Source organism: Schistocerca gregaria, chromosome X (genome assembly GCF_023897955.1).
Source record: "Schistocerca gregaria isolate iqSchGreg1 chromosome X, iqSchGreg1.2, whole genome shotgun sequence".
Classification (NCBI taxonomy): domain Eukaryota; kingdom Metazoa; phylum Arthropoda; class Insecta; order Orthoptera; family Acrididae; genus Schistocerca; species Schistocerca gregaria.
Genome location: NC_064931.1, coordinates 747,820,677 through 747,892,765, shown reverse-complemented (window position 1 = coordinate 747,892,765; position 72,089 = coordinate 747,820,677).

Below are 72,089 nucleotides of genomic sequence, written 5' to 3'. Positions count from 1 at the left end.
GGCGTTTTTGCTTTTATTTTTACTGTGGGAAATCGAGGCCGTCTTGGCAAGTGTGTGTACACTGCGTCAAAGACCCAATGGTGGCATTACAGTACTATGAAAACATAATGTACCTTGTAATTCCTAGTGTTAATTCCATTTTTAATACACAAACTAACTGAGAAATAGCCTTCGTGAAAGGTTAGAGATTTCCATTAGTTCTGAATGCTGTGTCCAGGGGCAAACAACTTGTGGGGGGTGATGAACATCAGTGCCTTCAGTTTAAAATATTTTGGTGTAAATTTTGCTCCTTGCAAATAATGTACTTGTAGCTTCCTCTTGTGTTTTGTTGAATTGTATTGAAGATTTGTTTCGCTCTTTTTCATCGTGTGCTGCATATTGTCGGAGCCCCGATTCTTTTATTATTATTATTAAAACGGAGCATGTGGCAGAATATTAGGCTTTAATGTCCAGAGAATTAGTATAAGACGATTTGCACCAGAAGATTCGAAAGTTTTGGCAACCACTTAGTCAGGACCAGGTTACTTAGTGCATGATTACTGGTTACGAAGCGTAGCACAGTATCACTTTCATTCAGCTTAACGTTCCGTTATGAGGCGCACTGCGATCACAGCTAAATGGCAGTTGTCCGCTAACTTCACAGGAATGCTTGACTGATTAATGGATGGTAAGATACAAAACAACGAAGCAGACAATATCGTTGTCCTCATTGAACTCATAAAGATGAGTGTAATTTTGATTAAATAACAGTAAGTAGTCCATTTGGGTTTTATACTACTTGCCAAAAAAGAAGTGGAGCACCCAGAGGGCACGGTCCGATATCAGTGTAACTCCGTACACATACACGTCATCAGCAGGTAGGTTTAAAGTCTCAATTCTCTTTGACAGGAAGGATGGCCACCAGAGTACATTAGCGTTGTTCATGTTTAGTGTTTTTAACAAGTCTGGTAGGGTATACCAGGGGCACGAACAGTGTCAGATATTGACTGATGACTGTGAAAGTAGCGGGAATGCCAAGCACTGATCTGAGTCAGCGTTATCATCAGTTGACACTCTTTGAAGGGGGCCTCATCGTGGGCGACCATTTGGCTAGCTGGTGGAATCCTACAATAACCAGATCTGTGGGGATTCAGATATAGCAGTGACTCATTGTTGGACTACACGGGAATGTACTCGTCGTCAAGATTCCTATCGACCACGTCTGACCACCACAAGCAAGGGTTACAGAACTGTGCACCAAGCATATCGCAATACTTTTACATCTGTGCCTGCCATCCAAGAACAAGTAATGAACTCTCTGCTATGTTCTGTAACTCCCTGCTATGTGGGAAACTTGGAGCAGCCTGCGTTCTACACACCACGACACAAACGGCAGGGTTTGGTGTGGTGTCATGACCATTAAACATGAAGTGCTGAGGAATGGCGTCGCATTGTGTATAGCGATGAATCGTGTTTCTGGATTGCCCTTGATGACCATCAGTGAGCATGGGGAGAGATCCTACTTTTGCAGAGGCACAGTGGTATTACTCACGGTGTAATGGTGTAAGGACCCAGTGGGAATGACTTCAAGCCCGGCTGGTAATGACAGGGAAATCTGATAGCGCAACGGTACGTCATGGACATCTTTCGTTCTCAGGTATTACATGTCTTGCGACAGTAGTGTTGTACCAACAGGCCAATGAAGCCAATGCTCGTCCTCACATACCATGTGTCTCTGTAAGTAGTCTACGTGTGGTGGGTGTACTCACACGACTAGCAAGATCCCCAGATTTATCCCCGGTAGTACGTGTTTAGGACCAGCTAAGACGTAAATTCCGTCCCAGTGCCATTATTCAGGATACCAACGAACAGTGCCACTATTAGTGAGCCAGCTTGCCTGAGGAGAGAATAGAACGTCTGTATGACACCCTCCATTGCGTGCATCCAGGTCAGATAGGGTGCAATGGCATACTGATAAGTAAGCTCACACTCCCAAGCTTTTATAAATTTTTGAAAAAATGCATCTCTGAGCGATCAGCTGTACAAATACACCTTTATCAGATGTACAGATACACCTTTGTTCTCTACAGATTTCGGTTAAATAACCATCTTCATAGGAGGAAAAGCTCTGTGATGATGAGTCCCGAATAAGTTATCTTCAAATAAACTCTAATCATATGTTCACATAATTGCTCCATAACCTAAAATAAACCAAAATAATTTTTCCTGATACAAATATAGTACTGTATTTGCATCAGACAAAATAATTTTAATTCATCTGAGTTTATGGAACATTTTTATGAACATGTGATTGGAGTTGACTTGAAGATGATGTATTCATGACTTGCCATTGTACAGCTTTTTCTCCTGTGAAGATAGTTATTTGACCGAAGTCCGGAGAGCATAAAGATGTATTTGTACAGCTGATGGCTCAGAGGTGCATTTCTTCAAATATTTTATAGGTGTAAACACTAGGCTTAAAAGTATTGTAAATTTGATTCTATACTGTAATCACTGAAATAATGTGGCATACCCTCTCAGCCTATGAAGAATTGTTTCGTTTTCTCCTCCCACTCTGGGTGCTTCATTTTTTATGTGTTTACATAGGAATAATAATCAGTTCCACTCCAACTTCTTAAACTTTTAAAAATTAACTACATTACTATTTGCCTGTCATAGTTGAATTAATAGCCTAAATTTAACGAGTGAACAGTAAAGAAATCTCTCATCCAAGGTTACCATCTGTGGGTAGGAATTTAATGTCTGAGTAGCTTTGACTATTCATCTTAAAACATTTAGCAAAACAACTATTAGTAAGGGAAAAGAATAAAGGCACATTTTTTGGTTACTGCTTTATGGCTTTATCTTTACAAGGGTGTATTTACACTATCATTGGGAAATATTTGTTCGTTTGATGTCGGTTGCCCTGCTCTCACCTTATTACTTTTGTTACTTCACACCATACATAGGTTATCACTACACTATATTTTAAATACAGCACTTCTTACTATAGAGTACAACGCCTGAGAAGTAGCCGAGTTTTTCTCAGCTATCATGGTATATTGAGGGTGGTATGATATCTAGACCACGAAATGGTGTTAATAAGCGTTCAAGCAGAATTGATGTCAACCAGGGTCTCTTTTACATAGTTTACAATATCCAAAAGCAGCAAGTAAGCGACATCAGTTTATTCGTTGAGTAGATTTTCAGATCATTTTGATTAATAATATTTCAGGACCGATAAACAACTATTCTCTCTTCGGTGTGTAATGCAAGATCTCAATGTAGTTGACACAGGTGTCTAATTTTTTTGGCGGTTGTAGATTCTTAGCAATGATGGTACACCATAACGCAGTAGTAACACATAGAAACAGAGTAATCCAGAGAATTGACTGTACGTTGTGTGGAACAAAATTCGGTAACACACTAAGAACTATTTGTTTGAGTAACTTAGAATGTTTCGCAACAAGACAACTGAAATGATAATTGAGTTTGCTAACAAAATCAATGTCTGTTTTACCCTTAGGGAGGTCGGTGCGCTCTCACCAATTAATCAGTTAATGTGCGAAACAGTACACTCCCGAGTGATATGCTCAGTTCTCATGTTACTAAGTTTAATCTATAGACGATTGTCTGCGATTTACTTTTCCCCCAACGAAAGTGACGCCCAGTGTTGGTCTTATACAAAGCCCAGTCACATAATGTGAGGAACGAAATTGGAAATTTGTGGTAATGACTATGAGACCAAACTGGTGAGGTCATCGGTCCCTAGGCTTAAGCACTACTTAATCTAACTTAAACTAACTTACGCTAAGGACAACACTCACACGCATGTCCGAGGGAGGACTCAAACCTCCGACGGGGGGAGCCGCAAAACCGTTACCAGACTCCCGAGACCGCACGACTACCCCGCGCGGCTGTGAGCAGTGACTATGTTCCAAGTCAACGTGCAAAAACCACTCATAGGTGGCAGCACCAGCATTGAAGTTTACATGAAGGATGGAGGAGGGGGGGGGCGGTAAACAGTGCAGTCGTTGTAATGCTGAGACGAAACGATTTATCTGATGTCCAAAAGGGCATGATCACCGACTTTCGGACCAAGGGTGGAAGCATTTCCGAAACGGCTAAGTCTGTAAACTGTTCTGGTGCCACCGTGCTTTAAGTATACCGTGCATGCCAACATAGCGCTATCCAGAACTGACGCCGGGGCAACAGCACGGGCCATAGATGGCAACAGTGAACGTCGGCTGCGGGGATGTGTACGAGTGAAAAGACGTGCAATTGTTGAGCAACTGACCTCCGTTACGAGCAGTGTATCCTCAGCGGCTGTTCAGTGAGCGTTCCGCATATGGGCTTCCTCAGCGGGTGACTGGTTCATGCACCCATGCTGACTGCTGTTAATCCTAGACGAAACCTGAAAATGTGCAAGCCAAAACCGCAACTTGACGCCCACTCAGTGGTGACAAGTGGCCTTCAGAGATTAATCACGTTTTACGCTCTATCGGCGTGAAACGTCTCAAGGCAAACAACCTGCAACAATCATCGGAAGGGTCCAGGCTGGAGGAGGGAGCTCTATGGTCTGGAGAACATTTCTGTGGCATTCTCCGGGTAATCTCGTCATTCTGCAAGGCACAGTGGATCAAAGCAAGTATGTATCTATCCTTGAGGACCATGCCCACCACTACATGCATCTTGGTTTTCCTCGGTACGGTGGCATCTACCAGCAGGACATTATAACGCATCACACAGCTCACAGTGTACGTCCGTAGTTCGAAGATCACCAGTTTACCGTACTCCTTTGGCCACCATACTCCTTGCATTTCAACCCAGTCGAGACTCTGTGGGACAACCCCGATCGGGCTGTTTGCGTCATGCATCCTCAACTGAGAAACTCGCCATGGCTCCACATCCCTGTCGGTACCATTCAGAACCTCAGTGACTATTTTTCTGCCAAGTCTCGCAGCGGTACGCGCTGCAAAACGTGGTTATTCAGGCATTTTACAGGTGGCCGCTTTAATGTGACTGGACAGTGTATTATCTATTTTGCATCTCTCCAAAATTAAAAAAATGCTAAACACTGAAATTATATAATTCCTGTTTATCCTTCTCAGCCGAGCGGTCGTGGTACCTTGCCACGGTTGGCGCGGCTCCCCCCGTCGGAGGTTCGAGTCCTCCCTCGGGCACGAGTGTGTGTGTCGTCCTTAGCGTGAGTTAGTTTAAAATAGACTAAGTAGTGTGTAAGCCTTGGGGCCGATGACCTCTAAAATTTGGTCCCATAGGAACTTTCGACAAATTTCCAATTTTATCTTTCTCACTCTGGGTGACGTACCTTTCATTGGAGAAGGATTTGGTCTGAGACAGTAGTCGCGGACACACATAATGTAACGAAGTCACTCAGTATAACTTATCGAGTCAGCAAGTGTGGCCTGACTTTGCCTGGTGACAGATCTCACATAATGACTTGTAGTTCACTGTTTTAAATTGCATAACTGGCGTTGAGCAGTGATGCCAGTTTATTGTGTCTGTGTGGATCCTATATCATCCACGCACGTTCGCTTTAGGTACTTCTTAGATGACAGGAACAGTAGCTCGTTAATCCAACTGTTTTGCGCTCCCACATTTTCTACATTGGTGTTTAACGTGACATGGACACCATGGTTCCGAGTAGCCTTCAAAGGTCTATATGAATAATACAATGACCAGTTAGTTATCAGAAAATATTACTCTGACGTAGGTACAGTGAAGTTCGTAGCCTGGAAGCCCTATTCTTCACACGTCTCTTTTTAAAGAGTGAAAACGTCATGTGAAGATTTAGTATATAATCAGTGGTGCAGAGGAAGTTGTGACGTAATACTGTTGTCTTAGCTACTGGCAAGCCGCTGTGTGAAGATTTAGTATATAATCAGTGGTGCAGAGGAAGTTGTGGCGTAATACTGTTCTCTTAGCTACTGGCAAGCCGCTGTGTGGGAGAGATTTGCAGACTTTCTACGGAATCTGTCGTTTCGTGAGCTTAAAAACGTTCGCGGTGTCTTCATAAAATTCTGGACCAACCCAGAAGGCGAACTGAAAAATTCTGGAAAATTCCAAATAATGGATAAAAGATTCATCGGGAAACCGAAGCTTTTAACGGAGTGTTTTCGTTTGCTTCATTATGTGCTACAAAGGGTGAAACCAAAAACCACTGACAGAACTGGTGAGGTTGTCAAGGTACGTTTTCTGAGTGTTTGATATGAAGAAGCCGTGGTCATGGGTGATTCGTTACAAACCAACAGAATTTTGTTTGGTTTCTTATCCCCATCAATATTTTTAGCTGTACTGTACTAAATATACCCACACAGCACTGCATATGTCAATTGTATGGATCGTGTGTGTTGTTTAGAAACAAACCTGCTCCATCCTCTCACGATACTTGACGTTAACAGCATCGCCCACTTTATTCTTCGACCTTAAGCCTGCATTCAGTACCGCTTGGATCTGTCTCTGGTCCGTTTTTCCTGCTGTGTTAATTGTACGTGAAGGTGATGCACAGCTGTATGGATCTGTTTACTTGTGAAGAGTTGGCCGTTATGCACTTCGTTACGGTTTCGATGAATGCAGTGTAAGAGCAAAACAACGACACTATGCTGAGCTGTTTCAGAAGCAACGAGAACTACATAGCAGTCCTGCTGCATTTGTACATCTGCGTTTTGTGTTATACGTTTTGCCAAATTACAGTGGCAACTTACGCAGTCTCATGTACAAGAAAACTTTTCAAGCTCTTTCTTTTACATTAAGGTAATGATGTACTGATCTTTGGGTATAAGGTAGAATTTCTTCCACGATTATTGCCAGACTTAAGGATCTTCGATAGTTCCGGAACTTACAGACTCAATACAGATTCGATCCTACATTCGATTGCGACCATTATTAGGTTCTTAGTTCAGCATGCACGACCGTATTACTGAGAAGCGAACGTATGACTCACCGGCGTTCTCGACCAGAGACCTCGATGATCAACATTCCTTTCACCATTCTGGATAAAATATTACTGTCATAAGGACAAGTATCATTTTAGGGAATTCGTACTTCAAGGTCGTGACTGGAGAAAAACTTTTATTTATTTATGTTTTTCAAATAAAGAAAAGATTTGGATTATTTTAAAAATGAAAAGATCTTAGTAGAATAAGGTCTTTTCTCCCCTTGTTTCATTAGAAAAAAATAGTGGATAGGGTCTGGAGTTCAGTCTATTCATTTCCAGGGTTTAGTTTTAGAAGAAGAACTATTATTTAGGTTTTAAATGTCTAAGATTAAAGGCTCACCCTGCTTCACGAGGAGGAGGATTCACCTTTTCAGAGAAGCCAAGTTTCTGAATTTCTTATTAGTTATTTTTATTTTTCAATGCATTACATGGATTAAAAATCAAAAGTCCTCAATATCCTAGAGTGAATGTTCTGTGTAAGATTGGGCTTCCATGGCACAGGAACCTTACGACGATGAAGGCAATTTTGTCATGAGAAGGATAGGCTGCAAGGGCACGGTAGAGACTGTAAAACAATAAAATTAAATAAAAGTCTGGCTGACCGTCTCATATTTCAGTGGTGGAAAGCTCTGAAACCGATATAGTCAAGTCTAGGGAGGCCAACAGGAAAAACTACCCGATAAAATAAGTAGAAATTCGAAAGTGTCACCGGTATGAAAGACACTCAACATTTATTCCGTTTCCTTTTTGCTTACTTTTGGAAAACATGCTTTTGAATATTTGACCAACTGTATCGTTTTAGGTTTTCCGTAGTTCCTTTCAACAACTTAAGTACGCAGATGAAATATATGGTTGTTTCCTGGTGTGTATCGACATGATGAAATCAGCGAAAAAACAGTCTATATCTTGATGGCACTTTATTAAAATGACCGCTTTCGGTCTATACTTATCTAAAAGTGAATAATTATAAAAAGTAGTGCCTGTAGAACAAAACAGAATGTTCCCTTGTAAAAAAAGGACTGTATTACGAGTATGACTAGCTTCTTGCAGGCAGCTTATAGTAAAATTTGTACTGGCGCTACTTCAAAACACTAACCTGATTATCTTTGACACCTGCGATCGACCTTAGTCGTTATGGTAATACATGGCGTCCATGATATACATCTTTCATACTTCCTGGCCATCTTACTACGACGACTCCACGACAACGGCACCCTTAGCTAGCATGTTCAGGCCAGAACAGTGCGCCAATGTTCACTAAATTTCGTAATATTCAGCATACAGTTTAATTATTGCATAATTCCATAGATGATGATTATCTTAAATAAATTCATTTGCTTTAAATACACACTCTACTGATTAAATAGCCCATTCTATGGATATGCTACCTAGTTACATGAATTATTTCTGCCAGATGGTACAAAAAGAAATAAAGATATTTAATTTTTAAATAACCTTATTACATTACTCACTATTTTTAACATTCTGTTCCGTCCTACAGGTACCACTTTTTATAATTATTCACTGTTAGATAAAGTGTATCTTCAAATCATACATAATTTATGTAAATCGTTCCTCATTGGTTGACGTTGAGGTAATACAGCACAAACACGCGTCCAGCAGATCTATATAACGCAATGATGTCTAGCCAGCAGCAGCAGTTTCAGCAACTCAGGTCAACCCGCTGTTGTACGCGTCGCCTACTTCAGCTGATGGGGAAATGCTCTTCGATTTTAATATGTATAAACTATTTTTTGTCACTTACTTCTTTACATAACTAGCACGTTTTCTATCTTTCACAGTGCTATCTGAAGATGGCCGAAGTAAAGGCCGAAACCGGTCATTTTAATAAAGTACCATCGCCGTCTTGATTGTTTTTCCACTGATCTTATACAGATTGCAAGATCGTTGCTTCCCGAAAATGTTACCAAAAATTATCGACATGATGTTGATTTTACTCGCCTTCTGGTAATGTTATTCCCTCCTCGCTTGCGCGAATGCGTGTTCAAATGGTTCAAATGGCTCTCAGCACTGTGAGAATTGATATCTGCAGTCATCAGTCCCCTAGAACTTAGAACTACTTGAACCTAACTAACCTAAAGACATCACACACATCCATGCCCGAGGCAGGATTCGAACCTCCGACCGTAGCGGTCACGCGGTTCCAGACTGAAGCGCCTAGAACCACTCGGTCACAACGGCCGGCTACCGAATACGTGTGTGTGTGTGTGTGTGTGTGTGTGTGTGTGTGTGTGTGTGTGTGTGTGCGTGTTTGACATTACGAGAAACGGAGTGGGTAAAACCAGCATATCGACACACATCAGGAAACAACCATATATTTCTTTTGCGTTTATTTATATGAAAGATGAATAGTTCCTTTTCACAGAATTGGAACTAGAAACGACGTGACAGGAGCCGGTCACGACTGTCACAGACTGTCTAAATAAAATAAATTATTTACTGCGTTTCTACACTTTCTTAAAGTGACTGATTGTACCAACAACCCTGGAAAATGTTTGTGGCCGCTCCTGAATGATGAGGAAAAGCGTTTTCTAACTTAATTTTATTCTATGAAACATGGGGTAGGGTAGGAGGGTTTTTAAAACGAATCGTTAAAACTGCCAATGCCGTCAGTTCTTTCGTATCTCGTGTACTCCCGTATCTCCCGTACACTTACATGAAACTACACAAAAGATTTTTTTTAATTCACGGAGAACCGTTCAGCGCAGACTTGTTTCCCTGCCACTGAATGCGCAGGCCGAGGAATGAATCGCAGAGAAACCCTTTGTATGCCCACACCTCGCAAAGGGTCAGCGAGCAGTCGTTATTGACAAAGAATTTAAAATTTAACAGTCATAAAAGAGTGACTGTAATGTCTGGCGAGCGGCTCAGTGGAAGAATATTGTTGCGCTCCGGCAGTTACAGCTCCTCTAGAAACTAAGAAGGCACGCCCCGGTAAAGAAAAAAGTGCTTCTTTATGAAGCGAAACGCGATTTTTATGATGAGTTAAAAACTTTATGCATACACCGCGTAGGATGCAAAAACTGTTGAAGCATGAGCGTTAACTGACGAGTCGTAATCGCCCTTTGTTTCCGCGTCTTTACGGTTCTCATGCATACTTCTCGCAGGTACACCAGCCTGGAGAAAGCGAAATACGACTACACAGACGTCGCCATGCTCTTAAGGGCCAGACGAGCAATAATTTCACCTCTAGGCAGAGGAAACGGATTTCCAACTTCGCTCCATTTCTTGGCGCAGTACATATGAAAGTCTGAACACTGGCAAATAGATAAATGAAATTATTTGTATCCTCGATAATTTTCGTTTCTTTCCTTCAAAATACTTTGGTTATTATTTTTTTCCAGTGTTTTATTCATATAAGTGATAATTACTAATATTTTAAATAAAACACAGTGCCAGTTGTGTAAATACATTTCTCAACATGACCACATTCGGCCATTAGGCCATTCTCAAATGTTTTGCAAGTATTTCAACTAAATATAAAGAAATATAGGAAGTATCTTACAATGCAAACTATGTTTTAGTTATACGCTTTATAAATATGAATGATTCTACGTAACATATCGTCATCATATATAGGTAAACACATATACATACTGAAAAGTCAAAGAACCTGGTACACCTGCCTAATATTGCGTAGGGTCCCCACGACCACGCAGAAGTGCCGCAACACGACGTGGCATCGACTCGACTAATGTCTGCAGTAGTGTTGGAGGGATTTGATACCATGAATCCTGCAGAGCTCTCCATAAACGCGTAAGAGTACGAGGGGGTGGAGATCTCTTCTGAATAGCACGTTGCAAGGCATCCCAGACATGCTCAATAATGTTCATCTCTGGAGAGTTTAGTAACCAGTGGAAGCGTTTAAACTCAGAAGAAGCCACTCTGTAGCAATTCTGGACGTGTGGGGTGTCACATTGTCCTGCTGGAACTCTACAAGTCCGTCGGAATACACAATGGACATGAATGGACATGATGGATGCAGGCGATCAGACAGGATGCTTCCGTAAGTGTCAATTGTTAGAGTCATAACTAGACGCACCAGGGATCCCACATCACTCCAACTGCACACGCCACATGCCATTGCATAGCCTCCACCAGCTTGAGAATCCACTGCTGACATGCAGGCTCGCTGGATTCATGAGGGGGTCTCCATACTCTTACACGTCCATCCGCTCGATACAAACTGAAACGAGACTCGTCCGACCAGGCAACATGTTTCCAGTCGTCAACAGTCCAGTGTCGGTGTTGACTGGCCAACGCAAGACGTAAAGCTTTGTGTTGTGCAGTCATCAAGTGTACACGAGTGGTCCCTCGGCTCCGAAAGAACGTATCGGTGTTGTTCCGTTAAATGGTTCGCACGCGGGCACTTGTTGATGGTCCAGCAATGAAATCTGCTGAAATTTGCGGAAGGATTGCACTTCTGTCACGTTGAACGATTCTCTTCAATCGTCGTTGATCCCGTTCTTGCAGGATCTTTTTCCGGCCACTGCGATGTCGGAGATTTGATGTTTTTCAGTGAAATTATCGTATGGGAAAATCCTCACTTCATCGCTGCCTCGGAGATGCTGAGTCCCATCGCTCATGCGCCGACTAAACATCACACTCAAAATCACTTAAGTGTTTGTGACATGCCACTGTAACAGCAGTTACCGATCTACCAAGTGTGCCAGACGCTTGTTTTTTATAGGCGTTGCCGACCGCAGCGCCCTATTCTGCCTGTTCACATATCTCTGCATTTGAATACGCACACCTATACCAGTTTCTTTGGCGCTTCACTGTTGTTGTTGTTGTGGTCTTCAGTCCTCAAACTGGTTTGATGCAGCTCTCCATGCTACTCTACCCTGTGCAAGCTTCTTCATCTCCCAGTACCTACTGCAACCTACATCCTTCTGAATCTGCTTAGTGTAGTCATCTGTTGGTCTCCCTCTACGATTTTTACCCTCCATGCTGCCCGCCAATACTAAATCGGTGATCCCTTGATGCCTCAGAACATGTCCTACCAACCGATCCCTTCTTCTGGTCAAGTTGTGCCACAAACTTCTCTTCTTCCCAATCCGATTCAATACTTCCTCATTAGTTATGTGATCTACCCATCTAATCTTCAGCATTCTTCTGTAGCACCACATTTCGAAAGCTTATATTCTCTTCTTGTCCAAACTATTTATCGTCCATGATTCACTTCCATACATGGCTACACACCATACAAATACTTTCAGAAATGACTTCCTGACACTTAAATCTATACTCGAAGTTAACAAACTTTTCTTCAGAAACGCTTTCCTTGCCATTGCCAGTCTACATTTTATATCCTCTCTACTTCGACCATCATCAGTTATTTTGCTCCCCAAATAGCAAACTCCTTTACTACCTCCAGTGTCTCACTTCCTAATCTAATTCTCTCAGCATCACCCGACTTAATTCGACTACATTCCATTATCCTCGTTTTGCTTTCGTTGATGGTCATCTTATATCCTCCTTTCAAGACACTATCCATTCCGTTCAACTGCTCTTCCAAGTCCTTTGCTGTTTCTGACAGAATTACGATGTCATCGGCGAACCTCAAAGTTTTTATTTCTTCTCCATGGACTTTAATACCTGCTCCGAATTTTTCTTTTGTTTCCTTCACTGCTTGCTCAATATACAGATTGAATAACATCGGGGATAGACTACAGCCCTGTCTCACTCCCTTCTCGACCACAGCTTTCCTTTCATGTCCCTCGACTCTTATAACTGCAATCTGGTTTCTGAACAAATTGTAAATAGCCTTTCGCTCCCTGTATTTTACCCCTGACACCTTCAGAATTTGAAAGAGAGTATTCCCGTCAACACTGTCAAAAGCTTTCTCTAAGTCTACAAATGCTAGAAACGTAGGTTTGCCCTTCCTTAATCTAGCTTCTAAGATAAGTCGTAGGGCCAGTATTGCCTCAATTGTTCCAACATTTCTACGGAAGCCAAACTGATCTTCCCCGAGGTCGGATTCTACTAGTTTTTCCATTCGTCTGTAAAGAACTCGCGTTAGTATTTTGCAGCTGTGACTTATTAAACTGATAGTTCGGTAATTTTCACGTCTGTCAACACCTGCTTTCTTTGGGATTAGAATTATTATATTCTTCTTGAAGTCTGAGGGTATTTCGCCTGTGTCATACATATTGCTCACCAGATGGTAGAGTTTTGTCAGGACTGGCTCTCCCACGGCCGTCAGTAGTTCCAATGGAATGTTGTCTACTCCAGGGGCCTTGTTTCGACTCAGGTCTTTCAGTGCTCTGTCAAATTCTTCATGCAGTATCGTATCTCCCATTTCATCTTCATCTACATCCTCTTCCATTTCCATAATATTGTCCTCAAGTACATCGCCCTTGTATAGACCCTCTATATATTCCTTCCACCTTTCTGCTTTCCCTTATTTGGTTAGAACTGGGTTTCCTTCTGAGCTCTTGATGTTCATACTATTGGTCCTCTTTTCTCCAAAGGTCTCTTTAATTTTCCTGTAGGCAGTATCTATCTTACCCCTAGTGAGATAAGCCTCTACATCCTTACATTTGTCCTCTAGCCATCCCTGCTTAGCCATTTTGCACTTCCTGTCGATGTCATTTTTGAGACGTTTGTATCCCTTTTTGCCTGCTTCATTTACTGCATTTTTATATTTACTCCTTTCATCAATTAAATTCAATATTTCTTCTGTTACCCAAGGATTTCTACTAGCCCTCGTCTTTTTACCTACTTGATCCTCTGCTGCCTTCACTACTTCATCCTTCAAAGCTACCCATTCATCTTCTATTGTATTTCTTTCCCCCATTTCTGTCAATTGCTCCCTTATGCTCTCCTTGAAACTCTGTACAACCTCTGGTTCTTTTAGTTTATCCAGTTCCCATCTCCTTAAATTCCCACCTTTTTGCAGTTTTTTCAGTTTTAATCTACAGGTCATAACCAACAGATTGTGTTCAGAGTCCACATATGCCCCTTACAATTTAAAACCTGGTTCCTAAATCTCTGTCGTATCATTATATAATCTATCTGAAACCTGTCAGTAGCTCCAGCAACGTTTCGCAAGCACTGATTCATCCGCAAGACACGTGTTCTGATGTGTGCATTTTACCCCTACGTATCAACGCGATGTTATGCTACATGGTTCATGTTTGTATTGTTTAGAGCTATTACAATCTTGTTCATGTGTAAAATACCTTCCGTATTATATCGTACTCATATGAAATACGCTATAAGGGTGATGCTGAGGGAATTACACTCCTGGAAATTGAAATAAGAACACCGTGAATTCATTGTCCCAGGAAGGGGAAACTTTATTGACACATTCCTGGGGTCAGATACATCACATGATCACACTGACAGAACCACAGGCACATAGACACAGGCAACAGAGCATGCACAATGTCGGCACTAGTACAGTGTATATCCACCTTTCGCAGCAATGCAGGTTGCTATTCTCCCATGGAGACGATCGTAGAGATGCTGGATGTAGTCCTGTGGAACGGCTTGCCATGCCATTTCCACCTGGCGCCTCAGTTGGACCAGCGTTCGTACTGGACGTGCAGACCGCGTGAGACGACGCTTCATCCAGTCCCGAACATGCTCAATGGGGGACAGATCCGGAGATCTTGCTGGCCAGGGTAGTTGACTTACACCTTCTAGAGCACGTTGGGTGGCACGGGATACATGCGGACGTGCATTGTCCTGTTGGAACAGCAAATTCCCTTGCCGGTCTAGGAATGGTAGAACGATGGGTTCGATAACGGTTTGGATGTACCGTGCACTATTCAGTGTCCCCTCGACGATCACCAGAGGTGTACGGCCAGTGTAGGAGATCGCTCCCCACACCATGATGCCGGGTGTTGGCCCTGTGTACCTCGGTCGTATGCAGTCCTGATTGTGGCGCTCACCTGCACGGCGCCAAACACGCATACGACCATCATTGGCACCAAGGCAGAAGCGACTCTCATCGCTGAAGACGACACGTCTCCATTCGTCCCTCCATTCACGCCTGTCGCGACACCACTGGAGGCGGGCTGCACGATGTTGGGGCGTGAGAGGAAGACGGCCTAACGGTTTGCGGGACCGTAGCCCAGCTTCATGGAGACGGTTGCGAATGGCCCTCTCCGATACCCCAGGAGCAACAGTGTCCCTAATTTGCTGGGAAGTGGCGGTGCGGTCCCCTAAGGCACTGCGTAGGATCCTACGGTCTTGGCGTGCATCCGTGCGTCGCTGCTGTCCGGTCCCAGGTCGACGGACACGTGCACCTTCCGCCGACCACTGGCGACAACATCGATGTACTGTGGAGACCTCACGCCCCACGTGTTGAGCAATTCGGCGGTACGTCCACCCGTCCTCCCGCATGCCCACTATACGCCCTCGCTCAAAGTCCGTCAACTGCACATACGGTTCACGTCCACGCTGTCGCGGCATGCTACCAGTGTTAAAGACTGCGATGGAGCTCCGTATGCCACGGCAAACTGACTGACACTGACGGCGGCGGTGCACAAATGCTGCGCAGCTAGCGCCATTCGACGGCCAACACCGCGGTTCCTGGTGTGTCCGCTGTGCCGTGCGTGTGATCATTGCTTGTACAGCCCTCTGGCAGTGTCCGGAGCAAGTATGTTGGGTCTGACACACCGGTGTCAATGTGTTCTTTTTTCCATTTCCAGGAGTGTAGATTAGGAAATGAGACACTTCAAGTAGTAAAGGAGTCTTGCTATTTGGGGAGCAAAATAACTGATGATGGTCGAAGTAGAGAGGATATAAAATGTAAACTGGCAATGGAAAGAAAAGCGTTTCTGAAGAAGAGTATTGATTTAAGTGTCAGTATAGACTGGCTCGCTTCCATTCTTCCTATGTCCCTCCACAGCATGGGCTCTGGTAGGCGTCTTCACTGTGCCATACAGCACCGTCTATGATTGTGTGCATAGCGATTTTGGATGTGGAACTACCAGGCAAACACTATCCCGTTTGATGGGTGCACTGACGTCATCACTGGCGTGGTTGTTCGTTGACCGGAATGCCATCTTCCGTGCAGAACACGATCGTAAGGACTTCTGTTGACAGTTTGTACGATTATATTGAGAATTAGACACAGGACGGGGAAATAGTGGTTTGTTGCTTTAATTCCGGACACCAGTGTACATTTGGTTTTACCGTCAAATGAGGTTACAACTTACCTATACAGGTGTGAATTCCGTTTGTAAAATGATAAACTGCAACACTTACGCGGGTCTTTGTCGCTGTGCAAAACTAAATCCGTTAGTCCACATTTAAAACAAAACTGCACGTGATATCGTCTACTCTAAACATCAAATATCAAACATCTCAGTCAATTTAACTATACGATTGTGTCGTCAAAGATATAAAAATAGCTTAAACAAAAGAAATAAACACTCGATCAAAGGCATAACTGCATACTCCTCAAACAAAAGTCATGCTTATCCCGGACACATGTAGAACTTCAAATACTTGAAATAAGATGAGGAGTGTACAAGCCTTTTATTATGTGTGTGAGTGAGCAAATAGCCGGGCAAAACATAACAAAAAGAAAATATGGCTCAGTCACAAAATTGCTACAACTCACGTATGAAACTATGGACTGGGTTCTCCAAGTCTTCTGCCGAATCGACAAGCGATTGCATGAAATACTCCCACAGTCAGTGAGACCGTGTCATACTATACTCTCCGGTGACGTATATGTGTCCGATGCTACATTGACATCCGACAATAACTTATGGGTGCTTCAGTTTCCTTTTCAGGCAGGGTAAAAAGCCAGGGTCTCTTACTGCGCACATCGTCCGGATGTGTTCATGCAAATCACTGCTTTTCTGCTGAAGTATCAACATCAACTGAGCTCTCATTTCCCACAATTTTGTTTGGGAATACATCTTTCTCCTTACAATGATAGCGCTGGTAGTAACATAAGACGCTTGTAATATCAGTGCAAAAACACAAAAGGTTCTCAACATACGTAGAGTAATGTACCCTCTACAGCTGTGGTTCTCAGTCTAGGGAAGATTACCTCCTGAGGGTTAAAATGAAGTTTTCTGAAGGCTACAGAAAACAAAACAGTCCAACTGTGTTTCAGTCACGAAACTACATTATTTTTAAGAGATCGTTACTATACTCACTATTTAATTTTATTTTACTTTTTTTATTTTTCATTTTGTTTTTTAAATACTAGCTCTGAAGCGAGATCCATTTTTATGAACATCTTTCTCACCCTGTACACCCACTGCTCACATACTTCGTACTTTGCACCATGCATCTTTAACGGTGAAATTGAGACATATATATCAGATGTGCTTAAATATGTCGTGTAAATGCCTCCTCCGAGTAGTAAGTATTTTCCGCCATAGACCAAGGACTGCTTCATTATACGCTTCGCAACAATAAACGAACAAACTGATAGCACAACACACCAGTGACTATGTAATGGCTATTACGCTGTTGTAGGTATTACTATAGTTATTAGTTGCAGACACAGAGCATAAGCAGTATGATGTCTTCATATGTCTCCCATTTCAGAAGCAAGAAACAGAGCAATCAAATGATTTACAAACAGGAAATGTAGTTCACACCTTTCAATTTGGTTGATTTGAAATAGGGGTGCAGGGTATGGGTGAAGCAACTGTCGCTATGGGGAGTAATGCTACAGAGGAAGCGTCTAACTTCAATATGGGTACTCAGCTTTCTTTTCTAGGAAGGCGTTGTAGGTAGCATTGATTCATTGAGAGTTGCTTAATCAGTCTATAAAAATTTGTTACAATAAAACAGTACCAGTTGTGTCAAAGACTCATTAGCTCATGGTTTAACAGAACATCTACAAAAACTAAATATCACTCATTTTTCGCTGTTTTAGTTATGAAAGTGTTCAGAGAAAATGGTTTTTCATTCTAAATGGTGGGGAAGGAAAGGCTGGGAGAGGGCCTTTCTACGTAATATCTAACTGTACTCAAGCGTAATGGTCTCAGAAAAGTTGGAATTATTGGTCTAGAGTATAGATTTATGCACATGACATTCGCTCTGTTCAATTTCCATCTATTACGATCTTTACACCCCTTAATAAATCGCTATAAGACAATTCTTTTTGCAAGAAGCCAATCTCATTAATATCAGTCTATTCGTTTAATGATTGTTAAAAATAGGTATAATAGAGGCATAGATGTAATTGTATGTCCTCTTCTCGTTCGTAATTCCACAGATTACTGAAAAGTTCGTAAACGTTATGACAGAAAATTATAATTTCGCGTCCCGTCTACGTCGAGATCGTTAGAGATACTGAGGGGTGCAGGACGTGTACAGTAACCGGCTGTGGCAATCCTATAATGTCTGACTACAATCTGGAAAGAACTGATCGAATATGACCCTACAAAAGATTTAACTCCGCTCGCACGAGCAGCGGAACACAGAAGGTGCGAGGATACCATTTGACGATGACGATGTGGATGTCTTTCAGTTATTCTTTATTTCAAGTTTCTCTACGAAGGTGAGGATCTATAAATTCAGACTTTTCTCGAATGACAAGGCGCGATAAGCGTTAAAAATCAACTCATGTGGAGTAAGTATGTTATTTTATTGTGCTTATAAATATTTATCTTTGTCCTATCTGCCATACAGAAAGAGAAATAATTTAGCAAAAAATATAGAAGAAATCTGTTTACGCAAAGTCAAATCGATACTTCGCTGTCTATTAAATAGTAAAAGTGGAAGGTATTCGAAACAATAGCCCCTAGTGGACATCTATAAAATTTTGAATTGTTGATTAAAAGAGTTCAGTGGAATGATGATGTGGGAGTGTAATAGCTCTATATAAGAGTATCACTATTAAGATAATTACTTCAGATTTTTCCTTATTTGTGTTTCCGTTGTAACTTTAACAACAAGTGGTTCAAATGGCTCTAAGCACTATGGGACTTAACATCGGAGGTCATCAGTCCCCTAGACTTAGAACTACTTAGACCTAACTAACCTAAGGACAACACACACATACACGCCCGAGGCAGGATTCGAACCTGCGACCGTAGCAGCACCGCGGTTCTAGACTGAAGCGCCTAGAACCGCTCGGCCACAGCGGCCGGCCTTTAACAACAGATGGTATTTGATGTAACGAAAATGTACCTACTTAGGTGTTAATGAGGAGCTCTTTGTCGGCAGAAGCAGATTTCTATTTCCGGGGAAATATCGTTCTTGTTTGTAGTGCAGTCATCGTACCGTATACACTGAACTAACTGGCGAACTCGCTACTTACGTTGACCTCATTCGCATTACGCGGTTGGAGCGATAGTGGTACAGCCGGCGAACTTTCAATGTTTTTAGTGTTTAGTTTGTTACGTCACTTTACGAACTCACACACCAGCTAAATGTGGAATTCCCGGAAAAAAACTATGGGACGACTGTCAACAGAATTGCCTTTAATAGCTCTCACAAGGCAGAAGTATCGTGAGAATGTGTGTTCGGCGGCACAAATGTGTGAGTCATTCCACGTATTCTGGGTGCTCTTTGACCCGTTCTTTAAATGAGGTGAAGACGGAGAAAGTTATGTGGAGTCCGACGGATTCAACCGCTACTCCCTACCACACGAAGCATGAATCGTGGAGGGGGTACAGCACATAAGCTCTGTTCCATCATTTCTTCCAAACATTTCTGAATGTGTTCGTAAAAGAAAGAAGGAAGAATGGGAATAAGACCTGTCGACCACGACGCCACTAGAGGCGAATCGCATGCTTTGCTAGGACAAAGAAGTGGAGGAAATTTCCTATGTCTAATTCAAAGATATCATCTCTGTATTCACATTAATCTGTTTAGGGGAGTCACAGAAAATTGAACTTAGAGCGATCGAATGGGGTTTGAAATCCTGCTCCTGCCAAATACAAGTCCGGTGTCCTGTCTACTTAACGTTTTTTGTTCATTATCGAGGAGCGATGAAAGGAAACACGTAGATCGACAAATCCAAGACTTCGGTGAATACCATACCTAGCTTTTAAAGGTTTTCGAGTGTTGTGTCTTTTGTATGTGCAAGTCCATTGTTTCTGTTTAGGTTTTTAGTGTTGGTGTTAGAATGACCAACAAACAAAATAAAACGACCAACTTTCTGAGGTGTATTTGCTGCTATATTAGCCTTCCAAACATAGCATGCTTAAAATTGCAATGGCTACAAATTTATCGTGGTCGAAATCAGTGTTGCTAATATAGAAGAACATAAATGAACATAGTGACAGTTGGAAAAATAACGTGCAACACACAGGGTGTTACTACCCGTAGCTCCCAAAACTACGCGCCTACGGCTGAGGCAGCGCCTTTTAACCTGTTGTTCGTGACGTCACTGTACGAAAGGTCAGAGACTTATACTTCATAATGACGACACATCTGCATCATTTAAGCTTTCGTATGTCGCTAATTTTAGGGTAAGGTCACTTTCCTGAAATGGTAAAAGACACCCATTATTCTTTCAATTACATTTAACCGTATGCATTGATGCCGTCGATCGTATGCATCTCTTTAATTCTGAACTTAAAGTACTATTGGAAATAATGGATATATCTTTCAACATACCTACTGCACTTTGTGAAGCTACTGTAGGAGTCTAAGTTTGTCCTTTTCTCACATGATATCCTCCTAACTATAGATGAAGGGAAAGAGGCAGATTTCATATCCTTTGATTTCCAAACGCATTTGACACGATGCCCCACTGCAGACTGTTAACAAAAGTACTACAAATGTTCGGCATAGGTTTCCAGATATATAAGTGAGTCGAAGACTTCTTAAGTAACAGAACCCAGTACGTAGTCCATCGTGTTCATCACGGACGACAAGGGTATCGTCAGGAATGCCCCAGGGAAGTACGATAGGGTCACTATTATTTTCTGTATACAAAAATGATCCGCAGAATAGGGTGACTAGCAATGTGCGGCTGTTTGCTGATGATGCTGTGATGTACGAGAAAGTGTCGTCGTTGAGTGACTGTAGAAGAGTAAAAGATAACTTAGATAAGATTTACAACTAATGTGTTGAATGGCAGGTAACCATGACTAGAAAAAAAAATACACTATGTCATCAAAAGTATCCGGACACCACCAAAAACATACTTTTTTTATATTAGCTGCATTGTGCTGCCACCTAGTGCCAGGTACTCTATATCAGCGACCTCAGTAGGCATTACACATCGTGAGAGAAAAGAATGGGGCGCTCCGCGGAACTCGCAAACTTTGAACGTGGTCAGGTGACTGGGTGTCACTTGTGTCATACGTCTGTACGCGAGATTTCCACACTCCTAAACATCCCTAGGTCCACTGGTTCCGATGTGATAGTGAAGTGGAAACGTGAAAGGACACGTACAGCACAAAAGCGTACAGACCGACCTCGTCTGTAGACTGAAAGAGACCACCAACAGTTGAAGAGGGTCGTAATGTATAATAGGCAGACATCTATCCAGACCATCACACAGGAATTCCAAACTGCATCAGGATCCACTACAAGTACTATGACAATTAGGAGGGAGGTGAGAAAACTTGCAGTACATGGTCGAGTGGCTGCTCGTAAGCCACACATTACGATGGTAAATGGCAAACGACGTCTGGCTTGGTGTAACGAAGGCACACATTGGATAACTGAACAGTGGAAAAACATTGACGTTGTGTGCACTGGCGAATCACGGTACACAATGTGGCGATCCGATAGCAGGGTGTGGGTATGGCGAATTACTGGTGAACGTCATCTGCCAGTATGTGTAATGCCAACAGTAAAATTCGAAGGCGGTGGTGTTATGGTGTGGTCGTATTTTTCATGGAGGGGCTTGCGACCCTTGTTATTCTGCGTGGCACAATCACAGCATAGGCCTACATTGATGTTTTAAACACCTTCTTGCTTCTCACTGTTGAACAGCAAATCGGAGATGGCGATTGCTTTTTCAACACGGTCGAGCACCTGTTCGTAATGCACGGTCTGTGGCAGAGTGGTTACACGACAATAACATCCCTGTAATGGATTGGGCGACACAGACTCCTGACCTGAGTTCTATACAACACCTTTGGGATGTTTTGGAACGCCGAATTCGTGTCCGGCCTCACCGACCGACATTTATGGCTCTCCGTGAAGAATAGCTGTCATTCCCTAATAAACCTTCCAGCACCCGATTGAACGTATGCCTGCGAGAGTAGAAGCTGAAATGAAGGCTAAGGGTGGGCAAACACCATACTTTGAATGTGTGACTGGGGTCTCCCGTCGGGTAGACCGTTCGCCGGGTGTAAGTCTTTTTAGGTGAAGCTACTTCTGCAACTTGCGCGTCGATGGGGATGAAATGATGATGGTTCGGACAACACAACACCCAGTGCCTGAGTGGAAAAAAAATCTCTGACCCATCCGGGAATCGTACCCGGGCTTTTAAAATTGACATTCTGTCGCGCTGACCGCTCAACCACCGGGGGTTGCGCGTCGATGGGGATGAAATGATGATGATTACGACAATAGGACAACACAGCGCCCAGTCCCTGAACGGAGAAAATCTCCGACCCAGTCGGGAATCGAACCCAGGCTCTTAGGATTGACATTCTGTCGCGCTGACCGCTCAGCTACCGGGGACGGACAACACCAATTTGAATTCCAGCATTACCGATGGAGGGCGCCACGAACTTGTAAGTCATTTTCAGACAGGTGTCGGGATACTTTTGATCACACAGTGTACGTTAAAGCAGATGAGTAGGAAAAACAACGTTGTAATGTTCGAATACAGTGGTTTTAGTATATCAAGCAAAAAGATGGTCAGGTCTTGCAGAAAATGTCATCACTTCTGTCTTTTTGCTATTCATTTTTGGAACACAACCTACGACCAGCATAGAGACAGAAGTGATGACACTTTCTGTAGGACCTGACCATCATTTTGCAGGACAATGTTCAAGCCAGTACAGTACAAGATGTTACTGATTTGTTTGACTACACTCCCCTAACTTAAGCCCTCATGAGTTCAAGTCTATTTCTAAATTAAGGGTCCGCAGCTCGTGGTCGTGCGGTAGCGTTCTCGCTTCCCGCGCCCGGGTTCCCGGGTTCGATTCCCGGCGGGGTCAGGGATTTTCTCTGCCTCGTGATGACTGGGTGTTGTGTGATGTCCTTAGGTTAGTTAGGTTTAAGTAGTTCTAAGTTCTAGGGGACTGGTGACCATAGATGTTAAGTCCCATAGTGCTCAGAGCCATTTGAACCATTTCTAAACTAAGGGAAACACTTCACGGCATTCGCTTCAGAACTGCTACAAATTCGTCGGGAAATAGTCCGCGCCGTTCGAACTGTCAACACAACTGACACTACTAAGAGTATCCTACGACTTCCACATCGTTGGCAACGGGTTATACAAAATGCTGGTGACTACTTTGAAGGTCAGTAAAACATTGAAACACGTATCTATTTTGTACGAGCTGTATGCAAATAGTTGCCACTATTCCAACCCTTATAGTACAGAAAGTACTAAGCGTCGCATGGGTTTACCTGGTTCCGGGTAAGTTTCCGAAGATATTTGTCACAAGATGTCTACGTATATGTCACGGAAATCCCGTAAATTACGTGCTGGTGATTTATAGGCGCTGAGTTGGCGACTGGTAGCGTCCCAGATGTGTTCCATAGAATTTAGATCAGGGGAATTTTGTGGCCAAGACATCAACGTGAGTTGATTATTATGTTCCTCAAACGGCTGTGCCAGAATTCTGGTCTTCAATCGAGCACCCATTCGTCTGGATGACGGTGAATGCTGTCACGAACATCGACCTGCTGTAACAAGAAACGTGATTCATCCGTCCACGCAACACATTACTTTAATCTACGGCCTATCCTCGGTGACCCAGTGCCCACTTCAATTGTAAATGATGATGTCGTTGGGTCAACGTGGGGACATGTAGGGTTCGTCTGCCGCAGAGCCCCATGTTGAATAATGTGCACTGAATGTTGCGCTCCCAGACACATGCCTGTTAACTAACATTGTAATCTGACGACATATCTCCCACAGATTTCCGGCTATCGTGCTTGCGGGCAAGCCTTCACGTTCTGTGATGGGATGTGGACGTCAAACATCGCCTCCTGTGGCTTCACCGTCCTTCAACCACTTTCGAAGCTGTAGGATGGGAACACACGACCAGCTTCCCCTTTTCTGGAATGTTCATTCTGAGGAGCCGGGCCATAACAGTCTGCCCTTTGTCGCAGTTGTTTATGTCAGTGGATTTCCTCATTTTTATCCAGTATCGTTTCAAGAATGATTCCCTACTCGTCTCTGCTACTTTTATATATTTTCCTTGGCGTGCCACAACCCACAACGTCACCAGGTTGGATTTAATCTCGAGGTAGGCAGTGGTCATGATGTTTTGGATCATCAGTGTATCACGGCACACTTCTTTTCCTTGTGACAGTGTATGAGTAACCACTTTCACTGTAGTAGCAAATCTTTTCATCAACTGATTCGTTACACTAGCATGAGATGGAGTGCATCCTCTTTCTCTGTAACACGCTTCTATGATAAGCAACAAAACTTTAAAAAAAAAATAAAAAGATTCCTGAAGACTGGAAAGTGGCTCTTACCCATCCTTTGCACAAGAAAGGTGATAAGCATGACGTAAATAACTACAGGGGTATATCTCTATTACCAGTGGGTTATAAAACATTCATCAATAGTACGAGAAAAGGAAGAAGCAACACTTGGGGGAATATGATAGTGGATTTATAAAGGGCAGATCTTGCTCAAAACAGTTTTTCAATCTAAAGTCCATAATCCGGTACAGACTTACAAACTCTAAGGACATTGTAGCAGCAGTTATAGATTTTAAAAAGGCATTTCATTTAGTTGATAGGGATACACTAGATAAAGTGATCCGTGAATTTGGCATTAAATCTAAACTAGTAAACCTTATTCGCGAAACGCTCACAGACACTAGATCAAAAGTATAGTTTCGGGGTGAAATAACTAAGGCATTCAAAATAAAAACAGACGTAAGGCAAGATGACAGCCTGTCTCCACTATTTTTCAACTGCGTCCTAGAGAAAGCAGTAAGAGAATGGAGACAAAAACTACAAAAACATGAGCTATCACCAATAAGACTGGGGACAAAGAACAAAGGTACTGAAATTCATTATCGAGAATTTGCGAATGATTTTGCCATTCTTTCTGAAAATCTAAGAAATGCAGAAATACGAATCAATCTCTTAGAAGAAATATCCAAGAATGCAGGTTTAAGAATTTCTACAGAAAAAAAATTGATGAGAGACATAAAAAATGCTCCAGAAATCCTAGTAGCAGCTACTGGACAGAAAGCAGATTAATAAATTTAAATATTTGGGAGAGATGATTCAGGAAAATAGGCTAGAAAAATTTGCTGTAGAAGAAATAGTACATAAAATGGAAAGAGCATGTGGTATAACTAGGAACATTTACAACAGAAGGTCTTCGTCTAAAAATTTGAAAATACAACACAGTACTGAAACTAGAATATCTTTATGCAAGTGAATGTTTAGTACTGAATTACAAATTACACAAACTTCAAGTCCTAGAAAGAAGAATCATGCTAAAAGTAATTGGTCCGTTGCGAAATACAGAGGTATGGAAATTGAGGAGCAATGACGAAGTATATCGCAACATAGAAAACATAACTGAAACGATACAGAAGATGCGACTGCTATTCTTTGGGCATTTATACAGAATGAACGGGAAAAGGTGAACCAAACAGATTTGTAAATATCTTCGGGACAAGAAGTCAACAATAGCCTGGTTTCAAGAAGTTAGGAAACGAAAAAGACGCAACGGAAAGGGATATTTTTAAGAAGAAACTGCTAAAAATGGAAAGACTCAAAGTCAGAAGGGAGAACAAGACAGACTGAAAATGATCTGAGGTGAGAAGGACACGTTGTGAGAAGATGGAATAATACTGGAGGAAGAAGAACAACGGTGGAACCGCCGAAATAAATTGCTGCGTGGTCCTTAGATAACCTAATCGGAAAAAAGTAGGAAAAATACTTTTACACTTCTGTGATTATGATTTTGGTGAGTTAGGTGCAAAATATGAGTGTCGCAACATTTGTTTTGCAATCCTTATTGCACCGTAGCACTTTTTTTTAATTACCTCTGGGACCTGTACCTAGCAGAACTGATTTTACAGTTTTTGCATCCACGGCTTAGATACATAGTGTAAATATTTAAAAACTTGTTAAAAACAATTAAAATCTTCTAAAAACTTCTGGTAGCCGCATTATCTGTTAAGAGTTCCTTTATTACAGGATCATACTACACGATTGGTTTCACAACGATTCAATCACATTCTCAGGTATATACATTTACGAAAATGGAAAGAAGAAAGTATAACATTGGCAAAAATCAATACAATTAAACCAAAAAGATAGGGGAACAACTACTCGTGTCAGTCATTTAGCAGTGGGTCATAAATACATGGTCTCCCAACATTCGCATGGGGTTCGAACTGTCAGAACCTCTTAAATTCGATGGTCACAAAATAAAACATCCACAATTCTAGTGGGCAGCAGGCGTAGGCAGTGTACATGAGCATCGGGAGCTGCTGGTATGGACCTAAAAAGGAGTTCAGGTTAGACCCCGGAAGAAAACTACACGGACTGAACCTGCGTTTGGATAGAAAAATATAAAGACTCACCAGTGATAAAAAATCAACAGATGATGGCGAAAGCCACATGGTGGAGACTGACTATGCCTGAAGTGGGATGGATAGGGAATCAATTAGCCCAGTTGACATAGTGTTATTGAAACTGCCGACACGTACTATGCCCTAGGGAAGCGCTCAACGAGAAGTATGGATATACATGGAATATATGTAAAGGATCTACTAATAGCTAATTCTGCTTTCATTAGTTTTTCAGATTTTAATAGGTTTTGAAATATTTTTTAAGAATTCTAAATAGTTAGCTTTTACAGTGGAGAACGTTATTCGTATGTATTACACGACGTAACTATCTAAAGATCTGACAACAAATTTCGAGAGCTCCGATGGTTCCCTAAGACTTCAAGAGACCGTAGTGTCGGTCGAACAAGTACGTGGTAATTAACAAATATCGTGCATTTCACAGGTTGATGGTGATTGTTTCTGGAATACATGGACACATTAATATGAAGGCAACTGCAGACATACAGGGCTGGATGCGACCTACTTGCGGTTTGTGGAGGCAGAGCAGATCAAGGCCACACTTCTCCACTTCTTCGGTTTCTCTCCTCTCGGCTGTCAGTCTTAGCCCATCATGTGGCGTTCTGGTGCACATTGCACCGATTCATTTGATTCTTGACGTATTAAGTGACAACGTCGCTATAGCGTTACACTTAACTGTGCTTTAAGGTATTTGAACTGTTTCGCGATTTAAACGCAGATTTTGCATTGTTACATTGGTACACGAAGATCACTATAATCAAATTGTGCCATTTCACATAGCTCGTATCATGTTCAGATATCACAGAAATTGGGAAACGTAACTGGTCAAAGAAACATTTCAGCGGTGTCACTAGAATACGAGTTGTTAAAAGTCCCACTTTTTCCACGTTGCTTGAAAGAGCCAATCCACGGGGTGGAGAAGCCCAGTATTACTTCAAAGTCTGCCCACTTCTCTTCTTCCTACGACGCTCCAGTAAATATCCAGAAACCAATCAACGTAGTCACGTTGACCTACCAAACCCGTACCACTGCTACTTCCAAACCTACGTTTAAGGCATCCTTACACCTCACCTTACTTCAATTTCGGCAGACTCTCACCTCCTGGTCCAGAAAGCTGCTGCTGGCGACACTTGAAACAACCTTTTTTTAAATATTTTCATCAGGTGAGAACCAACGGCCGTTAAATAGTTTAGAAAATGCATTTAACCACTAGCTGCTTTATTTAACGTATGTATCATCCTCTGGTTTTGTTAACATACCATCATCACTGAATGTCTCTATCTGACCCAGCACTCCATAGTGTTAGCTTCAAGCTGATCAGAGTTACCAACCATTATCTGACCACTATTTGCTTTATCACCATTGTAACGAGAGTTAACACGTACATTCCCGCGTCCGGCCATCCTGAGTTAGGTTTTCCATGATTTCCCTAAATCGTTCCAGGCAAATGCCGGGATGATTCCTTTGAAAGGGCATGGCCGACTTCTTTCCCCGTCCTTCCCTAATCCGATGAGACCGATGACCTCACTGTTTGGTGTCTTCCCCCAAAACAATCCAATCCAATCACCCACCAGATACACTATCTGATCAAAAGTATCCGGGCACCCCCAAAAACACACGATTTTCATATTGGGTGCATTGTGCTGCCACCTAGTGCCATGTACCCATATCAGCAACCACAGTAATCATTACGCATAGTGAGAGAGCAGAGTGGGGCGCTCCGCGGAACTCACGGACTTCGAACGTTGTCAGGTGATTAAGTGTCACTTGTGTCATACGTCTGTATCCAAGATTTCCACACTCCTAAACATCCCTAGGCCCACTGTTTCCGATGTGATAGTGAAATGGAAACGCGATGGGACACGTACAGCACAAAAACGTACAGGCCGACCTCGTCTGTTGACTGACAGAGACCACCGACAGTTGAAGAGGGTCGTAATGTGTAATAGGCAGACATCTATCCAGACCATCGCACAGGGATTCCAAACTGCATCACGATCCACTGCAAGTACTGTGCCCGCTGAACGTCATTTGCCAGTATGTGTGGTACCAACAGTAAAATTCTGAGGCCGTGGTGTTATGGTGTGGTCGTGTTCTTCATGTAGGGGGCTTGCATCCCTTGTTGTTTTGCATGGCACTATCACAGCACCGGCCTACACTGATGTTTTAAGCACCTTCTTGCTTCCCATTGTTGAAGAGCAATTTGGGGGTGGCGATTATATTTTCAACACGATCGAGCACCTGTTCATAGTGCATGGCCTGTGGCGGAGTGTTTACACGACAATAACATATCTGTAATGTGCTGGCCTGCACAGAGACCTGACCTGAATCCTATAGTACACCTTTGTGATGTTTTGGAACGCCGACTTCGTGCCAGGCGTCACCGACCGCCATCGATTTTCCAGCACCTGACTGAACGTATGCCTGCGAGAGTGGAAGCTGTCACCCAAGCTAAGGGTCGGCCAAACCCATATTGAATTCCAGAATTAGCGAGCGACAGAGAGCGTCACGAACTTGGAAGTCATGTTCAGATAGGTGTCCTGATAATTTTGATCACAAAGTGCAATTGTCAGCTCTGAAGTAACTTAAGAAGTAATACCGCTATCAAACATGAACATTCCCAGAATTGTATTGTATTTAAAACAATTTCTTAAGCTCAGATTCATTGTTATGTAGAACCTGTTCTGTGATTTCGGAATATAAAGGCTGATTGTGATTTGTTTTCATTTGTTCATCTTTACAAAAGACTTATTTAATTTATTTATTTCGACCTATCCTTTGTCGAGGCCACTTGCAAATACAGGATTTCCCCGTTTTTCGGCCCGCTAGAATAATCACCCACTCTTCTCTCTTCGCTGCTTCTGGATCACGTGGTCCCAGATTCGATTCGCGGCCGGGTTGGAGATTTTCTCTGCCCGGGGACTGGGTGTTTGTGTTGCCATCATCATTTCATAATCACCATAATTCGTGACTGTGGCTAAAGCGGATCGTGTACAAATGGGACCGAGTAAAAATTGGGACTTAGTACGGGCGCTGATGAACGCGCAGTTGAGCGCCCCACAAACCAATCATCATCATCATCATCGTCTTTTCTCAGCCTATATACTTCCCTTACCGCGTCACGTAGCCGCGACGCCACAACGGCGTATAACACAAAAAGTGGATGATGTCATAATCCATTGTTTCGCAGTTTACAGCCATCAACTGATTTTCCCTAAGGAAATGTTAAACATTGCATAATAGGTAAGATAAAGTAAAATAAAACGAGACTTGAAGACATTTATCACCAATAAATTAAAGAAAGAAAACCCTCATTTATGACTTACAGATTCTTTTCTATTCTACATACACTAAAGGTTTCGTGGCTTTCCCTGGAAGAGTTCCAGCCTTGTCTGTCCCTTCTAGTGATGATGTCTACGAGTACTCCACTCGCCACACAAGCTCTTTATGTCCCTTGGCGCCACTAGAGTACTCCTTAGTCCTTTTTAGCCGGCCTGTGTGGCCGTGCGGTTCTAGGCACTTCAGTCTGGAACCGCGTGGCCGCTACCGTCGCAGGTTCGAATCCTGCTTGGGGCATGGATGTGTGTGATGTCCTTAGGTTAGTTAGGTTTAAGTAGTTCTAAGTCTAGCGGACTGATGACGTCAGAAGTTAAGTCCCGTAGTGCTCAGAGCCTTCGTTAGTCCTTATGGTACGGATGGGGAAAACCTGCCGGCTAAAACAGATACCGATATTTTAGTTCTAAGTAACTGATATTGTTCAGTATTTGTTTGGTCTCGGTATTAACAGGATTTTTCATTTTTACTAATAACCTGGCAAAGAAACCAACATATCAGTTTTCTGTAACGGCAGTGCCACAATTTTTGGCTCTTGAATGAAACTTTTTTTAAAAACACGAGTAGTGTTTATTCGTAAAATTTCTATTCCTTTGAAATATTGGTTATTATAGACAATGGGAAAAGCGAACAATGCTATTTTAATAACAATGATGGCAGTTAGAAGCGAGAAACAAAAAATATAAGAATCATCTTGAGGTTGAAGCTCTTTTGTCTGTGCTTGCTTTAACAATAACATGTTTTTGGATGGTCCGCCTTTAGCCTACAGAATAGACAACTCAACACAGAGGAAACTAAGGACAACCAATGGTACATAGCAACTAAAGTGTAAGGACTGAAAATCAGTTTATATAGAACAGACAAGCAGAAACTTTAATACCAGATACACAGAACACAGAAGAACGTTAAAAAGTAACAGCTGTCATTCCACGTTTTCTGAACATCTTATCGACAATAAACATAGCCCTACAGACATCAACACTGATTTGAAAATTCTCAAACGCAGCAACAGCCCCCCCCCCCCCCCACACAAAAACTAATAATTGAAGAAAATCATCAAATACAAAAGACCATAGTTCAATGAAAGCAAGTACCGGTAATAAATGAATACACAGCTCTCTGCAATGGAACTCTGTTCTCTGCTGCCAGCCACCATTGTGGCCGAGCGGTTCTAGGTGCTTCAGTCCGGAACCTCGCTGCTGCTGCGGTTGCAGGTTCTAATCCTGCCTCGGGCATGGATGTGTGTGATAACCTCAGATGTTAAGTCTCATAGTGCTCAGAGCCGTTTGAACCTTTTTCTTTTTCTCTGCCGTATTAGATAACACCAACCTATAGAACTCCCCCCCAAACGCACAGACACATAACACCTAAAACCTTTTCTTTCTTTCTCTCTTTCTTTTCACACACATGCGCGCGCGGATACACACATACCTCCCCTCCCCCCCCCCCCCACCCACACACACACCTCTGAGACAAACAAAACCGCCAATGGTATCTTCAACTGTTCCACTGTCCGCCATCTTGTTATTACAGCTGGTAAACAGTCACAGTGACAGTGACAATTCCGTACACAACTTTCCAATGAAGGAGATGTTTCACATAAATTATCAATCTCAGGCACAGCCATAACAGTTTTAGAAATCGTAACTTTTGCGTAAATGCTTTGCCAACACTAAGTTGTATATAGTTGCAGGTGACAAACTGTAAAGAAAAACTTTAAAGAAAAACAGACACTGTAAAAATGTAATACAGAAGGAAAACCACACCATGTGGTAATTTTATGTGCTCTTCAAAAATCTGTAATTACGATACAGAAACTAATTTTTATATGTATTTGAACAGTAAAGAACATTCCTTATATTTAACAGCCATAATAATAATAATTCTATACATGGAAGAAGCCTGGAGATACTTGCGACGGGTCAGGCTCTTATCGCGCAGTTTCCTTTCCCTGAAAGAAAATCCACCTACCTCGTTTCTTAGGTAGTTGCTGCACTCGCCTCTCCTGATAGCAGCTACTGGAAAAATTGCAGAAAAGCAGTGTTGAAGAAACTGCAGTTTAATAGCCGCTCACCGGAGGCCGCGATACATGTTTGCTGAAATACAATCTATGAGCAATCTTCCTAAATAAATTGAGTTATTGGAATGGTAGTAATTGTTTACTCAAACGAGAACGCGAAGTTGGTAATTCTATTTAAGCTCTTTATTGTCTTTAAGCCTGATCATCAGCCCGCTAATCTACGTTTGAAGAAAGTTCAGTTCACAATTCTATCCACACTCAAACCCCGCCAGAATTAGCTTTCAAAGTTACGGAATTTACTTAACTGCAACACAGACGATTTTCTAACATACACGTTTGCAGTCGATGTTCAATAATAGTTCGTTTTTTAACGTTAATGCTCGCCATAAGCACTTAGTAAAAGTTTACGAAGTACCGCCACGCTTTTAATTATTAAAGTTACTCGCGTCTTTCGCGGAACGAAAAGTCACAACTCGCTCAAACTCACACTACGCGTTACTGGACTCTTCCAGTCTCAAATCGCACAGTACCGAACCGATGAAGCCGTTTTATGACTTCATTTTACACATTATTCGCGAGGACACATCAAGCATGTCTCTTCTCGATCACAGTTCCTTCGCGACCCCTCATCCACTCGCGACTCACTCTCCTAGTCTGCTAACCGTCCTCGCATCTCATTGGCTCACACATCACACAGCCAATCAGAATTAACTCTTTGGGTGCGCCTCGCGCCAAAATCTAGCACGCACCAGTCATGACTTCTGAATCATTTACGTCATGATTTCTTGTTACACAAAATTTACTGTATAATTTAACAAACCGAAAGGAAAACTAGACTTTACTTTATTTCCAGAAATTATTTAAATACTCGCGAACGTTCTGGCTGCTTGTACAATACCATACACTCTTGGACATCCGACATTCACTAAGATGGGGAACCACTGGCGACTCTGTTCCCACGGTTACATCGTCTGAACACTTGCGAGTTCCAACCTAGATTTTATACACTTGCAAAGAATGGCGAATGTCCCTCTTTCATTCACTCAGGCACACTCATTCACTCTCACCTACTCATATAAAATAACTGTTCACAAAAATTCAAAACATTTATGGTTTTAACAAAGTTATAGGTGAATTTCTAAAAGTAAAATTCTCAAAATAAATACAAAAGCACGGAAGGTGATTTTGTTTCATAGTTGGATGGTCACTGAAGGTGATCTATACATAATGGTATTTATTTAGACTCGAAAATTGTAGAAATTTGCGTTTTCTGTAAGATTTTTCTAATTTCCAAAATATGCAGGTTTCAAAGCTCAAATTTGGATGACTTATTTTTATTCATAACAGAAACTAGTATATTAACTTTTAATTTCCTCAGGTTCCACAGTTAGAAGTTATTAAAGATGAAAGTTCCACGTTATACACGCGGCTAGTTAGCGCACAGGTCTTACATTCTCACGGTACAGACATGCCATATGGTCGTGACGTCAGACGAACGGACACCGGTAATCTGCCCGCTACAGCACATATGCTAATCTGATGGCTACTTTACAGTCTGTCTACATTTCACAGTAAATATTTGATAGAAAACTGTGCGCTCGCACTAGTTGCGACGCCACATACTGAGAGGTTTCAGATAGATTATATAATGGTAAGACAGCGATTTAGGGACCAGGTTTTAAATTGCAAGGCATTTCCAGGGGCAGATGTGGACTCTGACCACAATCTATTGGTTATGACCTGCAGATTAAAACTGAAGAAACTGCAAAAAGGTGGGAATTTAAGGAGATGGGACCTGGATAAACTGAAAAAACCAGAGGTTGTACAGAGTTTCAGGGAGAGCTTCAGGGAACAATTGACAGGAATGGGGGAAAGAAATACAGTAGAAGAAGAATGGGTAGCTTTGAGGGATGAAGTAGTGAAGGCAGCAGAGGATCAAGTAGGTAAAAAGACGAGGGCTAGTAGAAATCCTTGGGTAACAGAAGAAATATTGAATTTAATTGACGAAAGGAGAAAATATAAAAATGCAGTCAATGAAGCAGGCAAAAAGGGATACAAACGTCTCAAAAATGACATCGACAGGAAGTGCAAAATGGCTAAGCAGGGATGGCTAGAGGACAAATGTAAGGATGTAGAGGCTTATCTCACTAGGGGTAAGATAGTTACTGCCTACAGGAAAATTAAAGAGACCTTTGGAGAAAAGAGGACCAATAGTATGAACATCAAGAGCTCAGAAGGAAACCCAGTTCTAACCAAATAAGGGAAAGCAGAAAGGTGGAAGGAATATATAGAGGGTCTATACAAGGGCGATGTACTTGAGGACAATATTATGGAAATGGAAGAGGATGTAGATGAAGATGAAATGGGAAATACGATACTGCATGAAGAATTTGACAGAGCACTGAAAGACCTGAGTCGAAACAAGGCCCCTGGAGTAGACAACATTCCATTGGAACTACTGACGGCCGTGGGAGAGCCAGTCCTGACAAAACTCTACCATCTGGTGAGCAATATGTATGAGACAGGCGAAATACCCTCAGACTTCAAGAAGAATATAATAATTCCAATCCCAAAGAAAGTAGGTGCTGACAGATGTGAAAATTACCGAACAATCAGTTTAATAAGTCACGGATGCAAAATACTAACGCGAATTCTTTACAGACGAATGGGAAAACTGGTAGAAGCCGACCTCGGGGAAGATCAATTTGGATTCCGTAGAAATATTGGAACACGTGAGGCAATCCTGACACTACGACTTATTTTAGAAGCTAGATTAAGGAAAGGCAAACCTACGTTTCTAGCATTTGTAGACTTAGAGAAAGTTTTTGACAATGTTGACTGGAACACTCTCTTTCAAATTCTGAAGGTGACTTGGGTAAAATACAGGGAGAGAAAGGCTATATACAACTTGTACAGAAACCAGATGGCAGTTATAAGAGTCGAGGGACACGAAAGGGAAGCAGTGGTTGGGAAGGAAGTGAGACAGGGCTGTAGCCTCTCCCCGATGTTATTCAATCCGTATATTGAGCAAGCAATGAAGGAAACAAAAGAAAAATTTTGAGCAGGTATAAAAATCCATGGAGAAGAAAGAAAAACTTTGAGGTTCGCCGATGATATTGTAATTCTGTCAGAGACAGCAAAGGACTTGGAACAGCAGTTGAACGGAACGGACAGTGTCATCAAAGGAGGGTATAAGATGAACATCAACAAAAGCAAAACGAGGATAATGGAATGTAGTCGAATTAAGCCGGGTGATGTTGAGGGAATTAGATTAGGAAATGAGACACTTAAAGTAGTAAAGGAGTTTTGCTATTTAGGAAGTAAAATAACTGATGATGGTCGAAGTAGAGAGGATATAAAATGTAGACTAGCAATGGCAAGGAAAGCGTTTCTGAAGAAGAGAAATTTGTTAACATCGAGTATAGATTTAAGTGTCAGGAAGTCGTTTCTGAAAGTATTTGTAAGGAGCGTAGCGATGTATGGAAGCGAAACATGGACGATTACTGGTTTATACAAGAAGAGAATAGACGCTTTCGAAATGAATGCTGCAGTTTAGGTGGGTAGATCATATAACTAATGAAAAGGTATTGAATAGGATTAGGGAGAAGAGAAGTTTGTGGCACAACTTGACTAGAAGAAGGGATCGGTTGGTAGGACATGTTCTGAGGAATCAAGGGATCACCAATTTAGTATTGGAGGGAAGCGTGGAGGGTAAAAATCGTAGAGGGTGACCAAGAGATGAATACACTAAACAGATTCAGAAGGATGTAGGTTGCAGTAGGTACTGGGAGATGAAGAAGCTTGCACAGGATAGAGTAGCATGGAGAGCTGCATCAAACCAGTCTCAGGACTGAAAACAACAACAATAATAATAAACCCACTGATGATGCAGCAACTGCAGTGTTTGGAACAAAAAACAAATTGTGTTTTGCTTATGGTGGACCCCACCCAAAAACATATGTTAATAGAAGAAGCGGTACACCTCTACAGGGCAATATACCTCTGTCTGCCGTGTGGCGTGGCCTATTAGATGGTACCCATGTACGCATTATGGTGCACACGCACGCATGTGCAAGCCTTCCCACACCACGTCTCTACGATATTTTCTCACTGTCGTCGTCGGTCATCGGTTGTATTGCAGAATCGCATCATCCCTAGTTTGGACCGAATTAACGGTGTGTGGTGGCAACGAAGTACAATGGTCCATTTGCTTTAAAAGATATAAAACGGGAGGAGGCACAATAAAATTACGACATCTTACAGGGAGAAAATATCTACAGTGATTTAAGTAAGAGATGGGAAACTCGACTGACTTACCTATATCTTCACTGACGCGCTATAAACTCAGGATACTAACACAACTGTATTCCGTCTCAGAAGTGGACTAACGCGGTATTGATCAGGGCATCACAATTATTTTGTTCGTCAGTTTATACGGGTTCACAAAATATGGAAACGTGAGAATTAACGCTCATATTTTTCATTTCTTTTGGGTATCCATGTTCGCTAATGTTGAATCAATCTTCCCATTTTTTGTTGAACAGTATTCGTGCCACGTACTTCCTGTGTGAGTGATATCAAAAAATGGCTCTGAGCACTATGGGACTTAACATGGTCATCAGTCCCCTAGAACTCAGAACTACTTAAACCTAACTAACCTAAGGACAACACACACATCCGTGCCCGAGGCAGGATTCGAACATGCGACCGTAGTAGTCGCGCGGTTCCGGACTGAAGCGCCTAGAACCGCTCGGCCACCGCGGCCGGCTTGTGAGTGATATCACTTGGGGCTTGTCTTAAACCGTTAGTGTACATTTCTAGCTACAACAAGATGATTTCTGTATAGGTAACTTATAAGACGAGATTACGAACATGGTGCTTGCGGTTATCAGTTTTGTCGAAGCATCGTAAAATGTGGCAATAGAAGAATGTAAACTGGTGACCATTTTCGTAGTGTGTGTGCGGAATGATTTATCTTACTAAGGGATTATTGTATTTTTTGGATTTTCGCAACTCCTTAGTAAGAACACGTAAATATAAATCCAGTGCCGTGTGGTCCTGTCTGTAGCAGTAAAACAACCATCTGTGGGCAAGATGAGTAGGCCTCTACGCGAACAGGTATTCGACGCACGAGTTACAATTCATATACGTTTTTGTTATTATTATACTTGTATAAAATAACTGATTCCCGTTCCAACGAGTCTAGCGGTAATGGCGAGCCGTCAGTCGTAGTTTTTTCTCGAGTACCACGTGCTACCTGTTGTGCGTACCGTAGGCCACCTCCAATCTGCCGCCTGCAATCTTCCAGTCAAAAAGTTATTTTATTCAAATAATATTATTAATTTTGCATCATTTGTCAGTTATCTCAGACATGTCTTCTACATGCATAATGTTTTCCCATTCATTCTATCACTTCTTTTATAAAATATCCCGACATTTTTTGCGTCTTTTGGGAAGCGTGAAACGAGACCGCTCAGTTCGTTGGCATATACGTGACATTCACTTTTATCTTTCTTTCTGGTCAACAACTACCAACAGTGAGAAAGCTCTGAGTACAGGAATTTTTCGCAACACGGAGGGTAGTCAGAAATAGTCTGAAGAGCTTGTAAGGGTGTTACAGGAAAATTCGTCCTGAGAAATAATTTTTAAGAAAAGAATCCTGTAAGTTGCGCAGTTTAAGAGTTAATTAGCATTTAAGTCAGCGTATCCGGCCGTTGCGCAAGCAAATTCAAACGGCCCACCAAAAAAAGCGAACAAGAGAGCCAGACAAAAACTGAGCCAGACATAATAAGGATCGAACCCGAGGCAAAGACTGCGCAGTCTCGTGCGTTATCATCTGAGCTATGAGAACAAATGACACTGAATGCATCTGACGGGTCGCTTGACTTTGCCCGCGCAACTGCCTGACTGGCTAACTTAAATGCTAACTAATCCAGACTCGCAGCAACATGTCTAATTTTTTTTCTAAACAGTTATATCTCAACACAAACTACCCAGCAACATCCATACAATTTTTTCAGATGTTATGTCACTTTGACTGGTTCCCATTCGTTGAAAATATCACTCTTAAAGCCAGACATAATCATACACGGAACACTGAAAATCTCGATAGGAAAATATTTAATAACTGCTATTTATATGGACCTTACCGCCATATGCTGTATTTCAATGTTTGAAACGGAAATAATAGGCAGTGACACTTATTACGCGACCTTATATGACTTTCCGAAACCTAAGCACACCAACATAAGGTATATACATTTGCTACAGTTAACATATTCCATTTCACATACGCTCTTGAAAGGTAGTGCGACATCACAGCTGTTATAGGCAGGTCATATGGCGTTGGTAATAAATTGAGAACAGCGAGGTTCAATAAACACAGTGTCCATTACTGAAATCAGGAATACAAATGAATAGAACACTGAAAAGATTCATACTAAGTAACAAACTACATGTGATAGGATAGTCCATCTTAATAACTGCCACAAAAAAAATGGTTCAAATGGCTCTGAGCACTATGGGATTTAACATCTATGGTCATCAGTCCCCTAGAACTTAGAACTACTTAAACCTAAGTAACCTAAGGACATCGCACAACACCCAGTCATCACGAGGCAGAGAAAATCCCTGACCCCGCCGGGAATCGAACCCGGAAACCCGGGTGCGGGAACTGTCACCAAGGACCAGCTGCCATGCATGTTATATACACAGGCATTTCACCAGCATAATTGTTGATGCCACACCAGCACTCTTCATAATTACAAGATGAAACGCTTTTTTCTGTTGATCCATTTAATGCAAAGATATTCGTGGTCCTATACAGAAGGCCAATATATCCATATTGATAGAAGATATGTGAATAATGGATAGTCCAATCGTTAAATTTTGTCGTAAACAGACCACGCAATTTTGTGGTTGAAATGGTTCTGAGCACTATGGGACTTAACATCTGAGGTCATTAGTCCCCTAGACTTAGAACTACTTAAACATAACTAACCTAAGATCATCACATACATCCATGCCCAAGGAAGGATTGGAACCTCCGACCGTAGCGGTCGCGCCGTTCCAGACTGAAGCGCCTAGAACCGCTCGGCCATCCGATCGGCAATTTTGTGGTACTTAGTACGTGTTCTTCCTTTCATGTATTCCCATTTGCATCCATAGCAGCAAAATTTGTGCACCATTGGTATTAGTAATAAATAAATACCTCGCACTCCATCTAGCTGACTGATACAGTAACCGTATAAAGATTATTTTTTAATAAAAGAGTCTTGGTTTTGAAAATAATGCTGTACTGACGACGCGTTTCACTTTCGTAGGGCATCATCAGATTAACAACAAAATAAAGAAAGGAAAAATAATAGTTAAGGTATTGTCTCATAAACAAAAAAACGTTCGTAAGATTTTTAACCACTGAGCCACCACGCTGAATTTGTTCACACGCATAAACATATGTAACACTAGTTATCTTCCAATAAATTATCAGTGAGGTCTAGTACATGTGTTTCAGTAAATGTTTATAATTCGCATACAGTCGATACGGCTGAATGGCCTGGAAGCCAGAGTCAAGAAGAAAAAACTTCCTAACGACGCCACAGCACAGAACAGGGGGAATGCTGCAAAAGTTTAAGAAAAAGACCACCCGCAAGTCTTTAAGTAAAAGAAGGGACGGAAGATAGGAGATTCGGTGAAGTGCCCGCGTATGGAACAAAACTGTAAGGATTTACGCACGTGAGACTGGAGGGAAGTAGTACGTGCCACTTGCGCCGTCGGTTTGTTTAGAGCTGCGGCAGCCCGCCTTCCTAGGTGCGCTCGCCTGAATGATAGCGCCACTGTTGATATAGCCAGAGTATACATTCCACTCACTTGAGCGTTCCCTGATTCCGTTCACTGCTTCAATTTGTTTACTTACGGAGAGCTGGGGCTTCTACTTAAAGGTCTCTTTGTCCGCTCAGACGTCGCTACAAATTCAGTAAGAACTCCGGACAGCTGGGGCAGCGCGACCCGGCATACAGATTAGGACTCTGTACCCAGACTACGCTCCCAGCACCGGAAGCCTGCCAGCCCGGCTGCGGGCAGCCTACGTGCTTTTCACATCACAGCTGCGACGAGCTATTAACGCCAACTACATCTGCGTCTAATCCCTCTGCCAGCAGCCAGTCCGTCTAGCGTGAATGGGCGTGTGCAGTAAGACTGATGTAGGTGGAACAATGGTATAGACGATGCTTTTGGGCCTTATGATATTCAAATCCTCAAATCCACGTTCGGAAGGAAGAAATGCAAGTTAGAGACTGGCATCCCGTCGAAGTCGAGGTCATTAGAGACGGAAAAGGACGAAAATGGGTAAGAAAACCTGTCCTGGCTTTGCTTAAAGAAGCATCCTGGCATTCCACAGAGTCACGGATGACGTAAATCGCAATGACCAGACCGTTCGCCCCGAATTCCTCGTTCGGCGGTCTTTATGTAAATTTACCACGGTTTCCCTAAATAATATGAGGCGAAAGCTTCAGTGAGTCCTTCGACAAGGCCATAGCTACGTCCTCCCACTATTCTCATCACGACCTGACGTGAAGATTCAACTTTTGTTCTTGTAGCAATCAATATTTTCTCTCATAGTTTACACCTACCCTCTTACTTTGTTGGAAAGACAAAATTAACGCATTGTAGAAAGAGGGCATTAGCTCTCGCTGAGACCAGTCTCAGAGGAATTATTCACTTTCTTGAATATCGACTACATCACACTTCTTGCAACGTTCACAATGCTTGCAACGTACAGGGAGGGTGGGGAAAATAAAAATGTCCCGGGGAACAGAGTTCCAGTGTAAAAAGAAACACAGCACAGGAAAGTAAATACAGTACTAACCTGACTAAAGCAGATGTAGAAGGTGACCACAGTTCATCTCTTGGCACTTTTGAGCACTGCTCAGGAAGTTGCTCAAAACGTATCGAAGCTAGATTGCTGGAATAGCTGCAGTCTCATCTGAAATGTCCTGCTGCAGTACTTGAAGACTATGAGAGTTGCGATACACCTTACATGGTCGGTTGGTTTTGGGGAAGGAGACCAGACAGTGAGGTCATCGGTCTCATCGGATTAGGGAAGGAAGTCGGCCGTGCCCTTTGAAAGGAACCATCCCGGCATTTGCCTGGAGCGATTTAGGGAAATCACGGAAAACCGAAATCAGGATGGCCGCACGTGGGATTGAACCGTCGTCCTCCCGAATGCGAGTCCAGTGTCTAACCACTGCGCCACCTCGCTCGGTGATACACCTTAGACTTGAGGGTTCCGCACAGAAGTAATCACACACTGACAGATTAGGTGATCTGGTTGCTCAGGTAGGGCCGCTAACAATACTATCAAAAATGGTTCAAATGGCTCTAAGCATTATGGGACTTAACATCCCAGGTCATCAGGCCCCTAGACTTAGAACTACTTAAACCTAACTAACCTACGGATATCACACACATCCATGCCCGAGGCAGGATTCGAACATGCAACCGTGGCAACTGCGCGGTTCCGGACTGAAGCGCCTAGAACCGCTGTGCCATAGAAGTCAGCAACAATACTATCAGACGTGAAGATCTTGTAAATGTGCTCCAAGGTTTGGCCGGCTGTATGGGCAGTTGTTCTATTCTTTTGGCAGTAACTATAGTTCTCATTCCTCTTCCGTTAATGATGTCAAAATGGTTCAAACTTTTATCTGCCTCAACGTGTATTTATTTCATTAAAAACAAAAAAATCCGCAGAAGCACTTTAAAGAAGAGAAACAGATGATTGAAATCTTCATTACCCACAAGTTATCGAAATACGGACAAACTAGGACAGTTATTTTGGACATAAGGTTGTAACTGTCGGTTGTAATTATGGGTCTAAGAGCTGTTATGTCTGTTATGTTTATAACATACAATATTATCACGCTACGTAGGGGAGAAATTGTTGTGAGTAAAAATAATATGTGGTGCTCACTTACGTTCATTTTGTAAACATTTTTTTAAAGATTTAGGAATTCTGACTATTGCTTCACAGGACATCTTTTCTTCGTGACATATGTTGTAAACAAACCACTATAGTTGAACAAGAACAATAGAATACCAGAAGAAAATGTTACATTCATTGTCCCACATTATTGCTGTCTTTAGCTTAAAAAGTGGTGCACAGCCCCACTACCATAATTTTTGATCATTTACCCAGTGATATGAGACATCTCACAGATAGCAAAGTTAAATACGAAAACAAACTGAGAAATTTTTTCCTTGACAAATCCTTCTATTTCGTAGAAGAATTTCTATTTGTGTCATACGTAAAAGGTGATGGATACTAATTCATAATCCACATCTGTGTTAAAAAACACTTATAAATGGTCAGTAAGTTGCAGATATACATATGACTGCGTAATGTGAGTGTAAATTGACTTGTCTCACATTATTACGATTAATCGTAGGGAGGGTGATGTAACTTTAGGACAATGTTCCTAGGAACACGTGATGTTTTGTGATCGGTGCTTCAGTCTAATGAGCGATTGTAGAATCACAAGAACGAATATTAGAGATCGGCATTACCAGTTTCCGGCATTTTCTACTGTTTTTGTTGTGTTGAGATATTAGGTAGTGTTTTGTGCCCCATTTGGAAATATTTTTAGCTCTATACATTTTAGTTCTGGGTAATACATTTAGAGTATTCGTAAGATACTGTTAATTTTTCAGTTACTGAAGTTTATGTTAAGTAAAGTGCTATGTATTTCTAAATCTAGTTATATAACGTATGGGCGGTTAAGCCGTACTTCATCGGTCGTGCACCGTCTTATGACTTGAAACAAGGAAGGTATTCTGCTACGGAACAGGTGATAATTGCAAATGAATTTGGTTTCTTTAAAGTCTTAAAAATGGAAGTTTCTGTTCCTGTTCAATAGCGTCTATCTTAAATGTATTTAACTTGTAACTGGTTTTTGATAACATTTCTATTTCATTTGATATCATTTGTTGGTTCTCGGTATACACGCTGCTGTGTCACAACATTATGGCTCCTGGTGAAGTTGTGGGTACGTGACGCAGTAACGAAAGACGGTAAGCGGAACAGAGACGAATAAGCAGTCATTATAGCGAATATACGGGCAGCAAATGCGGAAATCCGCTGATATAAGGGGTTTTGACAAAGGGGGCATTGTTGTGCCGCTGTGGCTGGAAACGAGAACCTCTGAAACGGCGCAGCTGGGAAACTGTTTGCTTACTACTAGCGTGAGTACGTATGGAAAGTGATTGAACGATGGTGAAATAACGCATAGGCCGTGTGGTACTGGACGTCCACCTCTCGTCACAAAACGTAGAGTTCGGACGATCCCCCACTGTGTAATCGAGGATAGGCAGCGATCTGCGGCCGATATCAGGACAGAGTACAATGCTGGTGCAGGCAAAAGTGTTTCGGAGCACTCCGTTCTAAGGCCATTGTTGAACATGGAGCTTCGTATCACAGAACCCCTACGTATTCCTGTCTTGACCCAACGACATCCTTAGTTTTAATTGCAGTGGGCACAAAATCAATGAGTTTTCACCGTGGATCAATAAAAACGTATCGCCTGTCGAATGAATCGCATTTCTTGTTACACCACGTTGATGGTTGCGATCTTACACGCCGTCATACAGGCGAATGGCTGCTTGAAACGTTCACCACGCCACAGATGCAGGCCGGTAAGAGCAGAATTACGCTATGGGGCGCACTGAGTGCGGCTTCCTTGGGACCTATGGTAGTACTTGAAGACACCGCGACAGCAGTGAACTGTGTGAATATTATTGCGGACCACCCGCATCCCTTCATGGGATATCTTCCAGCAGGATAATTCTCCGCGACACAAGACCAGAGTCGGACTGTAGTTGTTTGAGGAGCATAATTGTGAACTCACATTGGTGTCTTAGCCAGAAAAAACCCCTTACCTGTATCCATGAGAACACATATCAGGCGCCAGCTGTGTGCCCACAAACAACCGTCCCGTAATTTGGGGGAATTTCTTGACCTGTGAGTTGACATATGGTCAGCCGCATGATTCTGGAAACCTATCAACGACTTTTAGAATCGTTCCCAAGCAGAATCACTGCTGTACTGTGCTTGAAAAGTGGGCCAACACGCCATTAAACAGGTGGTGATAATGTTTTGGCTCATCGATGTAAGTAAAGTAATAGTGCAATTGCAAGGGTACTGCCAGCCGCTGTGGTCGAGCGGTTCTAGGCCCTTCAGTCTGGAACCGGGCGACCGCTACAGTCGCAGGTTCGAATCCTGCCTTGGGCATGGATGTGTGTGATGTCCTTAGGTTAGTTAAGTTTAAGTAGTTATAAGTTCTAGGGGACGTGACCTCAGATGTTAAGTCTCATAGTGCTCAGAGCCATTTCAACCATTTTGCAAGGCTACTAAACACAGTACTGACAAGATTTTCTCGATTGCTACACTTTTGAATTTCAACATAATATTTATTCCTACCATGCTGTACCTTTGAACTTTTTTCAAATTTAGAAAAACTTTACTTTTGCAAAGTATTTTTTGTAATTTCAGGAAAGACTGCAGCACAGAAAAAGAGAATTCTGTTATTTGAAAATGGAAAAAGAAAATGTACTAAGCTTCAGTTACAGAGCTGGCTAGAAGCAAAAGCCTGAAAATTATTAGAAGGGACAACACTCTCCCCTAGGAAAGATCCACGGAACATGAAACTAACTAACTTAGTTCTGTTCAGAAGGAAGTTTTGAATTTAGTTGTATAACTTTTCTAATATTCCATGTGAAGGTTTTCTTGTTTACTATGTGAAAATATATCGAAGGCTTTCTGGAAGCTAAGAACCTGAAGGTCTATAATCTATTGCCTTCTGGACATCATGAATAAGGAGAACAAACTTTGTTTCACGCGATCGGTGCTTGCGCAAACCATGTTGATTCCTACATGTCCGCGAACACAATAAGAGCTCCATAATTATGTGATAATAATACTTCATAAATATTATTACTTGGGGGAGTTAAATGAAAAGCTTAAAACTGTAATTAATAATCAACATTTCACGCTGTTTTTCTATAAGATGGCAGTACTGTTACTAGTGATGTAAGAAATTTCCTACTGGCACCAGCATGCTACAGATTGTTGGTTTAGGGGAGGGGACGAAACTGCGAGCTCATCGGTCCCGTCGGATTAGGGAAGAAAGTTGGCAGTGCCCTTTCGAAGGAACCACCCCGACATTCGCCTGAAACGATTTAGGGAAATCGCAGAAAACCTAAATCAGGATGGTCGCATGTGGGTTTGAACTGTCGTCCTCCAGAGTGCGAGTCCAGTGTGCTAACCATTGCGCCACCTCGCTCGGTAGCATGCTACAGACAAGCGAAACGCGGTCGCAAAACTAGTCCAAAATGGCTGCCCCACTTACGACAGGCACCAAGGAAGAATAGCGTTCTGTATTACGTTTTCTAAGCAATGAAGGTACGAAATATATTGAAATCCACCGGCGAATGAGTGTGGGGGTGCATGTCTGTCACTGCAGCAAGTGTATGGGTGCCGTATAAAATTCAGAAATGGCGCGAATTCTTCAGTGCCTGGGTAAGGCACACCTTACTGTGACACAAGGGTCTGCTTCAGCAGCTGAAGCCACTGTGATGGAAAATCGCCGCGTGGCGGTGGATGAAATAGCGGCACATCCGAACATTAGTCATGGCTCAGCACATCACATCATTCATGAAATGCGTAAGTTTCGTAAAATGTCTGGAAGATGGGTGCCACGGCTTCTCACTCCAGAAATAAAGATTCGACGTGTTGACGTCTGTGAATAACTTTTGCGGTGCTCTGAGACAGAAGGTGATGGCTTCTACGCGAGAATTGTTAAAGGAGACGAAACCTAGGTACATTACCACCACCACGAAACAAAGAGAGCAAACAAAGAATGACGCCATTCGTCACCACAATAACACAAAAAGTTCCCGAAGCAGGAATCTGTAGGAAAGATTTTGCTGCCTCCCTTTGGGATGACGAGGAGTTGTCTTGGATCACAATACGACTAGCAGGAACGCCATCACCAGTGCGTCATATTCCAATATGTTGAAAAATCCACGCTGGCCTGCAATCAGATCAAAGAGACGTGGGTTTCCAACAACCGGTGTCAGTTTGCAACATAATAATGCTCGGCCTCAAACTGCCTCTGCGACACTTGCAACCATAGACGACCTGCAATTTGATGCTATGCCACATCCGCCATACTCCATGGCTCTCGCACCGAGTGATTACCATGTGTTTGGACCACTCAAAGAGGCGATGGGAGGAAAGAAATTTCGCTCGGATGAACGGGTATAACATGCAACAGGCGGTGCATTAGAGGCTGCGCACACGACCAGAAGGTTTTTTTTCCCCAGAGGAATCAGTGCTCTTTCTTCGCTCTGGAAAAAGTGTATTGAACGACAGGGACGCTATGTCGAAAAATGATACACTCGTGTTCCAGTTTTTTTCAATTAAAAAATTAAAAAATATTTACAGTTTTCATTTTACACCCTCTTGTATTATTAAGTTTATTCGGTTGCTTTATGTAAAACTACATACACCCGTTTGTCCATTGGAATAATCTTTAGTTGCTGCTTAAAAGGAATCTCGATGCAGCTCCCTAGGCACACCAGAAACTACCTTCCACGGGATTCAACTGCGGGGGGGTTACACACTACATGCTACTCAGAGCTGCAGCCTAGAATTCTCGTGTCGTTCGTTTGTTTGCTTTTACTTGAGTGGTAAATCTGGCGGACCTCGTTTGAGGCAATCTCTTTTACTGTGGGTCTGCACTGCGCACCGGAAAACGTTGGCGGACGCACGACCACTCGGAGGCACCCATTAGAAAAGCGAACTGCACAAGAAACGGCCCGGAGCCTGCAATAACGCTCGCTGCAAAGGCACTTTAAATCGCCGTTATGTCTAGACATCACGGGGATTCCTATTATCGTCCTACAAAGAACTTCTGTTCTGCAACAGACTTCTGCTGGTGTTGAGATTATTCTCGTTATTCATCCGCTACACGAAACAAAAGTACGTATGTTTACTAGCAGTACAGAACACAGTGATTACTGCAAGGTCACCTCAAAGCAACTGAAGAATATTGTTACAGTGGGACAGGAGCTGTCAGCATAGGCCCGTCGTGGAGAGGCAGTTTCAGAACTAGGTTTCCGGCAGTTTCCCTAAGTTGCTTAATAGAAATGCTAGTATGGTTCCTTTTACAATAAGACGGTCGGTTTCTTTTCCAGTCCGAGCATGTGCTCTGTCTCTAACGACATCGTCGTAAACTGAACGTTAATCCTTGATCTTCCTTCTTTGTTAGTTTAAACACTGTGAGTCTGAGCGTGTTCCTGAAATTTTAAATGGCAAATTAAGGTAACTGATTTAAAAGTATCTTTCTCTATAAAATTTTACTTTCACAGGTAAATATTCATCTTTCCACACTTCAAAGAACAGTAACTGTCGTATTATTGCAGTCAAAACTTCTAAAACATAACTGCCAGTAAATCGATTAAAAACACGGTACATCTCACAAGTAAGTGCTTTGAAAACTCCAAGAACTGTGTTTCACGGCAGAAACTATGAATGTTCTTCAGCCTCCTCCAAGTTGATCACATAGATAACGTGCTGACAGAAAAAGGTAAATACAAAAGTTTGATTTCATTGGAGCCGTTGTGCACAGCAACTATAGTAAATTTCAAAAAAAAAAAAAAGAAAAGGAATTCACCAGCAATCAGTCAAAAATCCGATCTGTTTTTTTTATTGTAGATATATATTTCAATTACTGAATAGCTATCTTCAGTGCATTCAAATCTAGTCATATAGGCTCGTCAAGCTGTTTACCACAGATGTCATTATACGACTTTAGGACGTACATTGCAAGATTATAGCTTAGATTCTAACTTATAATTAGCAATGGACGTCCTACAGTCGCATAATGACGTGTGTGGTCAAAAGCTTGACAATCCTATATTATTTAAATATACTGAAAATAGCTTTTCAATATCTGAAATATAGGTCTGCAGTAAAAATACAAATGGGATTTCCGAGTGATTGCCGAATTCCTTTTCCTTTTATGAGGTAAGTGACAGTTCGCACAGAGGCACACAATCAGCGATTCTTCGATGCTAAAGCCGTGAGTGGAAGGAAAGAAAAAGTTAATTTGATGTTACATCCACACCGATATGGAAAAAAGAGGGGCTTTGCAGCACCAAATCTAAAGATGGTAGTTAATCAGGACTCAATCGATCACAAAAAGACATAGGGACCAGAAGGTGTTTTCTTTTAGTGTGAAAGTAATTTCAGTTCTCGAAACATGTGTTTGGTCACGGAAATGTACTCCAATATCTTGGGTAAACTTGAGTGCTCTACGGAGTGTGGCAATGAGGACGCTGTCAATGATGATGGGATCATCAGGTGTTAATATGTTGTCCGATAGCAGCCATATCGCTATTCTGGAGATTATATTGTGTTCGAGAACCGGTTTTTGTCTTCTCCCTTTGATTTAATTCATACTGATAATGACAACACTACAATACGCAATACGGACATACATTTTCGAGTATTTCACATTACCGCTAAGCTCAGTCAATGAGTATACGGATCCCGAAAACTTAATGCGGGGACGTGTCTGTCAGTTCCCTGGTTGGCATATTATGAATTTTGACCCTCTACGTGTATATTATTCATCCAGAGTCCGTCCACCGCTTGACTTGTAAACATACATGCAGCTGCCGTTGACGCATCGAACGAGATGGGTGGGACACTGGATTGGCAATCGGGAGGAGTAAAATCACAATGCGACCATCTACAAGGGGGTGCTGTAAAATAAAGCCTCCGAAATTTTTATGTGAAAACTCTTAAAGCTTTTTACAGAAAACAAACGCTATGAACATTCTACATATTCTTCCTCCATGACCATATATTTGCAGCCCTCTGCAGCTAGAGGGTTCATAACGTAGTGGTGTGTAGCGTTAACCATGTCGGAGCGTGAGAAACAGCGTGATGTGATCGAGTTTCGAATTCGAAGAGTTCGTCCACACACGGAGCACCCTCTCCTTCAGCATAACAATGCCAGAACGCGCATGAGCGTTATGACATCTACAACAATCCGACACCCTGGGTTCACTGCCATCGGGCATCCTCCATACAGTCCCGACTACGCCTAGTCCAATGTGTTTTCAAAACTGAAAGAACTCCTTCGAGGACTCCACTTTGATACCGTCGAAGCGGTGCAAGGATAAGTGAGGTTGTAGCTTCGTCACCAAAGTTAAACTTTCTACAGTCACAGTAATATAGATGTTAAAGTTGTTCTGTACAGTCTTGGCACGCGCTGGTGTCATCCTGTAGAGAAACAGAAGGATAACCGAATGTGAGGGAATATGGGAATATTCACTTGGTATGCTGGTCTGCTGTTCAAAACAAAATCTACGTGGTCCACAAATTTTGTGATTGGCAGCGGTCTTTGAAAACTTATGTTATTTTCCTTCTTATTGTTAGCGTGATTATTGATGAGACTGCCCAATTGTCATTGTACACTTGAAATAAACATCTCAAACGGTAGGTTCAGTGACGGTCGGAATCAAGAACACGACGGGAAACCTGTATTTGTAGGGTCGAATGGGGGTTATGCGGATTTTACTGAATACGAATCCAGTAATTTAACCACTGCTCCATGGGTGTAAGCAAGTATGTTCCAAGTTGAAAACGTGTTGTGCATTATTATGTTGTCGGTGACTCGCATTTACTCCTCAGCTGTATGTGTCTCCTGCACTCTTGCAAGCACGAAATCAGGCAACCTCTTCTGAGGTTGTGCCTATAACGGGCAGCTAGATGAAAACGAGACAGATGATAAAAGTAAGTAAACTTTTTATTATTTCTAAAGTAATCGACGTAACTGTTAAAGTACTCTGATGAGCCAAAAGATTATAACCACTGCTCACAGCGATGTTGATACCTCCTGGTGGTATTGCTGGTAGATGAAGCAGTAGAGAATGTAAGCGGAAGAGAGATGAACGGGCAGTCATTATAGCGAAGGTACGGGTAGCAGATGCGAAAACCTTCTGACATAACCGGCTTTGACAAAGGGCACATTGCCGGCAGCGGTGGCCGTGCGGTTCTAGGCGCTTCAGTCCGGAACCGCGGGACTGCTACGATCGCAGGTTCGAATCCTGCCTCGGGCATGGATGTGTGTGATGTCCTTAGGTTGGTTAGGTTTAAGTAGTTCTATGTTCTAGGGGATTGATGACCTAATGTGTTAAGTCCCATAGTGCTCAGAGCCATTTGAACCAAAGGGCACATTGTTGTAGAGCTCCGACTGAAAACTAAAATCTCTGAAATGGCGAAGCTGGCCACCTGTTAGCGTACTGCTGTCGTGGGCAACTATGGAAAGTGGTTGAAGGATGGTTAAACAACGAGTAGGCCGTATGGTACTGGACGGCCAGGTCTTAAGACAAAACGTAGATGTCGGAGAATCTTTCACTATGTAATCCAAGATAGGTAGCGATCTGTGGCCGGTAAAACGACAGAACACAATGCTGGCGCAGCCATAAGCGTTTTGAAACACACCGTTCAAATGTCATTGTTGAACATGGAGCTCCACATCACACGGCCCCTAGGTGTTCCTCTGTTAATCCAACGACATCGTCAGTTATAATAGCAGTGGGCACAACATCGCTGAGTTTGCCCCGTCGATCAATAAAAAGGTGTCACCTGTCGAATGAATCTCATTTCTTCTTAAACCAGGTCGATGATTGGGTCCTTATACTTCGTCATCCAGGTGAATGGCTGCACGAAACATCACCGCGCCGCAGATTCAGGCCGGTTAGTGTAGAATTATTCTATGGAGTACATTGGGTTGGGCTTCCATGGGGTCTGTGGTGGTAATTGAAGGCATCGTGACGGCAATGAACTACGTGAACGTAATTGCAGAAAACCTGCATCGCTACATGGGAGAGTCGTGCTACAGTAGTTTGAGGGGCATTATTTTGAACTCACATTGATGTCTTCAGCAGGAAATGTGGCTGATCTGTACCCATTAGAACACAAAAATGGTTAAAATGGCTCTGAGCACTATGCAACTTAACTTCTGAGCTCATCAGTCGCCTAGAACTTAGAACTAATTAAACCTAACTAACCTAAGGACATCACACACATCCATGCCTGAGACAGGAATCGAAAGTGCGACAGTAGCGGTCGCTCGGCTCCAGACTGTAGCGCCTAGAACCGCACGGCCACTCCGGCCGGCGTTGGAACACATATCTGGCGCCAGCTGCGTGCCCGAAAACCACCATCCCATAATTTGCGGGAATTTCTTGACATGTGCGCTGGTGAGATACACTTCTGTAATCCTGTCAACGAATTGTAGAATCCATGGCAAACAGAATATCTGTTATACTGCGTTTGAAAAGTGAAACAACACGCTACTAAACAAGTGGTGATAATAATTTGGCTCATCGGTGTATTTAACCAACTGTAAGACAAGATTGACAGTGCCTTCTTGGAAAACTTTTTGAGGTTACCTGCAGAGTCATGATTCTACTCAGGCGTGCACCTCTTCATCCAGAGCAAATCGACGGACACGAATGTTTTCTTCAGGGCTCCAAAAATATGAAAACCGCATCGGGACCGATCGAAACTGTATAGAGGATGTGTGAGGACTTCCCAGCAAATCTTCTGCAGCATATTCTAACCTGGCCACATGTGGCTGGACATTATCCTCCAACAGACTGATACCGTCCATTAACATTCGTGGGCGTTTGGATATTATGGCGCAATTCAGTTTTCGTAAAATTCAGTACGTTAATTGTGGCAAACGTGAACTAGCAATGGGCCAATACATTCAAAGAGAAAGGTCACTAGACCTTCCTTGAGCTGGTGTGCATGGCTTTCGATTTTTAAAGTGGGGGTGAAGCCACCTGCTTCCATTGGTTGCCCCTGTAGCTTGCTCTCCGCCTCAAAATGACACCATGTTTCATCTCCCGCGACAATACGGGACACGAAAGGATGTTCTTGATCATGATATCGTTCCAAGTGCTATAGCGATGTTACATTCGATACAACTTCTACTCCTCTGTCAGGCCGAAGATAACCTATTGCGCACAGATTTTCGGGATTTTCGTACGCTCTGTCATGGTGGGGCGGACGTTGGTAACACCTATATTGGGAACCAGAAAAGGACAGTGCGACCGTTCATCGCTGTACCATTTGTCCGTTAGACATGCTCAGCGTGAGGTCAGTGAGTCGTGCGTGTCTTCGACTTTACTATGGAAGCTGGAAAGAGGACCAGCGAGGTGCAACGTGGTTTTTGACAGCGTAAGGAGTGTCAGGTCAAGCCCGAATATCTGCTGTGTATGGCGAAAACAGTACGTCATATGCATGTGTGTTTTTGTGGAGTAAACGATTTCGAGAAGGGGGGGGGGGGGGAGAAGTCCATTTAAAGACAGCAGTCAGCCAGGACAGACTCATCGTGTCAGCGGTAGATGCTGCCGTCAGAAGTCGACATTACTGCACCATCTGGCGTATCACGATGAAGAATATCCTTCCCAAACCCGTACTGTCGCGGGAGAGTCAACAGGCTGTAATAAATGATAGTGTCGGAAGTTGCATGCGGCTTTTCGCGGATGATGCTGTAGTATACAGCGAAGTTGCAGCATTAGAAAATTACAGCGAAATGCAGGAAGATCTGCAGCGGATAGGCACTTGGTGCAGGGAGTGGCAACTGACCCTTAACATAGACAAATGTAATGTATTGCGAATACATAGAAATAAGAATCCTTTATTGTATGATTATATGATAGCGGAACAAACACTGGTAGCAGTTACCTCTGTTAAATATCTGGGAGTACGCGTAAGGAACGATTTGAAGTGGAATGATCATATAAAATTTATTGTAAGGTGGGTGCCAGGTTGAGATTCATTGGGAGAGTCCTTAGAAAATGTAGTCCATCAACAAAGGAGGTGGTTTACAAAACACTCGATGGACCTATACTTGAGTATTGCTCATGAGTGTGGGATCCGTGCCAGGTCGGGTTGACAGAGGAGATAGAGAAAATCCAAAGAAGAGCGGCGCGTTTCGTCACAGGGTTATTTGGTAAGCGTGATAGCATTACGGAGATGTTTCGCAAACTCAAGTGGCAGAATCTGCAACAGAGGCGCTGTGCATCGCGGTGTAGCTTGCTGTCCAGGTTTCGAGAGGGTGCTTCCCCCTACTTATACCTCCCGAGGAGATCACGAATGTAAAATCAGAGAGGTTCGAGCGCGCACGGAGGCTTTCCGGCAGTCGTTCTTCCCGCGAACCATACGCGACTGGAACAGGAAAGGGAGGTAATGACAGTGGCACGGAAAGTGCCCTCCGCCACACACCGTTGGGTGGCTTGCGGATTATAAATGTATATGTAGATGTAGCTTTTGAGCAGGAGAGCAAGCGCCAGAGCCAACAATGGAAGCACATGAATTTATCTCCACCGAAAAAATCCAAAGTCGTGCACACCAGCTCCAGGAAAGCCAAGCTGACCTTTTTCTTTGCTGCAAAGGCCCGCTGTTCATTGACTTTCTGGAACAAGCCACCACAGTGGACACTGTACAGAAATTGAATTGCACTATCGAGTCCCAACGTCCACGGATGTTCACGGAGGGCATCATTGCCCGCTCACCTATTGCCTAGGTTGTTTCGAGTAAACTACAGAAGTCTCGCTGGGAAATCCTTACACATCCTCCATACGCTCCCTATATGTCCCCACGCGGTGTCCATATTTTTGGAGCCCTCAAGAAAGATATCCGTGGCCGTCGACTCGCTTCGGGCGAAGAGATGCACGTCTTGGTACAACCATGGTTCCGTTTGCAAGGGCCAACATTCTTCTATGAAAGCGCAGACTGTCTTATCGCACAGTATGTTAAATGTATTAACAGTGAGAACGATTACTTTTGAAATAATAAGCAATTTACTTACTTTTTTCAGACTGTCTCTTTTTTCATTTGACTCCCACTTACATACACAGTGCGCAAGGTAGATATGTCTGGAGACGTCACTTACGAAGCAAGCATTTTAAGTTAATTTTGGCTTTAAGTGGCCATACTGGAATAGATAAACAATACAAGGAAGCAAGGAAAGCCGGCCGGAGTGGCCGTGCGGTTCTAGGCGCTGCAGTCTGGAATTGGGGGACCGCTACGGTCGCAGGTTCGGATCCTGCCTCGTGCATGGATGTGTGTGATGTCCTTAGGTTAGTTAGATTTAATTAGTTCTAAGTTCTAGGCGACTGATGACCTCAGAAGTTAAGTCGCATGCTGCTCAGAGCCATTTGAACCATTTTTGAAGCAAGGAAGATTAGTGTTTGACGTCTCGTCGACAACGACGGCATTAGAGATGAATAATAAATACAGAAGTACAAGGTTTTATTGCACTACGGAATCCAAACGCTCTGAGGTGTAAGTTCTGTGGGACGATAAGTATCACCAGATTGAGCCACTGCATTTAGTACTTGTCACTATTACTGATGTTAAAGCAATACAGTTAATAATTGGCAACCAATGCTGTACAATGTCAATAAAGTCATGAGATGTTGAATTTACTCTTAGAACATATTACGCATTTCGGGATTACACCCATCTTCAGACATCTGTTACAGAAAAGTACAAAACGTAAGTAAACAGCACATTCAACACGTCTCAACGTACAGAAAATTAGATAGGGTCTTATGAGTTACATACCACAAACTTCAACTCGTTCCTAACCTACCAGACGTGCAGCCTTGACGGCTCAAAGAAAGTGTGCAATAACACACGACTATAATTGCGACACAAGCAGTCGTGAAGCAGAGCGTATACTGGCGCTAAACAAATCAACTAGCAGCGAAGCGCCCTCAGTAGGCGGCGCTGCATGGGCATGTGCTCCATGCGTTCACATGTAATTTAATAATAATATACACTGCATGTAACATCTAACAGGGTGTAATTACGACTAGCAACTGGAATTGTACTTCCGTACAAGTTTACACTAAAGAATTTTTTAATTTTTTTAAGACTCCAAAATTTTTATGTTGCCATACTATACCTATCGTCAGTACAACTTAAACCCATGTAAATATAAAACAAATAATAGGGGGAGGGGGGGAGGAGTTCCTTCATGAATAAACCTTTCAACCTCCAAAATCTCTGAAAGAATAGCACCAAATTAAATGTAACCAACAGTATCCATCATAGACTACAACCCTGTGATCAGTTCGCGTATGCAAACGTTTTAGGCACCATCTGTTAAAGTCAACGGCAACCACGTCGGCGGTAGCCATCCGCCTATCAAATTACAGCCAAGTGATATTCGTGGGCCATAATTTCCCAAATAGAAGCCTTCAAACAATAACTTACACCCCTCTACCACACGGAAAAATGTTTAATGGTGAGAGGAAGAACATTTTCATAAAATCCCAATACACACACATGAGTTATACCTCATATATTCCTTGTATAAACTAGTGGCACGACAATTGCCCGAGTCCTGCCTATGCTATCCGGCTACTGGAGAGCTGTAGATTTTTAAAAAACAATTTTATTGATTTTAGACTTTAAAGTTTAAACACTTTAATGGATATTTTTTTAAAAAAATCTAGATCTCTCCAGCGATCCGTGGACATCAGCACTGAGACTGGGTTGATGCCCGAGCTGGCCCCACACATGCTCTATCAAAGACGAATTTGGGAATGTTATTGGCCATTGCCGAAGATTAGATGGGTAGATCACATAACTAGTGAGGAGGCAAATTATGACTATCTGACAACCTCAGCTGCCGACGGGTGTTGTTGTTATACCTCGATGTGGAAAGCTGAAAATGTGTGCCCGACCGGGACCCGAACCCGGGATCTCCTGCTTCGGCTCCCGGTCGGGGCACACATTTTCAGCTGTCCACATCGAGGTATAACAACAACACCCATCGACAGCTGAGGTTGTCAGTTAGCCATCATTTATTTCAGGGAAAAGCTGCACGGTCATCAACAGTAACTGTTCTTTCGAGAACAAGTTACTGTCTTCATATGTATAGTGAGGAGGTATTGAATAGAATTGGGGAGAAGAGAAATTTGTGACAAAACTTGATAAGAAGAAGGGACCGGTTGGTAGGACATGTTCTGAGGCATCAAGGGATCACCAATTTAGCATTGGAGGGCAGCGTGGAGGGTAAAAATCGTAGAGGGAGACCAAGAGATGAATGCACTAAGCAGATTCAGAATGATATAGGTTGTAGTAGTTACTGGGAGATGAAGAAACTTGCACAGGATAGAGTAGCATGGAGAGCTGCATCAAACCAGTCTCAGGAGTGAAGACCACAACAACAACAACATTGGCCAATGGAGTATGTCAACATCGCGCAGACACTTACCACGTGTGGATGAACATTGTCCTGTTGAAAAGTGGCACCACAGTACTGTCGCAGGAGTGGTAACATATGAGGACGCAGAGTGTCCGTGATATTCCGCTGTGCCGTCACAGTTCCCTCAACCACTACCAGCCCTGATATGAAGTCGTACCCGATGGTTCCCCATACCGGGGTGCCCAGAGTGCCACCGCTGTGCCTCTCCAAAACATTGCAAGAATGGGATCTACCCCTAGGTCGCCACTATGTTAAACTATTCATCATCAGTCCACGCTTACTGATCGCATCACTACCCCAAACGCAGCCGTTTGTGGTGTGGTGTTAATAGCAGTCTACTTGTGGGACGCGTCTTCCCCTTTCCGGCTGCTACTGCTCTCTGACCAACGATGAGGCACGACACAGAATTTTGCAGGGGGTCCATTACTTGTTCTCATGTGGCAGGCGCAGATGTGGAGAGGTTATGGCGTGCTTGGTGCACAGTACAGCGATCCTCCCCTTTAGTGGTCAGACGTCATTGACCAGAACATTGACGACAAATGTGCCTGCTCTCACGTTCCCAACAGTCTGGCATCAGGTCACTGTCACATTAGAATGCCCCTAAATCTGTATATTGTACTACTCGACAAGCCGCTGTAATGGAGACCGGCATCGAAGCTCCTTTCAAAATCTGTCCTGTGCTGATAAAGCGGTGTCACACGAGTACACGGCATCTACGTTCCTCCACCGTGATCATTCAACATCTGACGCTGTTCACGGCTCTTATATACTTTACGTTATCTGGTAACAGCACTGAACACCAACACTCCTAATGCACTCTGGTACCCGTTCTATCTGTCAACTCTTATCATACACATTTGAAACGACGATGGCATCATGTGGGCGGGCATTATTCTGCAACAGAACGGTGCCGTCCGTCTCCTTTCAAATTCACTTGGCTCTAAGCACTATAGGACCTAACACCTGAGGTCATCAGTCCCCCAGACTTAGAACTACTTAAATATAACTAACCTAAGGACATCACACACATCCATTCCCGAGGCAGGATTCGAACCTGCGACCGTAGCAGCCGCGTGGTTCCGGACTGAAGCGCCTAGAACCGCTCGGCCACAGCGGCCGGCTCGTCTACTTTCTTGGGCGTTTGTACTTGATGGCGCGATTCATCTTTTGAAGAGTGTCTACGTACCGCTGAGCGTTAATTGTAGCGCCGTGTCCCAGAAAGTCAATAAACAGCGGGTACTTGCAGTCAAAGACAAAGGTCGTCATGACTTTCCCAGAGCTGGCGTACCTGTTGTTTCGACTACACTCTAGAAGATTCGCTAGGAAGCCCCTACATATCTCCCATACAGTCTCGACCTCTCTCCATGTGATTTCCATAGTTTTGGACCCCTGCAGAAAGACGTTAGTGGCTGTCGATTTTCTCCGGGTGAAGAGGTGTACGCCTGAGGATAATCATGTTACCGTAGGCAGCCGCGAACATTTTTCCATGAAGTCGTCAGCCATCTTGTCTCACACTAGGTCACAGCTATTAACAGTGATGGCGATTACTTTTGAAACAACGAACAGATCACTTACTTTTTCCAGCTATCGTGTTTTCATTTAACGACATCTCATGGTACAATCAGCTGGTGTGTACATGTACGAAGTTACATTGGCACCCAGTCACGTCTTCTGGCGCTTAACTACTTTTGTCGATATCCATCGGCTGTTACATATCTTGGTACTACTCGCATCTTCGTGACCCCGTGCTGACTGCCGCTATTCCAGTAAGGTGATGACGACAAGACTACACAAGTGAACCACTCTAATTCAAGACAGGACATAATATGACATGTACTGTACCCTGACTTGGATTAACTTGGCTGAGTTTTGCAGTGTTTCCATGATATCAGGATGTAAATACAATGAACCCTACTAGATTTTGTAAGTCCATCCCACTGACCCGCTGCCTGTCGGGCTTGGTGGTCTAGAGGTAAATTGTGGGCGTGAAGACCGTAAGGTTGCGGTATCGAATCTCAGACACGTTTGCATATCACATTGTTGTAGGAATATGCTAGGAATGCCACGTGGTTCGTGTTTCACTCTAAGCTGTAGGACCTCTTACCCCGATACGATTAGTGGGGTAGGTTAAGGGTTCGCAAGTCGCTTAATTGGATTAAAATTGAAAGAACTTGCAAATAAACGGCTGAACATGACTCTTTGGGAACTACTAGTCTATCATGCAATACCAGTTTAGTTTTCATCTACAAACTTCCGGAAATAATCACTGAATCCCATTCTCAATTCTTGGTATCGTTACTAAACGATTGTAGAACACCAATTACTTTGTCTCCCGTGAAGTAAAATCTTAAACCTACTAGTCGTCTGTAAGTAGGCAATTATTGTTAGCCTTTAGTGAGGACGATCAACTGTGCAAGTTCAAGAGAAGAGGCCAGCTGTCTTTTTATTGTAAAGAAAATAGCTGTGGAAAAATTTGGAAATTTGTGGTAAGGTCTTATGAAACCGAACTGCTAAGGTCATCGGTCCCTAAGCTTTCACACTGTTTAATCTAACTTAAACTAACTGACACCGAGGACTCGAAGCTCCGACGGAGGGAGCCGCGCGGACCGTGACAAGGCGCCTCAAACCGCGCTGCTATCCCGCAGAGCATATAACTGATTTGATCAGTGAGATGGTTAAAAACTGAAGAGGCTGAGATTACAAGTAGTACCACTGACATTTCACAAGACAATGATCTGAGCGCGCTTTTGTTAAGCTGAAGTGTGGATCTCTTCTCAGTGAAAGAAGTGCAAGCCATCTTCTGCGCAATTCTGCACTCTGTGATATAAAGTTAAGGCACTCAGCCAATGTCTGGTCTGCATTTAGAATACAACTTTTGCAAGTGGAACTGTCGAGACGGAAATATTGCTGCTATCTTTAATGAAGCTTCAAATATACACTCCTGGAAATTGAAATAAGAACACCGTGAATTCATTGTCCCAGGAAGGGGAAACTTTATTGACACATTCCTGGGGTCACATACATCACATGATCACACTGACAGAACCATAGCACATAAACACAGGCAACAGAGCATGCACAATGTCGGCACTAGTACAGTGTATATCCACCTTTCGCAGCAATGCAGGCTGCTATTCCCCCATGGAGACGATCGTAGACATGCTGGATGTAGTCCTGTGGAACGGCTTGCCATGCCATTTCCACCTGGCGCCGCAGTTGGACCAGCGTTCGTGCTGGACGTGCAGACCGCGTGAGACGACACTTCATCCAGTCCCAAACATGCTCAATCGGGGACAGATACGGAGATCTTGCTGGCCAGGGTAGTTGACTTACACCTTCTAGAGCACGTTGGGTGGCACGGGATACATGCGGACGTGCATTGTCCTGTTGGAACAGCAAGTTCCCTTGCCGGTCTAGGAATGGTAGAACGATGGGTTCGATGACGGTTTGGATGTACCGTGCACTATTCAGTGTCCCCTCGACCATCACCAGAGGTGTACGGCCAGTGTAGGAGATCGCTGCCCACACCATGATGCCGGGTGTTGGCCCTGTGTGCCTCGGTCGTATGCAATCCTGATTGTGGCACTCACCTGCACGGCGCCAAACACGCATACGACCATGATTGGCACCAAGGCAGAAGCGACTCTCATCGCTGAAGACGACACGTCTCCATTCGTCCCTCCATTCACGCCTGTCGCGACACCACTGGAGGCGGGCTGCACGATGTTGGGGTGTGAGCGGAAGACGGCCTAACGGTGTGCGGGACCGTAGCCCAGCTTCATGGAGACGATTGCGAATGGTCCTCGCCGATACCCCAGGAGCAACAGTGTCCCTAATTTGCTGGGAAGTGGCGGTGCGGTCCCCTACGGCACTGCGTAGGATCCTACGGTCTTGGCGTGCATCCGTGCGTCGCTGCGGTGGTCCCAGGTCGACGGGCACGTGCACCTTCCGCCGACCACTGGCGACAACATCGATGTACTGTGGAGACCTCACGCCCCACGTGTTGAGCAATTCGGTGGTACGTCCACCTGGCCTCCCGCATGCCCACTATACGCCCTCGCTCAAAGTCCGTCAACTGCACATACGGTTCACGTCCACGCTGTCGCGGCATGCTACCAATGTTAAAGACTGCGATGGAGCTCCGTATGCCACGGCAAACTGGCTGACACTGACAGCGGCGGTGCACAAATGCTGCGCAGCTAGCGCCATTCGACGGCCAACACCGCGGTTCCTGGTGTGTCCGCTGTACGTGCGTGTGATCATTGCTTGTACAGCCCTCTCGCAGTGTCCGGAGCAATTATGGTGGGTCTGACACACCGGTGTCAATGTGTTCTTTTTTCCATTTCCAGGAGTGTACGTTTACCTGAAAGTAGTGCAACAGTTTAATGTGTATGCTTTTAAGATTACTTATAGTGATATTTAATGCATGTTTAAGTAGGACATGTTTTGAAATAATTGGTGCACATCTTGAGACAAAATCAGCATACTGAAATAATGGATCACAAGTTCCTTGAACACGGCTGTATGTACAGGGTGTTTCAAAAATGACCTGTATATTTGAAACAGCAATAAAAACTAAACGAGCAGCGATAGAAATACACCGTTTGTTGCAATATGCTTGGGACAACAGTACATTTTCAGGCGGACAAACTTTCGAAATTACAGTAGTTACAATTTTCAACAACAGATGGCGCTGCAAGTGATGTGAAAGATATAGAAGACAACGCAGTCTGTGGGTGCGCCATTCTGTACGTCGTCTTTCTGCTGTAAGCGTGTGCTGTTCACAACGTGCAAGTGTGCTGTGGACAACATGGTTTAGTCCTTAGAACAGAGGATTTTTCTGGTGTTGGAATTCCACCGCCTAGAACACAGTGTTGTTGCAACAAGACGAAGTTTTCAACGGAGGTTTAATGTAACCAAAGGACCGAAAAGCGATACAATAAAGGATCTGTTTGAAAAATTTCAACCGACTGGGAACGTGACAGATGAACGTGCTGGAAAGGTAGGGCGACCAGGTACGGCAACCACAGAGGGCAACGCGCAGCTAGTGCAGCAGGTGATCCAACAGCGGCCTCGGGTTTCCGTTCGCCGTGTTGCAGCTGCTGTCCAAATGACGCCAACGTCCACGTATCGTCTCATGCGCCAGAGTTTACACCTCTATCCATACAAAATTCAAACGCGGCAACCCCTCAGCGCCGCTACCATTGCTGCACGAGAGACATTCGCTAACGATATAGTGCACAGGATTGATGACGGCGATATGCATGTGGGCAGCATTTGGTTTAGTGACGAAGCTTATTTTTACCTGGGCGGCTTCGTCAATAAACAGAACTGGCGCATATGGGTAACCGAAAAGCCCCATGTTGCAGTCCCATCGTCCCTGCATCCTCAGAAAGTACTGGTCTGGGCCGCCATTTCTTCCAAAGGGATCATTGGCCCATTTTTCAGATCCGAAACGATTACTGCATCACGCTATCTGGACATTCTTCGTGAATTTGTGGCGGTGCAAATTGCCTTAGAGGACACTGCGAACACCTCGTGGTTTATGCAAGATGGTGCCTGGCCACATCGCACAGCCGACGTCTTTAATTTCCTGAATGAATATTTCGATGATCGTGTCATTGCTTTAGGCTATCCGAAACATACAGGAGGCGGCGTGGGTTGGCCTCCCTATTCGCCAGACATGAACCCCTGTGACGTCTTCCTGTGGGGACACTTGAAAGACCAGGTGTACCGCCAGAATCCAGAAACAATTGAACAGGTGAAGCAGTACATCTCATCTGCATGTGAAGCCATTCCGCCAGACACGTTGTCAAAGGTTTCGGGTAATTTCATTCAGAGACTACGCCATATTATTGCTACACATGGTGGATATGTGGAAAATATCGTACTATAGAGTTTCCCAGACCGCAGCGCCATCTGTTGTTGACAATTGTAACTACTGTAATTTTGAAAGTTTGTCTGCCTGAAAATGTACTGTTGTCCCAAGTATATTGCAACAAACGGTGTATTTCTATCGCTGCTCGTTTAGTTTGTATTGCCGTTTCAAATATACCGGTCATTTTTGAAACACCCTGTACAAGTAATGTGACAATGCAAAGAAACACTTGAAAAGTGTATTTGCTTCCCAAGAAAGGACGGAAGCGGTGAAGGCCAGATTTAAATTTTTCTGTAGAGGAAATGAAAAGAGAAAACTTCCATTCAATTAAATCCGTGGATTTCACAGGAAAGGATATAGTTGTTAAAGACACTCAAGGAAGCAAAATTCGATGGAGGAATATTAATAGAACCGGAATCAGCAAAGAAAATCCTCTGAGTTGCAGTGCAAGTATTACATCAAACGTAATCTTGAGTTTACTGAAGTGGATTTTAGGAGGCAAAATATGAGTCACCCATCAATACTTCTTCTGCATCAAGATGAATATGATGTAAAATGTGAGAAGTGGGAAGATCTTCAGTAAATAAATAACTGCATCCCTCCAATTTATAATGAGTTCTATAACAACGTATATCCCATTATCAGACAGCAGTTACCATAGGTGTAAGCAGAGGGAGTGGAGAAAGACGAGAGCGTGATCAAAGAAGGGTCCAATTAAGGCTGAAAATGCACAACACGAGAATACAGCATGCGTGTTGCCCTAGGAAGGACATTCTTCATGAAATATCACAGAAGTAAATGATTCTGATTCTATATTAAGGCACTGACCATTAGGGGATTATAGAAAGTAACAATGAACAATCTTTTGTACGGAATGTGTTGGAATAACACCAATATACACACATCAAAAAAAGTTTTGCATCACCTCGGTTCCGATAGTTCTGGTACCTGCACAGAAAATTGGAATAGAGATCAACATAAACATCATTTCCGCCCTTTTTGTTGGTCATGAGAACCACACATTGCATGTTGTACCACCATAAAGTGAGACCTTCAGAGGTAGTGCACGAGAATGCTGTACACACAGGTACCTCTAATACCCAGTAGCACGTCCTCTTGCATTGATGCATGCCTGTATTCGTCGTGGAATACTATCCACAAGCTCATCAAGGCACTTTAGGTCTAGATTGTCCCATTCCTCAACAGCCCTTACCAGTCTATCCCAGGCATGTTCGGTAGGGTTCATTTCTCCAAAACATGCTGGCCACTAGTCGAGCGATGTCATTATCCTGAAGGAAGTCATTCACAAGATGTGCACGATGGGGGCGCGAATTGTCGTCCATGAAGACGAATGCGTCGCCAGTATCCTGCTGATATGGTTGCACTGTCGGTCGGAGGAAGACATCACGTATCGTACTGCCGTTATTGCGCCTTCCATAAGCACCAGTGGCGTACGTCACCCCCAAATAATGCCACCCCAAAACAAAAATAAACCTCAACCTTGCTGCACTCGCTGGACATTGTGTCTAAGGCGTTCAGCCTGACCAGGTTGCCCCCAAACACGTCTCCAACGATTGTCTGGTTTGAGGCATATGAGACACTCATCAGTGAAGAGAATGTGACGCCAATCCTGAGCGGTCAATTCGACATGTTGTTGGGCCCATCTGTATCGCGCTGCATGGTGTCGTGGTTGCAAAGATTGACCTCTCTGGCCGGGGTGGCCCTGCGGTTCTAGGCGCTACAGTCTGGAACCGAGGGGACCGCTATGGTCGCTGGTTCGAATCCTGCCTCGGTCATGGATGTGTGTGATGTCGTTAGGTTAGTTAGGTTTAAGTAGTTCTAAGTTCTATGGGATTGATGACCTCAGAAGTTAAGTCCCAGAGTGCTCAGAGCCATTTGAACCATTTTTTTGACCTCGCCATGGACGTCGGGAGTGAAGTTGCTCATCATGCAGCCTACTGCGCACAGTTAGAATCGTAACACGACGTCTTGTGGTTGCACGAAAAGCATTATTCAATATGGTGGCGTTACTGTCAGGGTTCCTCCGAGCCTTAATCCGTAGGTAGCGGTCATCCACTCCAGTAGTAGCCCTTGGGCGGCCTGAGTGATTCATGTCATCGACAGTTTCTGTCTCTCTGTTTCTCCTCCATGTCCGAACAACATCGCTTAGGTTCACTCCGAGAGGCCCGGACACTTCCCTTGTTGAGAGCCCTTCCTGGCACAAAGTAACAATGCGGACGCGATCGAACCTCGGTATTAACCGTCTAGGCACGGCTACACTACAGACAACACGAGCCGTGTACTACCTTCTTTGTGGAATGACTGGAACTGATCGGCTGTCGGACCCTCTCCGTCTTATATGGACTGCTCATGTATGGTTGTTAACATCTTTGGGCGAGTTTAGTGACATCTCCGAACAGTCAAAGGGATTGCGTCTGTGATACAATATCCACAGTAAACGTCTGCCTTCAGGTGTTCTGGGAACCGAGGTTATGCAAAACTTTTTTTGATGTGTGTATTTTCGTTTTGGTATTTTTATTTTATTTTGTATTTAGCAATTGTTTTTTCTGTTTGTTACTTTAATTTTGCATTAATTACGCACATATGCTAGTTTTATATGAGCATGTATTGTACTGTGAATATCATGTGTTGTACCAAAAAATATTCAGAGTAAAGCACAGTAAAAAAAAGTAAATACATGAAACTGCTATCGGTTTCATTTTTGAATTATTATTTATTATTTCACCAAACGGTTTTCGAACCGTTTCAGGTTCAACTTCAGATGGTTTCTGGAGTAACATCATTATTTCTAGCATAGTGCTGGGTGCTGGCTCTGGGACCAGAAGATGGAACACTCTTTAATGTACCGCCATGACCACTGTTTATATGTCGATAAGGGATGCAAATTTCGGTTTTTACTTACTGCGAAAGTATGGGCGGCTTTTTTCATTAGTGTCCATCAGTCTGCTACCATTTTAATGGCCAGTTGGTATATTACTTCACACACTTTTACACAATCTATATTCATTTACACTGTGACAGCGAAACTTTGCCAGCATCCAGCATGTGCTATACAACCGTTGCTTGCAACAAAGATCTTGACAAAATGATATAGCATATGATTATTTGCTCAGAGACGTAATTTGTTCTTGTTTACGCGCATTTAAGTCGATAGAAGAGCAAATACTTCAATCGGTGAGCTCAAAATAAAATAAATAACTAAATAAATTACTACAAGAACAAACTTCAAATGATCTGATGTCTTATATCTATTCCTATATTAACATATAATATAGTCAGTTTATGAGCAAATATTTTAATCAATATTGACATTATCATGAATGTCCAGGATTAAAATAACATAGAGTTATAGTATTTGCGCTAACGGCCTTGCCGCAGTGGGAACACCGGTTCACGTCAGATCACCGAAGTTACATTTAAATTTAAAATTTAAAACAATAACATACCTTCAAATGAACTGTTGACTTATTTCTGTTCTTACGTTAACATGATCTAGAATATTAGTAAGAAAAGGTTCCTAAACCAGTTCATGGAATAATAAGTAATTATTCAGAAAAGTGATTGGTTGCAGTTTCGTGTATTTACATTCAATTAGCAGTCACGGGTCCTGAAATTTCCGTAATGAATAAGCTTAAAAAGTAAAGAAAATGTGTTCCTACTTGTGCCTGTTTTATTCTTATAATTTTTAACGTTCAAGGAATATAAGCTGTTAAAATATATTATAAAAATAATGCAGAAGCATTACAATCTTGAACCATACCTATAGCTGCACACGGATTAACTGAACTTTAGAAGAAGGTATCTGATGTTTCGATAGTAACACACATAATTTACAAATAATCGATTAACTTCGGTAATTATTGGCCTAGTTTACTTCGGCAAGCCCTTGTACCACTTGTTCTGTTAGCCTCACAGATGGTTTTATTTAATCATCGGAACTTTCCTGGAGACTGTACGGCCATTGTACATTTTCTGGCTTTAATCCCAAATTTCAGATTCACTAAGCATAACACTTGCATGATGGACCCCACCAGAGAAGCAGTAACAAGGATGAAGCGTCTAGGGTGTGCTAACCTTTGAACTTGACTGAACTCATCAGAGACCCTGGCTTTCAACAGAGTACAGCTAAGAACTTTCAGCATTGCAGCGCGTCAGCAATCGTAATTATCTAAATAAATTATGAATAATCCGCCTCGATTGCGAAAATTCCCGGGAATTTTCGCAATCGAGGCGGATTATTCATAATTTATTTAGAGTACAGCTACCCTCGGCACAACGAGTCGTGGAGTGAAAGCCATGTGTACGAAGAAGAAGTCACAATGTGCTCTAAATTTCAGCCCAGTTTCTTCACACTAGACACATAATTTTTTTGTGTTGCAATCACTTTGCAAGTTTTTTAATATCTAAGGAGAGCAGAGTACTCCATAATAATATCACAAGAAGGCTCATATGTTATTTAACAGCAACGACAATACAGATTTACACTGAAGAGCCAAAAAGCTGGTACACATGCCTGATATGGCGTAGGAACCCCGCAAGCACGTAGCAGTGCCGCTACACGGCAAGGCATGGGCTCGATTAATGTATGAAGTAGTGCTATAGGAAACTGACAACATGAATGTTACAGGGCTGTCCATAAATCCGTAAGAGTACAATCAGGTGGAGATCTCTTCTGAACAGCACGTTGCAAGGCATCCCAGATATGCTCAATAGTGTTCGTCTTTGGGGAGTATGATGTCCAGAGAAAATGTTAAAACTCGGAATAGTGTTCCTGTAGCAATTTTGGCCCTGCGGGGTGTCCCATTGTCCTGCTGGAATTTCCCAAGTCCGTCAGAATGCACAATGGACATGAATTGATGCAGGTGATCAGACAGGATGCTAACGTACGTGTCACCTGTCACACTCGTATCTGAAAGTTTCAGAGGTCCCATATCACTACAACTGCACACTCCCCACACCATCACAGAGCCTTCACCAGCTTGAACAGTACCCCGCTGACATAAAGGATCCATGGATTCAAAATGGTTCAAATGGCTCTGAGCACTATGGGACTTAACATCTGTGGTCATCAGGCCCCTAGAACTTAGAACTACTTAAACCTAACTAACCTATGGACATCACACACATCCATGCCCGAGGCAGGATTCGAACCTGCGACCGTAGCAGCCCCGCGGTTCCGGACTGAGCGCCTAGAACCGCTAGACCACCGCGGCCGGCGATCCATGGATTCATGAGGTTGTCTCCACACCCGTACTCGTCCATTCTCTCGATACAATTTGAGACGAGACTCATCTGACCAGACAACATGTTTCCAGTCATCAAGAGTCCAGTGTCGGTATTGACGGGCCCTGGTGAGGCGTAAAGCTTTTTGTCGTGCATTCATCATAAGTAGACTAGTGGGTGTTCGGTTACGAAAGCCCATATCCATGGTGTTTCACTGGATGGTTCGCACGCTGACACTTGTTGATGACCCAGGATTGAAATCTGCAGCAATCGGAAGGGTTACACTTATGTCACATTGAGCGAGTTTCTTCAATCGTCGTTGGTCCCGTTCGTGCAGGATCTTTTTCCGGTCACAGCGGTGTCCGAGATTTGAGGTTTCACCACATTCCTGAGATTGAAGGTACACTCGTGAAATGGTCGTACGGGAAAATCGCCACTTCATCGCTACCTCGGAGATACTTTGTCCCATCGTTCGTGCCCCGACTGTAAAACCACGTTCAAACTTACTTAAGCCTTGATAACCTCTCTTCGTAGCAGCAGTAACCGATCTAACAACGGCGCCAGTCACTTGTTTTCTTATATAGGTGTTGCCGCCCGTAGTGCCGTATTCTGCCTGTTTACATATATCTGTATTTGAATACGCTTGCTTGTACCAGTTTCTTTGGCGCTTCAGTGTATTAAGTAACGCTGATATTTGATAAAATCACTTGCAGTGCCTGTAACAAGCTGTGTATAGGTCAAACAAGCAGGACTACAGCAACTAGGCTGATTGAGCGCGAACACATCTGGAGATTACATAAGTCAGACTCCCGCTTTGCCGAACATGTGCTGTAAGAAGGACACATATGTCAAGCCCACACACAAGCAGTACATGCAGCCGACGAAGGAAGAAAACTAATTCTGGTAAAAGTACATGAGGTAAACAAACCTTTAGCTCAAGAACCCTAGCTGGTTCTAAATCATCAATCATAGCTGAGCAGATGCCCCTTTTTAAGCTTCACATGATGCAATCAATCAGCCTCATACCCACAGACCATCACAATGACACTTACTTCTACATGACATGAAAATACAATAGAATTTCATATTTCTCATCTTGCTTACCTTACAAACTAATGCATTCTTACAGTGCAACTTGTGATACTGAGATGTAGTGTAATTTGATCATGTATTGTATTTAATACTGTCCATTGCATCAACTACAACTTGTTTTACTATATATATATATATATATATATATATATATATATATATATATATATATGTGTGTGTGTGTGTGTGTGTGTGTGTGGATGTATAATTGGTTTGTAAATATTATTTGTATTTTTACGCTGAGTCTTGCCTAGGGAAAACTATGCTATTGAACGATTAGTGTTTAGGATCTTTGATAATATTAACTCTGCCGCGTGGAGCGCGGGCAAAGGAGAGGCTGGCTGGAGTATGGCGGTGGAGCAGGTGTGTTGAGTGACGCTCCCGCGAGTTGCCGCGCTTTCGGCGTTTTGCAGCAGGTAATTGCGCTCGACTTGCTATGATAGTTTCTGGTACGGTGTCGCGGACGGGAAGCATTAGCTGGTGCACATCAAGAGCCCGTTTCGCCTGGTGACAGTGTCGAGAAGAAGGCGCGCCAACATTCAGCTTCTGCAACAGTGACGGCCGACAATAAGTGATTGTCGCCACCTCTCGATCGATGACTTCAGACCTTCAATCAACCGACAAGGAAGACTGAAAGCACGTAAAGTTTTAGAACTGTATGGCAGACCTCAGCTTTTCAAACTGTTCCATTTGCAACACAAAAGTACGGTAACTTAGTACGAACCTTTGTTGCTCATTGTCCCAATTGCATTACCAAGCAGGGTCCCTTCCCTTTCCGGAATGAACCCGAGTGTCGTTGAAATTCAAACGCCAGCGATAAAGTAATATCATTCCATTTCACTGCTTTAATTTCAAAGTTCAGTTAAAGTATTCATAGCTACCTACAATATTTAGATTACACAAGCACAAATTAAGAGTGCCAGTTTTGTTACCATATTTTAACTTACCTGTGACTGCAACTCAGCTTGGTACGTACTAAATTTTACTATTGTTAATTGTTCAAAATCGTTTAATTCAAGTTCAGAGTTAAATCTCTTATTCTAAATTGCGTAGATTCAATTTGCTTTTGAGATGATTGTTGAGGTAGCCCAAGACTAACCTTATTTTATTGAATTTCGTAGTGCTTCAGAAACGAAGTTCACTATTAATTACAGTCACTAAATTAACTTTCAATTTTCCGGTTTTATGAATTATTTTGCTAAATTACGTCAGAGTTTAGCGAAATTTATTACTTCTGACTAACATTCAGTTTTCACACAACACGCTTTTAGTGCTAATTATATGTGCAATAACCTTTCTTTTTCAGTTATTATAGTAGTTGTCCATAGGACAGGCGACCATAATTTTCCCCAAATCTCAAATATCTAATTAACGCCAGTTAATTGTTAACGTAACGACCGCACATTTACTTTCTTTATTAACCTTACCCTTTTTCAAAATTAATTTCCATCAATTTCATTTGCATTTTTCCCTTTCATTTAGATGTAACTCTTCCTCCTCTTTACCGACAGATTAACTCCGGTGACGATTGCTTTTCCCAAATTTCCATTAGGTACACGCGGTTTAATTTTTCACTGTCATTAAGGTCGATAAGTGAGGGGGAGGTTACAAAGTGACTAGTGTTCAGTTAGACAGTTTCTCAAGCAATTTAACAACTTTACAAATTATAGCATCATAACCGTATAACCTGTAATATTGTGTAGTTTAATTATTCACTGCGTTTAATGTTCCCCATTGCGTAAAGTGTAATTTACAACGTTAAAAAACAAGTTCGGTGCACAACAATATGTGGAAGTGGATTGTATCTTCGCTTATAACTTTTGGTTACCTAAGAACTAGTGTCCCTTGCGGATGCTATTCAGTTGTTTCCTGAAGGTGATCCAATAAGCCGAAAAGTAACTAGAAATAAACAAAATCAGTAGAAAAAAAACAGTTTATTTGTTATCCAACCTTAAAAATGGAATTGTTTTACCAAGAAGTGAAGGAAGAATTTATAAATCACAGGAAGGTCTTTTTCATGACCCTTCGTGTGCCTCACAACTGCAGTCTATAAGATGAAACGAGTTCAGTGTGGGCAATGTGCACTGTAGAGCTGCAGGCTGGAGGAGCACGTGCTGCAATCTGACAATCGCTTGAGTGACCACCCAGGCAGGCGGTCTGGCACGGCTGTTTGTTTTGCTGCCCTCAGCTGCCGCCAAAGCCCGGCCCACGGAGGTGCTCCCACGCGCCACGTCCTGATATCTGCACGCTTCTCCTTCAAGCCTTCTTCACGTTCAACACTTCGACGGTCATTCTCAAACTAACACTTGCTATTTTTTGTATTGACTGTGAATGTCCTAGTCACATTACGTTAGTGTAGTACTAATTTTTGAGTCTTCCTGGTAATGTTTTATTGGTTCGTTGTTCTGCGACAGACAGCAGAGACATGGGAATTTTATAGAATGATGTCTCACATCGAGATGCCTATGAAGCGGAGATTTGTTATTATAATACTCACTGATGAACATAGTCTGCCAACTGAAATGCATCGACGCTTGCTATATAAGTGTTTGGAGAGATACAATAAATGTGGGTAATGCGAGGTGGTGGCTTCAGCGTACCACTAGTGGGAAAACGATGTGCAGACATGGTAAGCCCTGTCGACACTGCTCAACTGTCATCACTCGTAATGAATCGCGTTTCTATCAACTCATCCATGGATTATGACCAAAGAATTGTGTACACAATTAAAGGCCGGCTGTAATACCGTATACAAGACACTACACACTCTTGGTTTCCGCAAAGAGAGTACGGGATGGATCCCACGGATGCTTACATCAGAACAAAAAACCATCGAATGGAAATTTTTCGGGACATGCTGGACCAATGCGACCCTGAAAGTGCTAATTTTGTGAACACCAGATTCACCGGTGATGAGACTTTGTGTCACCAATGAGAGAAGAAATTCAGGAAATAGACCATGGAGTGCCGACATGAGAATTCTGCAACAATTAGTTGTTCGTCTGCAAGCAAAGTGGTTGCAGTCTTCTGGAAAATGCAGGGCGTGGTTCTTTTGGATGTATTGGAGCCTTGAGCAACTGTCACTTCAGAACGCTAATAGGAGACACACTACTCTGAAAGAACAAATTTTCAAGTTCAGGCCAGATAAAAATAAACTCTTTCGTTCGCAGCACGATAATGTCAGGTACAAAACGTTTTCCGACCGTGGAACTGATTGTCAAATTTGAATGGACTGTTCTACTGCAGCTACCGTTCAGTCCTGATTTAGCACCTTCAGACTTCCATCTCTTTCGGCCTATGAAAGACAGACTAGGTAGCCTACATTTTTTAGATTCAGATGCTGTCATCAAAGCTGTATGACACTGGAGAGTCTTATCTGGTATAGGCCTTTTACGATAGAGGCATACAGGCTCTTGTGCTGGAAAAAGTGCAAAACGAAGGGTGGTGACTATTTGGAGAAATCATAGCACGTAGTTGAACTCTTGCTTTGTTTCACTTTGTCGTTGTTCTTTCTGGATATGTTGTAGTCTTCATGAAAATTTGAGTCCACTCTCGCACATTTGTCTTCAACATA